Source organism: Podarcis filfolensis, assembly GCF_964270895.1.
Source record: "Podarcis filfolensis genome assembly, chromosome: 13".
Taxonomy (NCBI): domain Eukaryota; kingdom Metazoa; phylum Chordata; class Lepidosauria; order Squamata; family Lacertidae; genus Podarcis; species Podarcis filfolensis.
In genome coordinates, this window is record NC_139615.1 from 5158165 (window position 1) to 5229746 (window position 71582).

Genomic DNA, 71582 nt, shown 5'->3' on the forward strand with positions numbered 1-71582 from the left:
TATGGGGGTAGGCCAAGGTTTTGAAAATGGTATAAGTGCAATATATTCTGAACAAAAGGCTAAATTAATTGTAAATAATGTAGTTACGGAGCAATTTAAGATTGAAAAAGGGACACGACAAGGGTGCCCAATTTCCCCTTTACTTTTTATATCGGTCCTGGAGGTTCTGCTGAATATGATTAGAAGGGACCGGTTGGTTAAAGGCATACAGGTCGGAGCCAAACAGTATAAATTGAGAGCATTTGCAGATGACCTAGTTTTGACGTTACAGGAGCCAGAATCTAGTACTAAAAGAGTTTTAGAATTAATTCAAGAATTTGGTCAGGTGGCAGGATTTAAACTGAACAAGTCCAAAACTAAGGTTTTAGAGAAAAATTTGACATTGTTTGAAAAAGAGAAATTTCAGAATGAAACAGGTTTGACTGTGGTGAAGAAAGTGAAATATCTGGGGATCAATATGACATCTAAAAATGGGAACTCATTTAAAAAATAACTATGAGAAATGCTGTTCAGAAGTGAAAAAAGATCTCGAAATATGGTCAAATTTGAAGCTTTCCTTGATGGGTCGAATAGCAGCTATAAAGATGAATGTATTGCCTAAAATGTTATTTTTGTTTCAAACATTACAAATTGTGGACAAGATGGATTGTTTTAAGAAGTGGCAGAAAGATATTTCTAAATTTGTCTGGCAGGGCAAGAAGCCCAAGATAAAATATAAGATTTTAACTGATGCAAAAGAAAGGGGTGGCTTTGCCCTGCCAGACTTCAGACTGTTCTATGAATCAGCAGCATTCTGCTGGCTGAAAGACTGGCTGCTTCTTGAAAACACAGACATTTTGGATTTAGAAGGTTTTAACAACGTTTTTGGATGGCATGCATATTTGTGGTATGATAAGGTTAAAGCTCATAAAGCATTTAAAAATCACATTGTTAGGAGATCTTTGTTTAATGTTTGGATCAGATACAAGGATTTACTGGAAAATAAGACCCCAAGGTGGTTGTCACCAATGGAAGTGAAAGCCCAGAAAAAGCTCAATATGGAGGCCAAATGGCCAAAATATTGGGAAATTTTGGAACAAGAAGGAGATAGACTGAAATTGCAGAGCTTTGAGAAACTAAAAAATAAAGTGCGAGACTGGCTCCATTATTTTCAGATAATGGAGGCTTACAATTTGGACAAGAAAATTGGCTTCCAGGTGGAAAAATCTAAATTAGAAACAGAAGTGCTAGAACCTAAAACTAAGATTATGCCAAAAATGTATAACTTGCTGCTGAAATGGAATACACAGGATGAAACGGTTAAGTCAGCTATGATTAAATGGGCACAAGATGTTGGACACAACATTATGTTTGCTGACTGGGAACAGTTATGGACCACAGGTATGAAATTTACGGCATGTAATGCCTTAAGAGAGAATATTATGAAAATGATATACAGGTGGTACATGACCCCAGTCAAGCTTGCAAAAATATATCATTTGCCCGATAATAAATGTTGGAAATGTAAGGAGGTTGAAGGTACATTCTTTCACCTTTGGTGGACGTGCCCAAAGATTAAGGCTTTCTGGGAAATGATTTATAATGAAATGAAAAAGGTATTTAAGTATACCTTCTTGAAAAAACCAGAGGCTTTTCTCTTGGGCATAGTCGGCCATTTGGTGCCAAAGAAGGACAGAACTTTTGTTATGTATGCTACAACGGCAGCAAGAATACTTATAGCAAAGCACTGGAAGACTCAAGATCTACCCACTCTGGAAGAATGGCAGATGAAGTTGATTGACTGTATGGGACTGGCAGAAATGACCGGCAGAATCCGCGACCAGGGAGAAGAGTCGGCAGAAGAAGATTGGAAGAAATTTAAGGACTATTTACAGAAATACTACAAAATTAATGAACTCTGAAAAGATGCTGGATTGAACTTTTGTGGTCTCTAGCTGTTATGATAAAGATAACAGGGATTAAAATTGTTTAAGTCATAAAATTTAAAAAGTTGATTGGAAAATAAGGTGTTAATTAAAAGGAATGTTAAGAGATTAGGATTTGCTGGATTAACAATTTGAACTAGAAAACAAGAAGGGGAGGTATGAGGAAGTCAAAGAAACATGTTACTGAAAAATTGTTATTGAAATTGATTTGTTTTCAATATTTTTCTTTTTCTTTTTCTTTTTGTGTTTGCATAAAATTGGAAAACTTAATAAATAAAGCAAGTGATTGTAAGAGAAGAAAAGAAATATGAATGTCATTTCTTTCTGGGAGCCTTTTGTGTAGAATATTCAAATTACGGTTTGTATCCTTTGAACAATTTTGTGTATGTCATTAATTCTTTTTCTTCTCTTTATTATTGTCTTTTTTTTTTGCTTTCTTCTTTTCTTTTTGTGTATTCAGGTGTAATTTTTAATTTATTCTTTCTCTGTCGTTTTCAAAAATGCAATGATTTATTTTTATTTTTTTTTAAAGCAGCGTTTTCTGCCTTGACCTGAAAGCAGTTCATTCGCAATCCAGCATCCACAAGCTCTTACTGGGTGGGGAGCTATTGTTTTGTTTTGTTTTTGCATTTTTATGTTGTGAACTTCAGATGAAGGGCAATATACATATTTAACAAATAAAAATAATAGTATTTTGAAGTCTTACTGGAATCAAAGGGACACAAAGCCCACAACGGGTTTAAACTATGTACGCCTGAAAATTGAGTTTTTCGTTTGAAAAATCCGCTAGGGCGCTAAGCTATCTGGATTGACATATTTTCTTTTCACAGCCTGAAATGGGTTTGGGTTGCTGTTTTGTGTGTGTTTGTGTGTGTGTTTTAATGACCTCCCCTTGCATTTTTGTCTTAACACCTCTAACCACCACCCCCCACTGCCAAATGGAAAGAAAACACAGCTCTGCGTTCGAATCACGCTGCCAAGCGGCAACCTGGCTGTCTGTAAGTGGTTCTTCCCTCTCCAAACCCCTGATCCCTTTACGGCACGAGGGTGAGGAAGGGTATGAAAGGATACAGGAAATGTAACGTGCAGGAGAAGCTTCAGCTGGGCTCACCTCCGCAAGGAAGAGCGCAGCCGCTGCAATTTCCAGACTATTCCTAAAGGGCAGCCCCACGCAGAGCGCATTACAGTAGTCCAGACTTGAGCTTGCACGAGAACATAGGAAGCTGCCTTCTGCAGAGCCGGACCATTGGTCCGGCTAGATCACTTTTGCCTACACTGGCTGGCAGCAGTCAGACGCCAGGGATTAAACCTGATACATCCTGCAAAGAATCATAGAGTTGGAAGAGATTCCCAAAGGTCATCTGCCTACATTTCTGTGATTCTAAGGAGCAGCCCCAAACTGCCCCTGCTCCTCCAGGGAGGATGCTGCCCCAATCAGAACAGGCACTTTATATTTTGTGGATCTTTTTTTTTTAAGGGTTCTGTGAATCTTCAAGTTGCACGCTGCCACCCTGAGCCTGCCTGCTGCAGAATTCCTGCCCTGTGTTTACAATCACAGGGCCTAGCCTGCTGCACTCAAAGAAATCTCTAGCGATGTGGGACTGCGCTTCTGTTTCTCCATAAAGAGAAACTCAAAAGCAGCTTTCCTCCAACCGGGTGCCCTCCGGACGTTTTGGACTGGGGGCTGGTGGGAGTTGTAGTATGGAGCACCTGGAGGGCGCCGGGTTGAGGAAGGCTGCACCGCAGAACGGTCAGTGTGGTTCGGAGGCATGTGCTGCGCTGCAAAACCAGATTTCTATATGCACGTGCTGTTCTCTATGTTGTCCGGGCAGAGATAGGTGTAAGGAAACTTCATCGACTTGTTCCTGCTCTTGATTTCCTCGGAAATGTGCGCCAGGCGCTCTTGAAAAGCCGTTATGAGCTGCTTCGGTTCCTCCTCGACAAAGTGCTCGTCATCGTATTGCCCCAGAGGTTTCTGCAAACAGGAACAGAGAGAGAGATGCAGGGTCAGTTTAGTTTATTGTTACCTGACATCCAGGACAGATCGTGAAGCTGAGGCTCCAAGACTTTGGCCACCTCATGAGAAGAGAAGACTCCCTAGAAAAGACCCTGATGTTGGGAAAGATGGAGGGCGCAAGGAGAAGGGGACGACGGAGGACGAGATGGTGGGACAGTGTTCTTGAATCTACCAGCATGAGTTTGACCAAACTGCAGGAGGCAGTGGAAGACAGGAGTGCCTGGCGTGCTCTGGTCCAGGGGGTCACGAAGAGTCAGACACGACTAAACAACAACACCAGACGTCCCCTTTTCCCGGGGACGGTCCCCGGATATACAAATCTGTCCCCGGACAAAATCCGTCCCCGGATTTCATTTAATGTCCCTGGATTTATATTTTAAGTGTTGTAGATTTTTTAGTAGGGAACGAACGTTGAATGAACAGTATAAAGAGGTGTGGGATATAGCTATTCATGATCAATTAACACCTGCCATTAAGGTAAGACGGGGAATATGCAGGAGAAATGATTTTGAGGAGACATTGTTTTTAATATTCGGTTGGAAGCCGCCCAGAGTGGCTGGGGAAACCCAGCCAGATGGGTGGGGTATAAATAATAAATTATTATTATTATTATTATTATTATTATTATTATTATTATTATGTTTGCAGAATTTGTACTGTTAAAACGGAAAGGGGTCAAACCATCGCAAGAGGTGTTGAAATCTTGGGAGGTTGGATAGTTACAATGGTCTCCGTGGCGGGATGCGCATATTTTTATTCCTATTTATTTATGATTATTACTTTGTCAAAATAGAAGGGTGTGTGTGAAGTGGGTGGAGCAGAGACAGACAAAGGGAAGCAGTTTCAGGTTTCTTAGGACTTAGGGAGATGTGGGAAGGAGCAGACCTTCAGTCCTTGCAACTGCCTTACTGGGGCAAAGAGCTGCTGTCCTCACTAGGCCTGGGCCTCCTGAGCTTTGAATGAAGCGAGCTCACTTCACTGGTGAAATGTGATTTATTGGTGACTTGGTGGCTTAGGCTGAGACATAGCTGTCAACTTACAGATTTGAAAATAAGGGACCAGCAGCCTCGAAAATAAGGGATCAGCAGCCAAAATAAGGGATTTTAGTCAACCAGCTGCCAAACGAGGCCTCAAGCGGTGGTTCCCACAGCGCAGCAACCCGGCAAAGGGGATGCAGCAAGGGAAACCACCGTAACCTCTCCGCTGGGAAGCGCTGAGCAAAGGCGAGTCCCCAGGCAACGCAGCCGATTTGATCGGCACAAGGCATGCAAGCTCCACCCCCCAGTCGTTCTTAGGCTCCTTATTGGGTGAGCAACGCAGCCAAGCAACCCAGTTGGAGCCTCCCTCCTCCCTGGCCGGCAGGGAGGGAGGGAGAGGAGCTGCTTCCTTTGAAACGCGGGAAATTTAAGGGACATCATCAATAAGGGACAGGAGCGGGACACGGCGCTGGGATAAGGGACTTTCCCGCCAAATAAGGGACGGTTGACAGCTATGGGCTGAGAGGCAGCGAAGTCACCCAGTGAGCTTTGTGGCTGAGTGGGGATGTGGACCCAGGTCTCTCCCAGGTCCTCCTTTCTTACCATGTCAAAATCCTCGTTCCGCAAGACCCAGATGACGGCGAGGACTTGGCTGGTGGTGTTCATCTCGGGGATGATGTCCAGATACTCCTTCAGCGTCACAGGGGCTTTAACGTCCGGCGGAGGTTTCCTCATGGACGATGGCAAGTTGGGCATGAAGGCACCCATTTCAAACTGCAGCCCAGGGGAGGACAGAAGAAAGTTAAACAGAGTCTGCAAATTCAGCGCATATCTATTGCTTTAAAAGCAGAAGAACATAACACTCCTTCTTTCGGTTGTTGTTTCGTTTTACTATCCCCAAAGATCAGAAAGGATCTTTTTTGGCAGGCAGCCAGACAAATTGCATTGTGTGTGTTTTTTTGTGTGTGTTTTTTTTGCATTTTGCAAAAGTCGAATGGCAGTGGAACAGAAGCACCGCTGTGACAAGCACGTTTCGGAGCTGGAAAGATGAGAAGATAGCTACGAGGGAGGACTGGCAGATGAAGTCATTGGACGATGCAGAGATGGCAAGACTGACCGGGAAATCAGAAATCAGGAAGGTCAAAACTTCAGTAGAGAACGGGGCAAACATAGAATGTACTTAAAAGAACATTATAAACACATGAACTCTCTGGTGCGCTTTAAATAACTTGCAATGACACAAAGACTTTGGATAGAATGGAGGGTTGTAATTTGGATCAACTTATAATATGCAGTTGATAAAGTTATTTAACTTTGCCAACAAAGGTCCGTATAGTCAAAGCTATGGTTGTCCCAGTAGTGATGTATGGAAGTGAGAGCTGGATCATAAAGAAGGCTGATCGCCGAAGAATGGATGCTTTTGAATTCTGGTGCTGGAGGAGACTCTTGAGAGTCCCATGGACTGCAAGAAGATCAAACCTCTCCATTCTGAAGGAAATCAGCCCTGAGTGCTCACTGGAAGGACAGATCCTGAAGCTGAGGCTCCAAGACTTTGGCCACCTCATGAGAAGAGAAGACTCCCTGGAAAAGACCCTGATGTTGGGAAAGATGGAGGGCACAAGGAGAAGGGGACAACAGAGGACAAGATGGTGGGACAGTGTTCTCGAAGCTACCAGCATGAGTTTGACCAAACTGCGGGAGGCAGTGGAAGACAGGAGTGCCTGGCGTGCTCTGGTCCAGGGGGTCACAAAGAGTCGAACACGACTAAACACCCAAGTTATTTAAAGAACCCGCGGAGGGAAGTCCAAAGATTCGGAAGAATCTCGTGTTCAATTCTAATATTTCTAAGAGTTTTATCTGTGTGAATGAACTTGTGAAACCGAAAAAAGAGACGAGCATGTTTCAGAATGGAAATCAGCGCCTTCAAACATCTCTGACACAGATACTCCCTGCTCAGGCAAGGAAGAAGAGCAGATTCACTTACCTGTCCACTGTTTACGGCTGCGTGATGGGCTGAGCAGGTGAAGATCGCCATGGTCAGAAACTTGATGAGTTCCGGAACAGAGCGGATGGAGGAAGGGATGCCTGTACGGAAGCGAGAGGACAAGTCCTTTACAACAGGTATCTTCAACCAAACAGAGAATCATAGAGCTGTAGCGTTGGAAGGGGACCGTGAGAGCTAGCGAGTCGAAGCTCCGGCCATCTTTTGCCCAAACCCACCAGCCTGGGATTTAACCCAATCACGCATCTTGGGTCCCATTTTTTTCTTTTTTCTTTTTTTATTAACGTTCTTATGTCACATATGTATACACTATCATATTACATTACAGGGCATATTATGGTATAATTTCCAACATGTATACAAAGTTTATATATCAAATTATGTACCTAAATAAAGAAAAAACAAAAAAAAAGACAATGCTATTTCAAAATAGCTCCAGCGCTGTTGGTGTTACAGAACTTCAGTAGGGAAAAGGACAGAGACAAAACTAGAATCCGCCTGCTGTTGGCTCTGGCGCCATCTAGTGTTGGGCTCCCTGGCTTCCATCCAAGGGGGAAAGCTCAACAACTTTGATTTCCTTTAAAAACAACAAAACATTTGGCTGCCCCCCCAAAACAAAAATCTCATCACTCCAAGTCCCTCAGCTTCTCCTCCTGCCCCCATCAACTGGAGGAAAGGGCCTAGGAACCTGATCTACAGCTTTAACTGCTGGGGGTCTGGAGACTCTGCTGTTACACACTGTATTAAACAAAATTCAGCCCTTATTCCCTTATGGGGGACACAAGAGCCCTTACAGAGTCCTTTGCAGGTTCTCCATCGGTCGGAGAAAATAACAGAGGCCAACCAGAGAATACTGAGAAGCAAAGCAGCTCGTAAGCCTGATCTTTATTGATCTGGTGCTCCCCTTACCCGCAGAAAAGGAGGAGGACCCAGAACCCAGGTGTGCCCGCCCTTATATAGACATTTTAAATTGCCAGCCCTGGAGTCCAGGACCACCCCCAGACACATCATACCTACATCACAGAAAGGGCGGTCTACAACAGAAATCCGAGTGCGTTGTTTACCTCCTGTCTGGCAGGTTACCTGTTAATGCTCACTTGACTGGATACCCTAGGGAGCCTGGCCAGTCTTTTGTAATGACAAATAGTTCCTGAGCCAGGTCACAGGCTCACCCTATTCATACACAGACATACCCTTAAGACAGGATTTGTGAAGGGAAAGACAATGGGGAGGTTTTCCCATTTTCCTTGACCTTGTAGAGAAATCGTTTGGTCAGTTTGGGAGTCAAAATGGTTCCAGGGCTGTTTTCCTGTGCTGCTTCAGACATGTGGTTTATATATTCATGTATGTGTTTGCCTGGTACATTTATGAACATTTATTATATATATAAGACCTTAATTTTTTTATTGCAACACCCTTCAAGTACCCCCAATCTAACTGCAGCTTCCTTCGTGCGTTTCCACACTGTGACTTGCGTTGGGGCTCAGACGTGGCTGAAGAGCATAATAAAACAGGTGTGCGTGCTAAATGCATATTCCTGCGGGTTGGACTAGATGACCCTGGGTGTCCCTTCCAACTCAACAATTCTATGATTCCATGAAATGGTGCATCGCAGCTGACTGAACACCAGAGGTATTGTTAGCCGCGTGGCAGCGTTATGTTTTGCGCTCCTCCTCCAAGTTAAGGGGCATGAGTGAAAGTGGATACCTTTTATAGGCTTCCCCAAGTGTGATGGGCTGTCTAAACAAGTCCCGAAGGAAGGAAAACAGTGAGCAGAACAGAGAAGCAGCAGGAAATGGGTTTGGCGGAGTACCTGACGACCGCTTGGACAGAAAGCCCTTTGTGAAGATGTCGCAGATCCAGGCCTGAAGCTCGTAATCTCTCTGGACGGACAAGTTGCTTTTGTAGTACAGTTCCACAATGCCAGAGACAAAGCTGTGGGGAAAATGAGAAGTTAGGCCGGCTCCCCAGGCAGGCTGTGTGCACACCATACATTTAAAGCACATTTAAAGTTCACGGCATCCTGCAAATAATCCTAGGAGCTTAAGGGTGCTGGGAATTGTAGCTCTATTAGGCGGGAACTATAATAACAATAAAACAGCAGCAACAATTTTCCCAGCCACTCTGGGCGGCTCCCAACAGAATATTAAAACATCAAACATACAAAACTTCCCTAAATGGGGCTGCCTTCAGATGACTTCTATAAAGTTTATTTCCCTGACATCTGGTGGGAGCGCGTTCCACAGGGTGGGCGCCACCACCGAGAAGGCCCTCTGCCTGGTTTCCTGTAACCTCACTTCTTGCAGGGAGGGAACCGCCAAAGGCCCTCGGAGCTGGACCTCGGTGTCCAGGCAGAACGATGGGGGTGGAGACGCTCCTTCAGGTCCACTGGGCCTCTGAGGCCATTTAGGGCTTTCAAGGTCAGCACCAACACTTGAATTGTGCTTGGAAACATACTGGGAGCCAACGTAGGTCTTTCAGGACCAGTGTTATGGGGTCTCGGCGGGAATTACCATTCCCAGGATTTGTGTCTGTGTCTGTGCACTACATGTGCTTTGATGCCTTGCTCTTGAGTAGCAGCTCTCCCCACCCCATGCATGGCGGCAAACCACTCTGGAAACTGGGAGCAGAGTTTGGGATCGGGCGTGCACAGGCAGGTGGGCAATGGGCTGCTGTATGAAGAAGACTCCAGCCATTCCACTGAAAGCACCCAGCGAATCCTGTTTCTCTTACCTCTCGATGGCATCCCATATCTTCAGCCCGTCGTCCCTGTAGTAGTAATCAGCAAGCGAGCCGACTCCTCGGGCCTCAATGTCCTCAGGGAGGCACAGATCCGTGTAGGTCAGGTTGTCCAGGCACTTTTTAAGAAGCACAGCTAACCCTCGGCGCCCGGTTGCTATGGCCTGCGATGAAAAGCAGGTGGGGAGGAGAGAAGACCACTCAGCACACTCCCAAATGAGGCACATCAAATTCTGCCCCAGCTGAAGTTTCAGAGGCAGCCCCGTGTATAATCTAACACTTGCCAGTGCTGATCTATATGTATAGACTAGGAAACAATTGCTATAATTTAGGTACCTTTGGTCATATGTGGTGGAAGTGTCAGGTAACAAAAACTTTCTGGGAGATGATATATAATGAAATGAAAAAAAAGTTTAAAATAACATATGCTAAAAAAACAACAACCCAGAAGCTTTCTTATTAGGAATTGTAGGTACCAAGACCCCAAAGGACCAGAAAAGACTGTTCATGTACGCGACAACAGCCACACGGATGATATTTGCCCAGAAATGGAAGGAAGAAACAATCTCGACCAGGGAAGAATGGCAGACCAAGTTGATGGATTATGCTGAAATGGCAAAATTAACTGGGAATCTCGGGAACCAAGAGGACAAGAAAAAGAATGGGAATTTGCTTATACTAGTTTATTCAGGAGACCATTGCAAACAGATGAAAACATTAGCAGGATTTTAATCACACTTGTAATGTAACAAAAACTATGGACCATTTAGATGGATAAAATAATGTGTATTATGGACTGATTGATATTAGGACCCAGGGAGGGGATTGGGGCGGGGGGGGGGGGGGAGTTGTGAGATTCAGAGTAATCTCTTTATACGGATTTTTAATTGATTTTGTTATAAGTTTATTTGTTTTTTTAAACCAAATAAAACTACTTTACAAAAAAGAGACAGGAAAGAATTGCCAAAATTTAAATTGGGCTGTGGGACATGGGTGACGCTGTGGGTTAAACCACAGAGCCTAGGACTTGCCGATCAGAAGGTCGGCGGTTCAAATCCCCGCGATGGGGTGAGCTCCCGTTGTCCTGTCCCTGCTCCTGCCAACCTAGCAGTTCGAAAGCACGTCAAAGTGCAAGTAGATAAATAGGTACTGCTCCGGCGGGAAGGTAAACGGCGTTTCCGTGCGCTGCTCTGGTTCGCCACAAGCGGCTTAGTCATGCTGGCCACATGACCCGGAAGCTGTACGCTGGCTCCCTCGGCCAGTAAAGCGAGATGAGCGCCACAACCCCAGAGTCGTCCACGACTGGACCTAACGGTCAGGGGTCCCTTTACCTTTTACTAAATTGGGTTGTACCCTGTTAACTTGTACTCAGAGCACATCCATTGAAACGAACAGGCTTAAGTTAGCTACATCTATCAGCTTCTGAGGAAGACAAACCTGGGATCAATCCCCAGTGCATTTAAATCTGGCAGGGAGGCCTGTGGCTCAACCCGCTCCCTTGGGAGGAAACCTCAAATCTCCCCACTGAATCTCCTCCTTTGGGTTCTGCATCCTTAAACCAAACCGGGCAGCCTTCAAAAGCAGGGCATTTCCAAAACAGAAGACTGCCCTCAAAGCCCTGCAAAACAGAGAGGCACCCCCAGAAAAGACTCCCCAAGTCGGCTGCAAATCACCCTGCGGTCGAATGGGTAGGATGTGGAAGAACAGAGATAACCGTGTGTCCTTGGTCCTGAAGAGCTGGCTCAGTGCGGAAGGCATTCCACGCTGGGGTCACCAAGCATTCCTCCAAGGGCGTCCCACAAGTCTCCCACTTACCGTGTCAAAGGTACCTCCTTGGCTGATAAGGAAGGTTCTGGCCAGCACGTTGATATGGATGGAATAACGGAGGTGAGGAATCAAAAGCTGGAGGGGGGCGGAAAGGGAACACATGTAATAATAATAATAATAATAATAATAATAATAATAATAATTTATTATTTGTACCCCGCCCATCTGGCTGGGTCCCCCCAGCCACTCTGGGCGGCTTCCACAGTGACCAAAAATACTAAAATGTCACACATTAAAAACTTCCCTCAACGGGGCTGCCTTAAGATGTCTTCTGAATGTCAGGTAGTTGTTTATCGTTTTGACATCTGATGGGAGGGTGTTCCACAGGGCGGGTGCCACTACCGAGAAGGCCCTCTGCCTGGTTCCCTGTAGCTTTGCTTCTCGCAATGAGGGAACTGCCAGAAGGCCCTCGGCGCTGGACCTCAGTGTCCGGGCAGAACAATGGGGTGGAGACGCTCCTTCAGGTCTACTGGGCCTTTGAGGCCGTTTAGGGCTCCCAGGCTGCACACCTGGTCCTTCAGGAGCACAGTTACCCCATTCAGGACCAGGGAGTCCTCCACACCAGCCCGTCCCCTGTCCCCCAAAAACGTGTGAGGATGGGGAGGGTGTCTCAAAGTACGCAGACACAAAGGTCTTGTAACTGAAGTCATAGCATGCTCTCCCCCTGATTCTCCCCTCCACCCCACCCCTCTCGAGTCCAATCCCTGACAACAGCCCTTTCCCCCTCCATGAATTAGCCCGGTCATCTTTTAAAGCCTTCTAGATTGTTGGCCTTGACTCCCTCCTGCAGGAACAAGTCCCACAGTTTAACTATCAAGAAGGACTTCTTTTTATTTGTCCCCAATCTTCTAAATTTCAGCTTCATGAGATACCCACAATTTCTTTATATATATATATATAAGAGGGGGCAAAGTTTTCTTTCAAAGCCATCCAGGCTGGTGGCATCGCTGCCTCCTCTGAGAGAGGCAGCCTTTTCCCCCAGACGCAGTTCGTTTCCTTCAAAAGATAAAAGAGGATGTCGAAAACATCCCTCCCCGTAAAGGTAAAGGGTAAAGGGACCCCTGACCATTAGGTCCAGTCGTGGCCGACTCTGGGGTTGCGGCGCTCATCTCGCTTTACTGGCCAAGGGAGCCGGCGTACAGCTTCCAGGTCATGTGGCCAGCATGACTAAGCCGCTTCTGGCAAACCAGAGCAGCACACGGAAACGCCGTTTCCCTTCCCGCCAGAGCGGTACCTATTTATCTACTTGCACTTTGACGTGCTTTTGAACTGCTAGGTTGGCAGGAGCAGGGACCGAGCAACGGGAGCTCACCCCGTCACGGGGATTCGAACCGCCGACCTTCTGATCAGCAAGTCCTAGGCTCTGTGGTTTAACCCACAGCACCACCCGCGTCCCTATATCCCTGGCCGCTAAATGCCTCAAACTCAACCCCCTCTGGGCTCTCTCACCTTGTACAGGGGGTGACACATGGGCAGCTGCCTCAGTGTTGACACCGCAAAGACTTCTGCCATCAGGTGTCCACGGAGCAGGTGGGTGTTCACCTCGTGGATGTGGAATTCGGAGTTTCGCACCCAGGTCTTGGCTAAGGTCCATATCCACTCTTCGTCGGTGGGTAAGAAAATGGGACTTTGGGGACCTGGCCGCTGGCTCAGCTGGAAGAGGGAATCACAATAGAATAAAAGATGCAACAGAGGGTGTCTTCAGACTGTCTAGAACAGGGGTCAGCAAGCTTTTTCAGCGGGGGCCGGTCCACTGTCCCTCAGACCTTGTGGGGGGCCAGACTATATTTTGGAGGGAAAAAATGAACGAATTCCTATGCCCCACAAATAACCCAGAGATGCATTTTAAATAAAAGGACACATTCTTCTCATGTAAAAACACACTGATTCCCCAACCGTCCGCAGGCCGGATTTAGAAGGTGATTGGGCCAGATCTGGCCCCCGGGTCTTAGGTTGCCTAACCCTGGTCTAGAAGGCAGACTGCCCCATGGCTCATCTAGTTGCACTGGCTCCCGGTGGAGTATAGGTTCAGGTTCAAGGTGCTGGTCTTGACCTTTAAAGCCCTTTGTGGCTTAGGGCCCTCATATCTATGGGACCGCCTCTCCTGTTATGCCCCACAGAGGACCTTAAGGTCCATGAATAGCCATAGTTTAGAGGTCCCGGGCCCTAAGGAAGCCAGACTATCCTCCACCAGGGCCAGGGCCTTTTCAGTGATGGCTCCGACCTGGTGGAATGCTCTGTCCCATGAGATCAGGGCCCTGCAGGATTTAACCTCCTTCTGTCAGGCCTGTAAGACAGAGCTATTCCGCCTGGCCTTTAATTTGAATCCAGCCTGATCTTTTATTTCCCTTCTCTTCCCTCCCCCTCCCCTTTTATGAAGATCACCCGCTCTTGAGACCCCACAGCTAATTCTCCCCTGGCCTCCTCGCTGGCCCAAGTAGGACCAATTCAGCCAGCTAGCCCTGAATTGATTGATTTTTTATTTTTGAATTTTATTGTTATTCATGTTTTTATAGCGTATTTTAAGCTGCTTTTATAATTAAGTGTTTTAAAGTGTTTTAAATTTGTTGTTAGCCGCCCTGAGCCCAGTTTTTGAACTGGGAAGAGCGGGGTATAAATAAAAAATATTATTATTATTATTATTATTATTATTATTATTATTATTATTATTTGGCACCAGCATGGCTGCGGGAGTTGCTGGAAGGAGGTGAACAAGGCTCCATCGAACTGTCTTAGGGACTGCATTCCGGATTTGTGTAGGGTTTACTCCTTGTTTGCTAAGAATCTACCGCCTCCTTGGCCTCATCGAATATCTATCTATCTATCTATCTATCTATCTATCTATCTATCTATCTATTATGTACTGAGTTGAATAGGATCCAAAATGCAGCAGACTGATTGGTGCTAGAACAATAGGATCCTGAATGCAGCAGTCTGATTGGTCCTAGAACAATAGGATCCAAAATGCAGCAGTCTGATTGGTCCTAGAACAATGGGATCCAAAATGCAGCAGTCTGATTGGTCCTAGAACAATAGGATCCAAAATGCAGCAGTCTGATTGGTCCTAGAACAATAGGATCCAAAATGCAGCAGTCTGATTGGTCCTAGAACAATGCAGCAGTACGATTGGTCTGCAGGAGCCACCCAATCCAGCTCCAGATGGAAGTGAATCCACAACCTGATTGGCCTACAGGAGAATTCCGGAATTAGCCAATCACATGCAGCCCATTGTGTAAATAATGTATATAAAGCAGATACTTTGAGGGAACTTTCATTCCTCCTCACCACTATGAGCTGAATAAAGAGCATGAAATCCACTCTCGACTCCGAGTATATTTCACTATCTATCTATCTACCTATCTACCTATCTATTGGTTTTCACATATCACATTACAATACAGATGTACCAAAACCAACATCATTTCCTCCCCATCCCCCCATACATTTACATTCCTATTTCCTCAATCCATCATATTATTCTTTTCTCCTTCCTCCCACTTCCCTCCGCCCCCACTCGATTTCCTCCACACTATACAATTTACAATAATCTTTGCATTCTACAATCGTCTCAAACCATCTGTATATTCTTATTATCTTTCCTTCCTAATTTTCCTTCCATCCAGTACTTCACATTTTAATCTAGGCATATTGGAGAATATTTTTTCGAGCAGTATTTTGCCATATATTCATCAAAACAATCTCATGGAATATCTTTTTGACTTCCCTTAAGTGAGGGGAACCTCCTAGCTTGTTTGGAATCCTTCTGTTGAATTTTTCCCTGTTTTGTTTTGTTTTTAAATCGTTACCTGGATGGCTAAGGGAATGACTTCTCCAGAAGGCTTTTGGTGAAGCAAACACAGAGGGGCAGCAATGTATTGCTCTTTGCCGTTCAAAAGGATGGTAGGAATCCCCTCCAGCAACTTGTAATCTGCTAGGTAGATGGTTCCTTTCTGAAAAACAGAGTTGGAGCGGGTTGGAGAAGGGAGGAAAGTTTGAATCCCATCTGATGTCAGCCTAGCCCAGCATTTTGGACTAAAGTTGCCATCATATGCGTTATGTACTGAGTTGAATAGGATCCAAAATGCAACAGTCTAATTGGTCCTAGAACAAGAGGATTCAGAATGTAGCAGTCTGATTGGCCCTAGAACAATAGGATTCAGAATGCAGCAGTCTGATTGGTCCTAGAACAATAGGGTCCAGAATGCAGCAGTCTGATTGGTCCTAGAACAATAGGGTCCAGAATGCAGCAGTCTGATTGGCCCTAGAACAATAGGGTCCAGAATGCAGCAGTCTGATTGGTCTTAGAACAATAGGGTCCAGAATGCAGCAGTCTGATTGGTCCTAGAACAATCAGCAGTCTAATTGGTCCTAGAAAGCCACTCCCGAACTAAGGAGGGGGGTGTTGCGGGCTCACACCCCCATCCACATTCTTGCGGGGCTGGCGCTAGCCCCGCAGGACTCAGGGATTCCCATTAGTATTCATCTTCTACAGCGCCAGCCAATCGGCTGGCGGTAGGGGCAGGCCTACCTAAGGGCACTTAAGGTCAGGGCAGCCCTGGCTCGCCCCTTTTCCTCCTTTGCAGCAGCCGCGGTTTCCCACCCACCCGCCCTTTAGGTGTGCATTCGGACTTTGCTATGGGCTTCGGCTGGTCGCCGCAAGGGGCCTGGTAGGAGTTTTTCCATTTGGCTAATTGGCTGAATTTTGAAGCCACTTGGTTTTTTTGCCTACCTCGTAGCAAAACGTCACAACTCCTTGGTTTTGGCGGTAGGCATTGGCCGGGGTATTGTTATGCAAATGAGATCGGGGGGGAGGAACGCCATCACCTCCCCCAATTCTTGAAGGGTAGTTCGTTAAAGGACTCCAGGGGGCGTCACCTTGTCCGAAACCTACGGAGGCTAGGGGCTAAAGCGCGCTCCCGAGCGGTAACCCCTTGGGGAGTGCCTCGGGATGTGCATCTCGGGGGCTCCCCCTGTTGGTGCTTAACCCTTCCCGGTTAGACCGGATAGTCTGTTAGGGCCAAAGCCTAAGGCCAATACCGCTCTTACCTGTAATCAATAAAGTTGTGGCCATTTTTCACCCCTTAACCTAAATTCTGGTGTCCGGTGTCTTTATTTACTCCATCTGTGGGAGGGGGCGGGTCCAGAATGCAGCAGTCTGATTGGTCCTAGAACAATAGGATTCAGAATGCAGCAGTCTGGTTGGTCCTAGAACAATAGGGTCCAGAATGCAGCAGTCTGATTGGTCCGCAGGAGCCACCCAATCCAGCTACAGGTAGAAGTAAATCCGCAACCTGATTGGCCTACAGGTGAATCCCGGAATTAGCCAATCACGTGGGGCCCATTGTGTAAATAATGTATATAAAGCAGATATTCTGAGGGAACTTCCATTCCTCCTTACCACTATGAGCTGAATAAAGAGCATGAAATCCACTCTCAAAGCTGAGTATATTTCAATACTCCTCTGGTGAAGGCAGCATTTTTGGTTCTTTAGCGCTATTTTGGTTAACTGCCTTGGATGCTATTACTAGACAGGTGGGCTATGGATATTTTAGACATATATATGCATAGAGAAGGGACGCGGGTGGCTCTGTGGGTTAAACCACAGAGCCTAGGATTTGCCGATCAGAAGGTCGACGGTTCAAATCCCCGCAACGGGGTGAGGTCCCGTTGCTGGGTCCCTGCTCCTGCCAACCTAGCAGTTCGAAAGCACACCAGTGCAAGTAGATAAATAGGTACCGCTCCGGCGGGAAGGTAAACGGTGTTTCCTTGCGCTGCTCTGGTTCGCCAGAAGCGCCTTAGTCATGCTGGCCACATGACCCGGAAGCTGTACGCCGGCTCCCTCGGCCAGTAAAGCGAGATGAGCGCCGCAACCCCAGAGTCGGCCACGACTGGACCTAATGGTCAGGGGTCCCTTTACCCTTTAGCTTTATGCATAGAGAAGGGGACACACAGACACACGAATGTGGCTCTGAGATACAGCCAATAAGGAGAGCAATGAACAACCTCCAACTCTTCCTTGAGGGTAGTGTATTCTCCCAAAGGCCCGGCCACCATCTCCTGGGTCACAGGGAAGTTTTCCGGGATCTTGGTGCATTTCCGGATCAACACAGGGTTGATTCCGTTCAGATACTGGTAGCCGAAGAAATCGTCATCTTTCCAGCGCCTGAACACATACTCTGGAGAAGGGAAGAAGGAGAGACAGAGATCACTGAAAGCCTGGTGGAAAAGAAGCACTTTTGCCAATAATAATAATAATAATAATAATAATAATAATAATAATAATAATGACAAGCTGCTCATTCTGGACGGTTTCCAACAGAATACAAAAATATAGAAAAACATCTGACATTAGAAACTTCCCTAAACAGGGCTGCCTTCATATGTCTATGGAAGGTTGTATAATTGTTTATCTCCTTGACATCTGATGGGAGGGCGTTCCACAGGGCGGGCGCCACCACCGAGAAGGCCCTCTGCCTGGTTCCCTGTAACCTCACATCTCGCACGGAGGGAACCGCCAGAAGGCCCTCGGAGCTGGACCTTAGGGGGCTGAACGATGGGGGTGGAGGCGCTCCTTCAGGTACACTGGGCCAAGGCCGTTTAGGGCTTTCAAGGTCAGCACCAACACATTGAATTGTGCTCGGAAACGTACTGGGAGCCAATATAGATCTCTTAAGACCTGTGTTGTACACATCCAGTCACCAGTCCAGCTGCCACATTCTAGATTAATTGTAGTTCCCGAGTCACTCTACTAAAGCTCATCAATGATGGTGCCAGGCGTGCCGTCTTGGGGAGAGCATTCCACAAATGGGGAGCCACCACCGAAAAGGCCTGTTCTCATATTGTCACCCTCCAGACCTCTCATGGAAAGGGTTTGCTTTGAAGAGAGGCAGCTTCCTCAGCCCTCACTGACCTGTTTCAGGGGTGTGGTAGAACCAGAAGACCTTGCGGATGTCCTCAAGCTTCTCCCAGGAGTAAGGTTTGTCCAGGAAGCCCTTCATTTTGGCCTCAAACAGACTGAGGAGAAAGAAAACTTGTCAAGGAAGAGGCATGCCATTACAGAGGAGGAACATCTGCCCTTGAGCAAAGCTTCCTTGTATGCAGAGTCAGAGCATAGTGTGCCAACTCTGGCTGGCAGCTGCTGTCCAAGGTCTTGTGCAAAGGGAGGCGGCTGAAGAGACCAAAGAAACGCTTTCTTCACATCTTGCATCGTTAAACTAAGGAACTCATTGTCACAAGAAACAGCGATGTCCACCAACTTCATACCTTCCAAGCGCCCCGGGAGAAAACAGGACATCCCGTTTTTTCTCACGAGATCTCGGCAGCCATTTTGGGTGCTGTGATCTAGCGTGCCCTTGCACTGCGCTGTCACCCCGAAAAGCACCTTTTCAGGGTGAGAGCAAGGCACAGGTCACGTGACTCGCTTGGGAACGCGTCCCGGAAGATGAGCGAAGTTGGAAGGTATGCAAGTTGCATTGTTGGAAAACAATCCCCAGAGGTCTTGAGGGTCAAAGCCTATAGGGTTTGGAGTGTAACCACACTTGGGGGGGTCACACATCCCGCTCCCCCTGAAATGAATAGGTTATATTATGTAATATTTGTACGCAGCTTTTTCAACAACCAAGCCGAGGTCTAAGTACCGTATTTTTTGCTCTATAGGACGCACTTTTCCCCCTCCAAAAATGAAGGGGAAATGTTTGTGCGTTGTATGGAGCGAATGCAGGCTCCTTGGCTTCAGCGAAAGCAACGCGAAGCCTCCAAAGCGCAGAGGGAGCGCTCCCTCCGCACTCCGTAGGCTACGCGTTGCTTTCGCTGAAGCCTGGAGAGCGAGAGGGGTCAGTGCGCACCGACCCCTCTCGCTCTCCAGGCTTCAGGGATAGCCGCCTGAAGCCTTTGGAGCGCAGCAGGACCTCGCGCCGCGCTCAAAAGGCTTCGGGGTTAGCTGTGAAAGGCTGTCCCCGAAGCCAGAACAGAGAGACAGAGCGCTGCGCAGCGTCTCACTGTTCTAGCTTGGGGATGCCGGGGCTTTATGGGGAAACCCCGGGCTTCCCCCTTCAGCCCTGACACTGATTTGATTCAAAATGTTTTTTACTTGTTTTCCTCCTCTAAAAACTAGGTGCGTCCTTTGCTCAGGTGCGTCCTATAGAGCGAAAAATACGGTATCTCACAGCGGCATTAGAGCCTTAAAGAAATCAAAACAACCAGCCTAAGACTGAATCCATATTTTTGACTAGCAGGGGAGATAAAACCTTCTTTTGCCGAAGTCATCTCCAGCTTAAGAAGTGCTCACAGGCTCATACAACAAGAAATAATATTTACAATATACTGGACCCCATTACGTTTCTTTAAAAAAGGGCTATCTATGGTATCTAACTGTTGGAGATGCAATAGGGACAAGGCTTCTCTAAAACATAAGTTTTTTCATTGTTCTATATTGAAAGATTTTTGGCAGAAGTTCTAGTTACAGGTAGGTAGCCGTGTGGGTCTGCCGCAGTCGAAACAAAATAAAAAAATTCCTTCCAGTAGTACCTTAGAGACCAACTAAGTTTGTTATTGGTATGAGCTTTCGTGTGCATGCACACTTCTTCAGATACTTTTGGTAGAAGGTAACTGAAACTGAAACAGGGACATGGGTGGTGCTGTGGGTTAAACCACAGAGCCTAGGACTTGCCAATCAGAAGGTCGGCAGTTCGAATCCCCGCCACGGGGTGAGCTCACGTTGTTCTGTCCCTGCTCCTGCCAACCTAGCAGTTCGAAAGCACATCAAAGTGCAAGTAGATAAATAGGTACCACTCTGGTGGGAATGTAAACAGCGTTCGCCAGAAGCGGCTTAGTCATGCTGGCCACATGACCCGGAAGTTGTACGCCGGCTCCCTTGGCCAATAAAGCGAGATGAGGGCCGCAACCTCAGAGTCGGTCACAACTGGACCTAATGGTCAGGGGTCTGTTTACCTTTACCTTTAACGGAAACTATCAACAGAACTGTACGGAACAACCGTACATTTACAGAGCAAAATATCCTCTTGAACTATATACCCAGCACGTGGAACCTTACAAAAAGACAATACGAGTGGACTCTCTGTGCTTTCACCACAGCAAAAAGACTGATACTGATGAACTGGAAAAAATAAAAATGCGCCTCCCTTCTACGATTGGATTGAAGACATATACAAACTCGCAACATATGAACAACTTGCATTTAACGCGGACTTGCCATGGACAAACACAACGATATTTGGAATCCAGTCTTACCAGTAGTGTAATAGGTTAAGATCTGAAGTACAATAACAACCTTGTAAAATATAGTTTCCACACCCCCCCCCTTTATTTTCCCTTCTACACGGGTTTCTCCTTTTCTTTTTCTCTCTTTTATTTACGTCTCGCCATGTTTAGGGCATGGGACGCAGGTGGTGCTGTGGGTTAAACCACAGAGCCTAGGACTTGCTGATCAGAAGGTCGGCGGTGCGAATCCCCGCGATGGGGTGAGCTCCCGTTGCTCGGTCCCTGCTCCTGCCAACCTAGCAGTTCGGAAGCACATCAAAGTGCAAGTAGATCAATAGGTACCGCTCCGGCGGGAAGGTCAACGGCGTTTCCGTGTGCTGCTCTGGTTCGCCAGAAGCGGCTTAGTCATGCTGGCCACATGAGCCAGAATCTGTACGCCGGCTCCCTCAGCCAGTAAAGTGAAATGAGCACCACAACCCCAGTCCAGTCACGACTGGACCTAATGGTCAGGGGTCCCTTTACCTTTATGTTTAGGGTGCATATAATTATGTACTTTTTGAACTTTCAATAAAGATGTTTAAAGGAAAGAAAGAAAAAAGAAGTGCTGGCAGGTTATGCAAGACTTACGCGAGGGTGCCACGCCCGAAAAAGGCAGTGGTTTTGGGGAAAGAGTACTGGATATTGTACTCCATCGTCATGTCTGTATCGATATCGGCACAATATGGAGTTCCCGGGATGTATTCCTTCCACCTGTGTAGATAAATTGATAAGAGAGAGGGAGAACGAATGAACGATGGACAGGCAGTCCTGTGAACGGTGTTTGCCAATGAGAAATTCCTACAGAATGCTGTGAGGCAGAGATGCATTTTAAATAAAAGCACGCATTCTACTCATGTACAGGTCCTGTATACCTGAAGGAGCGTCTCCACCCCCATCATTCAGCCCGGACCCTGAGGTCCAGCTCCGAGTGCCTTCTGGCGGTTCCCTCATTGTGAGAAGTAAGATTACAGGGAACCAGGCAGAGGGCCTTCTCGGTAGTGGCGCCTGCCCTGTGGAACGCCCTCCCAGCAGATGTCAAGGCAGTAAACAACTATTTTACTTTTAAAAGACAACTGAGGGCGGCCCTCTTTAGGGAAGTTTTTAATGTCTAATGCTGTATTGTTTTTAATATTCAGTTGGAAGCCGCCCAGAGTGGCTGGGGAAACCCAGCCAGATGGGCGGGGTATAAATAAGAAATTATTATTATTATATTATTATCATGTAAAAACATGCTGATTCCTGGACCATCCTCCGGCCGGATTGAGAAGGCAATTGGGCCGCATCCGGCCCCCGGGCCTTAGTTGGTCCACCCATGGTCTTGCCTTTTGAGGTCACCCATCTGCTTTGCACCTCTGCCGTTCCTGTGGCTCACAGGAGGAAACCCTGGGACGTTCTAATAAATGTAAGTCCAGCGTTATGTGGTTTCAAGTCCCCTGAGGGTCTGATGGTGCAGATTAGGGCAAAAGATGTAGAGGAAAGGATTTGGACGACTGCTTTAAGCTACACCTGTCCCAGTCTCCTGCCCAAGGATGAGGGCAAGTGCCCTTCCTTGTATGTCAAATAGCCAGGCTTTATTCCAGGGCAGGCTCAGCAACGAGTGAAGAGCAGGAAAAAGCCCAGAGATGCAGCAAGGATCAAAGCACGAGGAGAGTAGCTTCAAGGTTCAGGGACAAGGCCAGGGATACAGATCAGAAGCTGGGAGCAGCTGAGACTGCACAGGAGTGTGAAGTTGTTCCGAAAATCAGCCCTCCCTACCCATCATGCTTTTAAACAGAGATTGTCCGGCTACTCAAACACATGCATGCCACGTACAGTGGTACCTCAGGTGAAGTACTTAATTTGTTCTGGAGGTCCTGTTCTTAACCCGAAACTGTTCTTAACCTGAAGCACCACTTTGGCTAATGGGGCCTCCTGCTGCTGCTGCCGCGCCGCCGGAGCACGATTTCTGTTCTCATCCTGAAGCAAAGTTCTTAACCTGAAGCACTATTTCTGGGTTAGCGGAGTCTGTAACCTGAAGCGTATGTAACCTGAAGCGTCTGCAACCCGAGGTACCACTGTAACTGGGAAACAGAGGCAAAGCAACTGCTTATATACATTTCTGAAAGCCTGGGGCCACTCCCCTTCCAACGCGATTGGCTGTCTAAGCTTCCAAACTGCGAATCACGACTCAGAGTTCAAGGGCCAATGGCAGAGACCCAAATCCTGAAACATTCTGTGATTGGATATCATGTAGCGAATCAGAACACAGGAGCTCAGAATCCTTAGTCCAGACTCAAGCTCAGGCAAATGCAGACCACTGAATACATAACAGGAGTGCAGAACGAATTGCTTGATGGTGGGCACGACGGCTGTTTGAAGGAAGGCAGGATTTGGCCCGTTGTCAGGCCCAATCTGCACTCTGCGATCAAAGCGCTGGGATGTCATTTTGTACTGTCATGGGCCCCCCCGCAAGGAATCCTGGGAACTGTGGCTGCTTAAGGATCTTGACAGTTGTTAGGAGACCCCTGTCCATAGCTTTCAACTTACAGATTTGAAAATAAGGGACCAGCAGCCAGAGTAAGGGATCAACAATTACTTTGATAAAATACATATTTTGTTGCGTGCAAATGGCTTTAGATACCTATTAGGTCCATAAATTACCATATAGCATATACACAAAAAACAGCAACAATTTATTGTTGACAAAGGACAGCTGGACATAGAAAGGGCCCCATTAACTTCAGTAGCTTATTTAAGGGACATCATCAATAAGGGACAGCAGCGGGACATGGTGCTGGAATAAGGGACTGTCCCGCCAAATAAGGGACGCTTGACAGCTATGCCCCTGTCTGTTCCCGTCACAGAGCTGCAATTCCTAGAGTTGCCTGGGAAAAGGGATTGACTGTTAAGCCGCTCTGGGAATCGTCGTTCCGTGAGGAGGACAAAGAGGGCTGTGGGAGTGTGTGTGGCAACAAATCTATTCTACAAAGGCAAATTTTTAATTTTGGCCCCACCCATTTTTGCCTCTGGTCCCGCCCACCACATGAACCTACAAGGTCGTCTTACCACTTTGATTGGCAGAACTGGCACCGCTACAGGTGTCACACAATACCTGTTTTCTGCATTTGTAAGAACTAGGTCCTTTAGTGTGGTAGCACCTACACTTTGGAACTCCCTGCCTCATGAGAACAAAGAGGCACCTTCGCTCTATTCTTTCCAGTGCCTGCTAAAAATGTTCTTATTTAGACAAGGCTGTGGGTTAAACCACAGAGCCTAGGGCTTGCCGATCAGAAGGTCAGGGGTTCGAGGCCCCGCAACGGGGTGAGCTCCTGTTGCTCTGTCCCTGCTCCTGCCAACCTAGCAGTTCGAAAGCACCTCAAAGTGCAAGTAGATAAATAGGTACCGCTCCGGTGGGAAGGTAAACGGCGTTTCCGTGCGCTGCTCTGGTTCGCCAGAAGCGGCTTAGTCCTGCTGGCCACATGACCCGGAAGCTGTACTCCGGCTCCCTCGGCCAGTAAAGCGAGATGAGCGCCGCAACCCCAGAGTCGATTACGACTGGACCTAATGGTCAGGGGTCCCTTTACCTTTACTTTACCGACAGATAACTTTAATCTGTTTTAGTATTTTAACTTTTGTATGTGTTACAGTAGGGTTGTAAATCTTGGTTTTATTGCCTTATCTTTTTGTATGCCATTTTGAGGTTTGTTTGTTTTTTTACAATCAAGAGGTGTATAATTTTTATGAAAGAAAGGAAAGGAAAAAGTGGCTGCCGTAAGTTTTCCCAGAAATGAATGTGGCCTGCAGGTTTGACCATGTTCTCCATGCCTGATGTAAGGACACTTCTGGGTAGTTAGATTTCAAACACTATGATAGCAAAATTAACACATGTAATGATATGATGAAGATACCCGGATATTAGGGCCGGTGCCTAAGGCAAAAGATTACCTCCTGCAAAACAAGAACAGCAACAATCATTGCTGCTCCTCCACCTGTTGAGGAATGAAGGTAGGTAATAATAATAATAATAATAATAATAATAATAATAATAATAATAATTATTTTTATTTATACCCTGCCCTCCCCAGCCAAGGCCGGGCTCAGGGCGGCTAACAAGCAATAATAAAAACAAGTTGAATGAATACAACTTAAAAACAAGATTAAAATACAACATTAAAATATTGAAACATTAAAATATTAAAGTGCAGCCTCATCACAGGAGGAGAAAGGAAAAAAGAAAGAGGGGGAGGGAATCAAATTGGCTCCAAGCCAAAGGCCAGGAGGAACAACTCTGTCTTACAGGCCCTGCGGAAATAAATCAGATCCTGCAGGGCCCTGGTCTCATGAGGCAGAGCGTTCCACCAAGTCGGGGCCAGTGTTGAAAAGGCCCTGGCTCTGGTTGAAGCTAATCTAACTTCCTTAGGGCCCGGGACCACTAGGGTGTTGCTATTCACGGACCTTGAGGCTCTCCGTGGGGCATACTGGGAGAGGCGGTCCCGTAGGTACGAGGGTCTTAGGTAGGCCGTCCTAGGTAGGTAGGTAAGTCTCTCTGTACATTTGTTCTCTACTCACCCATATTTTGTATGACTCAGCACCAGTTCCTCACGGCGGTGCCTCCGCTGGAGATAATGAGTGTCGTCCGCTGGAGTTTTGGCTGTACACAAAAGGAAGAAAAAGGTCAAGTGGTTTTTACACTTTCCCTGGCTTTCCCCAATTTTTCACATTTCTCCACTTTTTACACATCCTTACGGATGTGGGAGATAGGCAGTCAAATCTAACAATGCACGTTCTTGCTAGTTAGCGTGTGAAAGGGTTAAGACCACAGAGCTGTATTGCAACCCACTCAGACCATAGAAATGTAATTGGCAGAGAAGGCTCTGTGTGATGTCATTTCCTCTCCTCTCCCGGGAGGGAAGAAGCAGAGACATACAGTCGTACCTTGGCTCCCAAATGTCTTGGAAGTTGAACATTTCGGCTCCCGAACGATCGAAAACTGGAAGTGAGTGTTCCAGTTTTCAAACATTCTTTCGGAAGCCGAACATCCGATGGAGCTTTTGCGGCTTCCAATTGGCTGCAGGAACTTCCTGCAGCCAATCAGAAGCCGCACTTTGGAAGTCAAATGTTTCGGAAGTCAAACAGACTTCCAGAATGGATTCTATTTGACTTCCGAGGTACGGCTCTCTCCAACCAGACATGATAGTGGACTTCTGCTCAAAGCATCACAAAGATGCCTGTTTTTGCTGTAAATACAAGTATTTTAACTGTGTTAGTCTTTCACTGCTGTTGCTGCTAAGGACAAATGCTTGACTGTGAGTAAACTATACATTTTATAAACTTAGTTTCCAGTCTGTAGCCTGTTTCTTTGATAAACAGGGAAACAAAAGGGGGAGATCAGCCTAACGACCTATCTCTATGCTTTCAATTAAACTGCTTAAAATGAGATTTAGACTCTGCCGATAGGACTTTCTCTTGTGAAAGAATCTGCAAAAAGCTCTGTCCTTTAAAAAAGGCATGCAGCCACATTTTTCCTCTGTCTCAACCCACGCACATGGGTCTGAAGAGGGATCAAATGTAGTTAATACATTCCCTCACCTACCCAATAAAAGCCATAAACGAATGCAGGAAGAGTCTAATGGGACGGCAACAAACAGCTGAGCTGGCCCTGTCAATCACAGCCATGCATCCTGCTATGAAGTCCTCAACGGGAGGTAAAAATGAAATAAATACCGTATTTTTTGCTCTATAAGACTCACTTTTTCCCTCCTAAAAAGTAAGGGGAGATGTGTGTGCATCTTATGGAGCGAATGCAGGCTGCGCAGCTATCCCAGAAGCCAGAACAGCAAGAGGGATTGCTGCTTTCACTGCACAGCGATCCCTCTTGCTGTTCTGGCTTCTGAGATTCAGAATATTTTTTTCCTTGTTTTCCTCCTCCAAAAACTAGGTGCGTCTTGTGGTCTGGTGTGTATTATAGAGCAAAAAATATGGTACATCTGATTAAAATGAGGGGTTTTTTTGGGGGGTGTCTGCAAAAATAAAGCAAGCAAGCAAACATACATACAAAGTCTCATTCTGAATTTCAAATCTCGTTTCAGGACGAATCATTGATGTCATTATGGGATGGGAGCTTGCCTCTCCAGCAAGCGCCAGGATGTTTAGGGAGGGCGGCGGCGGCGGAGTGAGGAATACTCACCTGCTCCTTCTCTGAAGGACTTGGTGCAGTAACCCTCTATCCACTGGTAACAGGGGAAGCGATAGACCTCACCGTGCGGAGATGTCACTTCGACAGAATTGCAGTACCAGCTGTTCTCGGGGAAGAAGGAGTAAGGGTCCTTGTGCAGGTGGATCAGCAAGATCGGGCCCAGGTCGTGGTCACAAAAGACTTCGTGCTCCTCCACCTGTTGAGGGAGGAAGGAAGGAAGGAAGGGAAGAGAAGAAGAAAGAAAGAAAGAAAGAAAGAAAGAAAGAAAGAAAGAAAGAAAGAAAGAAAGAAAGAAAGAATTGTTTCAGTTCTGGTCCAAATTTGGGGTGGATTCTGCCACAAAATGTGATTGCAAAACTCACACCAAACGCCAAGTTGCAGCACTAACGGACAGGCTGCGATTGCAAATAACAGGCTGGTTGCAATTGCAAATTGGTTGGCCACTGTGAGAACAGGATAGTAATAATAAATAACAAACAACAATAACAAGAATAATATCCCAACAGAATATTAAAAACATGATGTAATGGTTCTAGGGGTTGCTCGTGTGTAAGTTGTCGCCACTCCCGGCTAGGTTACCTGGGTGAACCCTTTCTGTCTGGACAGCCTCTCACCCGTGGCTGTCTCAATCGCTGGCAGAATCCGTCAGCGGGCGTTTCTTGAACTTCTTCCAGCAAAGAAGTTCTTTGACGCCTAGTCTCCTCCTACTCTCCCTGCGCGGAAGTCTTCTGCGCAGGGAGGGTGTGGGCAGCGGAGGACCCGTGTTCTCCCCGCTGGTCTCCGGCGAGGAGTCCTGGAGCCCCCTCGCCGATTCCCCCATCTGCCCCCCTTCTCCACTGGTGCTACGCTGATTTCCTTCCCCAGCAGATGGGCTGCCTCTCTCCCTACTGGGACCCTCTCCGGCATCCCTCTGGAGCCTTCCCTCCGCCTCTGGCTCCGATGGCCGTTCCCTGACACATGATAAAACACTGAACATGAAAAACTAAACAGGGCTGCCTTCAGATGTCTTCTAAAAGTCAGGTAGTTGTTTATTTCCTTGACGTCTGATGGGAGGGAGTTCCACAGGGCAGGCGCCACCACCGAGAAGGCCCTCTGCCTGGTTCCCTGCAAGCTCACTTCTCGCAGGGAGGGAACCGCCAGAAGGCCCTCGGAGCTGGACCTCAGTGTCCGGGCAGAACGATGGGTGTGGAGGGTCATCGGGTCCAAGCTCCTGCAATGCAGGAATTGCAACTAAATAACTTGTGTGCCCACAGCATAAGACGCCCTGAGGGATAGAAACTTTTGGGTGGAAAGCTATGAAAATGCAACCTCCGTATATGTTTTCTCCAAAGCGAGGAATGTGCAGCGGGTTCCCCGCTGCTTACGCTGCTTCCACACAACGCAGAACGCTTAGGGTGACACACTCTTTAACTCCTTTTTTAAACGGAGTCTTGCATAACCAAAACAAATAAACAGTAATAAAAGATCTACTTAGCGTCGGCAATACCAGGCAGGGCATATAATGATGTAATCGTAAACTGCTAGAGCATTTGCAAAGCGAAGCAGGGCTTCAAACTGAATTGGGGATGTGTGTGTGGAGATTCCTGCGTCGCAGGGGGTTGGACTAGATGACCCCGGGGTCCCTTCCAACAATTCTAGGATTCTAAGAGTTATGGCACCCGAATCCTAAATCATGGCACCCGTATTTCTCTAGGCAACACAGGGATAAATTCTTGCGTGTCCAAATCTAAAACGTAAGAGATTACAGTCCTGCCACACTCAATTAAAATGTTCAAGGTTCCCCTGAGACCAGTAACTTAGAAGCCCCCCCTCCATACTAACAAAGGCTCACAAGTTCTTATACCACACGGAAATGTTCAAGTTTTGTACTGTTTTCCGCTGTTGGGCAGTGGAAATCCTGTCAGCCGCCAGCTTCCATGTTCCTTGGAACAGTTTTGGGGTCAACATGGCTGGTTGGGGTCAACATTCCTGGCTGGTGCCCTTGTTTTTTGTCCAAGGGAGCCCTCAGATTCCTCCGTTAACAATATAAAACAGATCCCTGTGTGCCTTTGTTGTTGTTGTTGAGTCGTTTAGTTGTGTCCGACTCTTCGTGACCCCCTGGACCAGAGCACGCCAGGCACTCCTGTCTTCCACTGCCTCCCGCAGTTTGGTCAAACTCATGCTGGCAGCTTCGAGAACACTGTCCAACCGTCTCGTCCTCCGTTGTCCCCTTCTCCTTGGGCCCTCCACCTTCCCAACATCAGGTCTTTTCCAGGAGAGCAGAAAAATGGGGGAGTGGATAAGGAAGCCTAACAAAGCCCTGATTTTGACTGCTTTGACAACAACAACACACTTTTGGGGGCAGTGGGAGCTGTTTTGCTCCTGCCCTGAGTCTGCCCATTGGCTAACCCAGCACCGGCATCCTTCGCAATCCTAGTGCAGGACAGGCCTTGCTGCGCAGCCATGAGTCAACTTGGAGTTGCTGCTGAGGATTCGCTTTCGCTTGACAGTAGCCGTAAAGCGACGCCTTCCCGTCACGTTCCTTCAGATTCCAGGCCAGACTGTACTTGCCACTGGAATGGCACGTGGGTCGAAGCACATGCGAGAGAGAGAGAAACTCCAGTGTGCTGGCTCCTGGCTGCCCATCACGGAAGCAGGTGACAGGGTGGATCGATAAAGGCAACTGAACAATGAGAGGCGCCACTATTGTTTTTTAACAGGGTTCTTCTGCCAATCAGGCTGGAATCCAACAGGCCCTGCATTCCCAGAATGGATCAATTGACCTCTTTAATTTCTTCCTGTTGCGAGGCAGTGTGGTTTGAGGGTGTGTGTGACAAAATGGGCCTTCCTGAGGTTGATTACAATCCAGACGTGGGTGGCGCTGCGGTCTAAACCACTGAGCCTCTTGGGCTCGCCGATCGGAAGGTCGGCGGTTTGAATCCCTGCGACGGGGTGAGCTCCCGTTGCTCAGTCCCAGCTCCTGCCAACCTAGCGGTTCGAAAGCACGCCAGTGCAAGTAGATAAATAGGTACCACTGCGGCGGGAAGGTAAACGGCGTTTCTGTGCTCTCTGGTTTCTGTCACGGTGTCCCGTTGCGCCAGAAGCGGTTTAGTCCTGCTGGCCACATGACCCGGAAAGCTGTTTGCGGACAAACACCGGTTCCCTCGGCCTGAAAGCGAGATGAGCGCCGCAACCCCATAGTCGCCTTTGACTGGACTTAACCATCCGGGGTCCTTTACCTTTACCTACCTTACAATCCAGATCAATTGAGCACATAAACAGCTCAGGACCGCAATACCTCAAGAACCGCCTCTTCCCATATGAACCTACCCAGATCCTGAGATCATCTTCTGAGGCCCTCCTTCGTGTGCCTCCTCCTCGAGAGGTCCGGAGGGTAGCAAGACGAGAACGGGGCCTTCTCTGCAGTGGCTCCCCGTTTGTGGAATGCCCTCCCCAGGGAAGTTCGCCTGGTGCCTTCATTAGGTGCCAGGCAAAAATGTTGCTTTTTAACCAGGCCTTTGGTTGATCTTATTGACATCCCTTTTAGAATGTGGCTCTTTTGGGGTTTTTTTAAAAAAATTGAGTTAGTTTTTGGTTTGATTTTATATGTTGTGGTCTTGTTTGTGAACCGCCTTGAGACCTCTGGGTATAGGGCGGTGTATAAATTGAATAAATAATAATAATAAATAATCAGTCACTTAAAGCGCATCCCACACAGCCCACCCCATAAAAAAGGATTTTGCACGGAGAGGTACATTTCCCAGCAATTAACAAATTACGGTTCCCAGAATTCTTTGCGGGGGAGTCATGTGCGTTAAATTTACCTTGACCTTGTGATTACGGTGGAACATCTCAAGAGTAATGTACCAAAAGTTTTGGAGAAGGTCCAGGGATTTGGCCAGGTAGCAGCTTAGAAGCTATATAAAAACAAAACTAAAGTTTTGGTGAAAAACGTGACAGAACAATATACAAAGGACTTACAACAAACTATGGGCTTATGTATAGAGAAAAAAGTCAAATTTTTAGGTGTTTGGTTGACAGCTAAGAATATTAATATTTTTAAAGAGAACTACACAGAGATAAAGAGAAACTTCAAGATTTGGGGAAGGATGAACATATCATTATAGGGAAGAATATCAGTTATAAAAATGAATGTATTGCCGAGAATGTTGTTTTTATTCCAATCAATACCTGTGGTCAGCGGCGCTGGACACTTCCAATAATGGCAAAAAGATATTACAAGATTTATCTGGCAGGGGAAGAAACCAAGAATAAAATATAAATTGTTAACAGGTGCTAAAGAAAGAGGGGGCTTCGCCTTGCCAGATTTAAAACTATATTATGAAGCGTCTTGTCTCCGCTGGCTCCAGGAATGGATATTATTGGAAAATGTAGATGTTTTAGATTTGGAAGGACATGATAATAGATTTGGATGGCATGCATATCTATGGTATGAAAAAGCAAAAGCACATAAAGGTTTTCAGAATAATCTAGTAAGGAAATCAATTTCCTTTACTAGAACAAAAAACACCATGATGGCTTTCCCCAATTGAAGCAATATCTCCGAAAAAGTCAATATGAGAAATGGATGGGTGACATATAGAGCTGTTAATTGAAGTAAAAGATCAGGTGAAACTGAAGGATTTTGGAGAGATAAGGCATCTATTAACTGATTGGTTACAGTATCACCAATTAAATGAGACTTTTAAGACAGTTAAAAAGAAAGGATTCAGTTGTGAAGCCTCAAAATTAGAAAATGATCTGTTAGAAAATAATGTAAAATTCCTGTTGAAAATGTATAATTACTTTTAGAATGGCACACAAAGGATGAACAGGTTAAATCAGTAATGATACATTGCGCGAGAGATTTGGGACATAATATTCAATTAACCGCTTGGGAAAAGTTATAGAAAACGCATTTAAAATTTTCGGCATGTTGTACCTTGAAAGAAAACTATATGAAAATGATGTATAGATGGTATCTGACTTCTACTAATTTAGCAAAAATGCACAGGACAAGTACAAATATTTGTTGGAAATGTAAAGAACAAGAAGGCAACTTTCATCATATGCGGTGGACGTGTAATAAAAGCCTTCTGGGAAACGATGTACAATGAAATGGGGAAAAAATGTTTAAAATAGCTTTTATAATTAAACCTGAAGCTTTTTTAAAAGGAATTCTAGGTACAAAGATCCCAAAGAGCAGAAAAGACTTTTCATGCATGCAACGACAACTGCATGGATGCTTTTAGCCCAAAGATAGAAAGAAGATGAAGTCACTATATAAGGGATGAAGGGCAAATCAAGTTGCTGGAATACGCCAAGATCGCAAAACAAGACTGGAAAGCTCAGAAACCAAGAGGACAAAAGTTTCAAAAAAGAATGGGAAAGATTTACAATGTATTTGAGAGACCACTGCAAACAAATGAAAACAATTGCAGGTTTTGAATAACACTTGCAGGGATGCGGGTGGCACTGTGGTCTAAACCACTGAGCCTCTTGGGCTTGCTGATCGGAAGGTAGGCGGTTCGAATCCCCGTGACGGGGTGAGCTCCCGTTGCTCTGTCCCAGCTCCTGCCAACCTAGTGGTTCGAAAGCACACCAGTGCAAGTAGGTAAATAGGTACCGCTCTGGCGGGAAGGTAAACGGCATTTCCGTGTGCTCTGGTTTCCGTCACTGTGTCCCATTGCGCTAAAAGCAGTTTAGTCCTGCTGGCCACATGACCCGGAAAGCTGTCTGTGGACAAACGCCGGCTCCCTCGGCCTGAAAGCGAGATGAGCGCCGCAACCTCATAGTCGCCGTTGACTGGACTTAACCATCCAGGGGTCCTTTACCTTTAACTTTTATAATGTAACAAAAACTTTGGACAATACGGACAGAGTTAAAATATAGAGGATGAAATAATACGCCGTTGAAAACGATGACAGTAGGGTCCATGGAGGGGATGGAGGAAAGCCGGGAGACTCAGGGGAATCTCAACAATTTGAGTATACTATTGTTTTCATTTGATATCTATAAAACCAAATAATTATATATATACGGTATATATATTTATGATCTTCCATTGTCTCCCGAGGCAGATGGGTGCCAACCAGTGAACAAACGGTTACACGGCCTAATCAAAGTTCACCTCAGTTCTCCGCACCCGCCTTACAGCAATTATTGTGAACCAGTTAAGAGTAGCCGGTAGATTACCGAATTAAGACTGGGGATGGCCGCTCTTGCCATTAGGCAGATTGAGGCAGCTGAATCAGGCAGGCCATAGTGGGCATCAAATTCTTTAGATATTCAAGTTGTGTTGTTGTAGTTTTGTAGCCGGAGAGGTGCTTTTTGGGATTTTTGGCCTGGTTGGTTGGCCTGGGACATAGCTGTCAACTTACAGATTTGAAAATAAGGGACCAGCTGCCTCGAAAATAAGGGATCAGCAGCCAAAATAAGGGATTTTCCGGGCACAGGTATGTTCAACTTCTGAGCCCCTCCAAGCCAAAGGCAGAAAGCCCAGCCAATAGCCAAACGCAGCCTCAAGCCGTGGTTCCCACAGCGCAGCAACCCGGCAAAGGGGATGCAGCAAGGAAAACCACTGTCACCTCTCTGCTGGGAAGCGCTGAGCAAAGGCGAGTCCCCAGGCAACGCGGCCAATTTGATCGGCACAAGGCATGCAAGCTCCACCCCCCAGTCGTTCTTAGACTCCTTATTGGGTGAGCAACGCAGCCAAGCAACACAGTTGGAGCCTCCCTCCTCCCTGGCCAGCAGGGGGGGAGGGAGAGGAGCCGCTTCCTTTGAAACCCGGGAAATTTAAGGGACATCATCAATAAGGGACAGCAGCGGGACACGGCACTGGGATAAGGGACTTTCCAGCCAAATAAGGGACAGTTGACAGCTATGGCCTGGGATAGCCTCTAATGCAGCTTGGCTTGGTGTGTTTGTGTGTGCCGCAGGGGTGGAGATTTTGGTAGCGCAAGTCCCCATTTTCTGGTGCACCTCGGGCAGCAAAGTATCTTGGGCCACCAACCCTTAGACTGGAGAGATCCATCTTCCACCCACTTTCCTGCTGCGAAATTTTGTGTGTGTGGTCTCGAGCCTTAAATTTATTCCAGGCAGAGCTACCTACCTCGCAGGGTTGTTGTGGTGGCAAAATGGAGGGGAAGGAGGGGAGGAAATCCACACATACGGCCTGGAGCCTCCTTGGCTGAAGCTCAATATAAAAATCTCGAGTAAGTGGAATCGTAGAATTCCATTTAACTCAGTACTGGCAGCAGCTTTCCAAGACCTCAAACAGGAAGCTCTCCCAGCCTTGCCAGGAGATCACAGAATCCTAGAATTGGAAGGGACCCCAAGGGTCATCTAGTCCAACCCTCTGCAATGCAGGAATATTTTGCCCGATAAAATTCGGAAATACCCAAGAGCAGGGATCAGCAAACTTTTTCAGCAGGGGGCCGGTCCATAGCTGTCAACTTACAGATTTGAAAATAAGGGACCAGCAGCCTCAAAAATAAGGGATCAGCAGCCAAAATAAGGGATTTTCAGAGCACAGGTATGTTCAACTTCTGAGCCCCTCCGAACCAAAGGCAGAAAGCCCATCCAGCAGCCAAATAAAGCCTCAAGCCATGGTTCCCACAGCACAGCAACCCAGCAAAGCGGATGCAGCAAGGAAAACCACCATCACCTCTCCGCTGGGAAGCGCTGAGCAAAGGCGAGTCCCCAGGCAACGCGGCCGATTTGATCGGCACAAGGCATGCAAGCTCCACCCCCCAGTCGTTCTTAGACTCCTTATTGGGTGAGCAACGCAGCCAAGCAACACAGTTGGAGCCTCCCTCCTCCCTGGCCGGCAGGGAGGGAGGGAGAGGAGCTGCTTCCTTTGAAACCCGGGAAATTTAAGGGACATCATCAATAAGGGACAGCAGCGGGACACAGCGCTGGGATAAGGGACTTTCCCGCCAAATAAGGGACGGTTGACAGCTATGGTCCCGTCCACTGTCTCTCAGACATTGTGGGGGGCTGGACTATATTTTTTTTGGGGGGGGGGATGAACAAATTCCTGTGCCCCACAAATAACCCAGAGATGCATTTTAAATAAAAGGACACATTCTACTCATGCAAAAACACACTGATTCCCAGACCATCCGTGGGCCCAATTTAGAAGGCGATTGGGCCGGATGTTGCCCATGGGCCTTAGGTTGCCCAAGAAACATGCAAGCAAATGTAGCGAAAGGCTGGTTCAAACTGAGATGTGGAATGAATATTCCACCACAGAATCCTGCTGAAATATCTTCCTGGTTCGCAGTCCCTCAACACCCAAACTTCCCTGACCTGTTTACAGCACACAGCCCTTCCCACGCTTCTGTGACATACTTCTCGAAATAATATCCACTTCCTTCATGGCAATCGTGCTCCATTAACATTCTGCGATGGCAGCTGGAATGTTGGTGAGCATTCCGTGGTACCACCAAAGTTCATTCATCCCACCCCCAGCGGCCACACACACACACAGAGAGAGATGCACTGCTCAGCCACGAGACCTGGGTTTACTCAACACACCTTGGCTATCTCGTGTACATCAGGCTCTTTGCATGGCAGGGGAAGAGATCAAAGATCTCCAGGTATTCATGTGATTTAGTCCGTAACGCATTAAGATGTGTGCCCTGATTGCACCCTCGCCAAGCCAGTTCCCATCAATGTGACAGGCAGACAAGCAACACTGACTCACTAGCAAGGCAGAGAAAATTGGTGGCCTCAAATCACCAGTCCAAGGGCTGCCAAATTAGCTCCAGTCTACACCAGAAAGCTCGTGATTTCCGCCATAGCAGAAGCGTAAGGAAAGGAATGCTATTTCCGCCTCCCTAAAGTTTTCAAATAAAAAAGTCCATGCGCCCATAAATGTGTGTAGCAAACCAGACTTTCTTGCGTTGTTGTTGACACTGGGGCACCTATGTCCAGATCTGTAACACTGCAGCAAGACAAAGCATAAAATCAGGTGTTTTTTCATTGCGATTCCTGCTTTGTGGGTGGGGTCAGACTAGATGACACATGGGGCCCCCTCCAACTCTACAGGCCTGTGATTCTATAAGATGTGCCTGCTGCTGGATCAGGGCAATGGCACGCACTCACCTAGTCCAGCATCTTGTTCTCCCAGTAGCCAACCAGATGCCCGTTATGGGAAACCAGCAAGCAGGATTCGAACGCAAGAGCAGCCATTGTGGCTAGGAGCCATCCATAGACTTACCCAGGGCCAGATTTAGGTTTGATGAAGCCCTAAGCTACTGAAGGTAATGGTGCCCTTTATGTGTCCAGCTGTCCTTTGTCAACAACAAATTTTCCCTATTTTTTTGTGTTGAATATATGCTGTATGGTCATTTGGGACGCGGGTGGTGCTGTGGGTTAAACCACAGAGCCTAGGACCTGCCGATCAGAAGGTCGGCGGTTTGAATCCCCGCGATGGGGTGAGCTCCCGTATCTCGGTCCCTGCTCCTGCCAACCTAGCAGTTCAAAAGCACGTCAAAGTGCAAGTAGATAAATAGGTACCGCCCCGGCAGGAAGGTAAACGGCGTTTCCGTGTGCTGCTCTGGTTCACCAGAAGCGGCTTAGTCATGCTGGCCACATGACCCGGAAGCTGTACGCCGGCTCCCTCGGCCAATAAAGTGAGATGAGTGCCGCAACCCCAGAGTCGGCCATGACTGGACCTAATGGTCAGGGGTCCCTTTACCTTTACCTATATGGTCATTTATGGACCTCATAGGTATCTAAAGCCATTTGCGCATGCAGAATGTAGGCACCCTATATACAGAAATGAGCAAACCAGTGATATTTAGGGAGCAGGCTAGCAAGCGGGGCCCATTACTTACATCTTAGAAGCCTACACAACACAAAACACTGTTGCTGTATGTAGGTTTTATTTTATTTGTTTTGTATCTTATATTTTGGAAATGTACATCCAGTTATTTTTTTTTTCTTTAAATTTTTTTGGGGGCCCCCCAAGAGAGTGGGGCCCTAAGCTATAGCTTGTTTAGCTTATACCTAAATCCAGCACTGGACTTGCCCTTTGTGGATTTATCTAACTCTCTTTTCAAGCAGTCCAAAGTCCATAGTTAAAACATGCACTGAAAGAAGATTCAGACCTGAATCTCCTAACATTCAGCTTCGTTGATGTTACGAGAAAGGCAGAAAAACTCTTCTCTCTCTCTCTGCTTGCTCCATGCCAAGCACAGTTAAAAAACTTCTAATTACCGTATTTTTCGCTCTATAAGATGCACCAGACCACAAGACGCAGCTAGTTTTTGGAGGAGGAAAACAAGAAAAAAAATATATTCTGAATCCCAGAAGCCAGAACAGCAAGAGGGATCGCTGTGCAGCGAAAGCAGCGATCCCTCTTGCTGTTCTGGCTTCTGGGATAGCTGCGCAGCCTGCATTTACTCCATAAGACGCACACACATTTCCCCTTACTTTTTAGGAGGGAAAAAGTGAGTCTTATAGAGCAAAAAATACGGTATTTGTATCTCTCTTCCCCATCACGCACCCATGCATAGACAGTTTAAAACAAGCGGTGTGATTCGTGTATTCCCTGGGAGCCTCTTTCAGATTTCCGTGGCTGAACTTTGCAACAGCAGCAACCAAAAGTGCCTTGTTGCGTCAGCTGAAAGATGAGAGTAATCAGAAATGTGAATCTTTGTGCACGTGGGCGTAAGGAAGGGGAAAAAGGAGAATGGAAGCGTGTGTCAAAGACCGGCAGCAAGGAGGACAGGCTGTGACAATTCAATTAAGGGCTTAGAATGCGTGCCAAATTAAACTCAGCGTTTCCCAAAAACAGTAATTGGCGGATAACACAACCAGCGATGCTGAGTCAATTAGCGCCTGCATTGAGACAGACAGGAAAGCCTTGCAATGCCTTTAGAATGCCCTGGAAGAATGCAGCCATTTCCCCTTCTCTTTTCGTGAAGGAAATGGACAGGAATGTACAGTACAAAGGCAGTTGGCAGGATCCCTCTTCAAAAGCATTTCGGTTTTGAGTTGTCCAGAATGCAAACATGAGAATCACGGCGATTCTGTAGCTGCAATTCCCGCATTGCAGTTGTCCAACTCCACAATGCTAAGGTTCTGTGAGTTTCTGCCTTAAGAGAAAATGTGATGACAATGATGTATAGATGGTATATTATACCCACTAAATTAGCTAACATGTATAAAGTTAGTAATAAATGTTGGAAATGTAAAGAAAAAGAAGGAACATTTTATCACATGTGGTGGGAATGTAAAAAAGTGAAAAGCTTCTGGGAAATGATATATAATGAGATGAAAAAAATGTTGAAATATACATTTATAAAGAAACCAGAAGCATTTTTACTTTTACTGTAGGAAGTGATATAAATAGAAAAGAATGTAAGCTGTTTTTATATGCAACAACGGCAGCAAGAATATTATTGGCACAAAAATGGAAGCAAGAAGAACTACCGACGAAAGAAGAATGGAGGATGAAATTAATGGACTATGCAGAACTAGATAAACTAACAGGAAGGATTCAAAATCTGTGGGACCAGAAATTCACAAAGACTGGTGTAAATTTACAGACTGTTTGAAAAGTAATTGTGATGATCAGACTATGTTTGTAGGTTTGCAAGAAGTTTTGTGAGGTGAACTATTGGAACTACTGCAAAAATGGATAAAGGGGAGGGTGGTTAGTTAAGATAATTAAAGGCAATGTGAATTTAAGAAATGCATAAAAAGTGGTTAAAACGGTGGATCATCAGAGGTGCCGATGGAAGTCCAAAAAAAAGATTGTATAAGTGGTGAAGTTTTGTGGTATGTATTATAATTTATATGTTAAAATTAATAAAAATTATTATATATATATATAAAGATTCTGTGAGTTTCAAATGTGAACTTCATTCTGCTTCCAGAGATCTCCAACACCTCTCCTTTTTCCTTCGCTCATCCCATTGGAAACAAAGGCCAATCAGGTTAGACTTCCAAAAAACATATCCAACTACCAGAAGGATTTCTGAAGAGCCATCATCAGTAAATACTCTGAGATTGGGCTGTATCCAACTAAGTCCTACTCGGAGTAAAGGTAAAGGTAAAGGGACCCCTGACCATTAGGTCCAGTCGTGGCCGACTCTGGGGTTGCGGTGCTCATCTCGCTTTACTGGCCGAGGGAGCCGGCGTACAGCTTCCGGGTCATGTGGCCAGCATGACTGAGCCGCTTCTGGCGAACCAGAGCAGCACACGGAAACGCCATTTACCTTCCCGCCAGAGCGGTACCTATTTATCTACTTGCACTTTGACGTGCTTTCGAACTGCTAGGTTGGCAGGAGCAGGGACCGAGCAACGGGAGCTCACTCCGTCGCAGGGATTCGAACTGCCGACCTCCTGATTGGCAAGTCCTAGGCTCTGTGGTTTAACCCACAGCACCACCCACGTCCCTCCTACTCAGAGTAGATCCGATGAAATTAATTGGCCCCGGTTAGTCATGTCCATTGATTTCCATCTCATACTCTCGGTAGGACTAACATTTGATACAACCTATTATTACCCTACAATTATTTCTGATGGACATCATTATGGAAGGGTTATATGAGGATTAGACAAACACATGGAAGAGACAGTAATCGATGTCTGCCAGGATGCTAGACTAGATGGGCCTGATCCAGGTGGACTCTGTTGTTGTTGTTGTTAAAATTTATATACTGCTCTTCATTCAAAGATCTCAGGGGAGTTCAGAAGACAAAAAGCACAAAATAAACAGCTGAAACAGAACAAAACAACAATCCCAGTTTCTTATGTTACCTACCCATTGCCAGGAGTGAAGAGGTGATTTTTAATAATATAATTTTAAACTAGACATAGCCAAATGCCTGTGGAACAGCTTAAAATCGGAAGTCAATAAACACGGGAGTGTTGGGTTGCATGCGTGCTATGCCTTTAAAGCCCATTCAAAACCCATTCTTTCTCTCAAAGGATTCTGGGCCCTGTAGTTTATGGTCCAGCTCTCCCTTCCATACATCGCTACTGGGAAAACCATAGCTTTAACTATGCCAACAAAGGTCCGTATAGTAAAAGCTATGGTTTTCCCCGTAGTGATGTATGGAAGTGAGAGCTGGACCATAAAGAAGGCTGATCGCCGATGAATGGATGCTCTTGAATTATGCTGTTGGAGGAGACTCTTGAGAGTCCCATGGACTGCAAGAAGACCAAACCTCTCCATTCTGAAGGAAATCAGCCCTGAGTGCTCCCTGGAAGGACAGATCCTGAAGCTGAGGCTCCAAGACTTTGGCCACCTCATGAGAAGAGAAGACTCCCTGGAAAAGACCCTGATGTTGGGAAAGATTGAGGGGACAAGGAGAAGGGGACGAGGGAGGACGAGATGGTGGGACAGTGTTCTTGAAGCTACCAGCATGAGTTTGACCAAACTGCGGGAGGCAGTGGAAGACAGGAGTGCCTGGTGTGCTCTGGTCCAGGGGGTCACGAAGAGGCGGACACGACTAAACGACTAAACAACAACAACAACAGTTAATCAAGGCTTCCTCTACTGACTGAGCTATGGAAGGGTAGGACACTATGCTCAATCGCAGAGAGCGTGTGATTTGCATCTGGAAGGCCCCCTGCCCACCACCTCTAGCATCAAGCAACAGGTCCTGGGGAAGGTCTCTCTCTCGGGCCACGATCCGGACAGCCGCCACCAGTCTGAGGAGTCAGTAGCTTGGCGTGATCTAAGGCAACTTGCCATGTGCCTTTGAGTCACTTCTTACAGTCATCAAATCGCCAGGGAGCGAGAAGTAATCGAGTGACGCACCTGCCAATACGCAGACTAACCAAGTTTCTAGACTTCAGTGAGTTACTGAGTTCATTTCTGCAACTTTGGGCATTCAGGTCCCACATCCTGTTCTCACAGTGGCCAACCAGATGGTGCCTCTTCTGCGAAGCCCCCAGGCAGGAACTGAGGTTCAAGAGCAGTGTGCTCTTCTGGCTTGCGATTCCCAGCGAGGGATATTCAGAGGCAAACTGCCTCGGGCGGCAGAGTTAGACTTACCCTTTGTCAATGCAGCTCAACCCTGCTCTCACGCCCTCTTAGCAGACCCTTCTCCTGTGCCCTGTCTGCGCATACAATCCAGTTGAGCAGATGATATCGCCCATGGTTAGTTGCATTTCACAGCTAAGGCCACAACTGAGCTCCTCAGAGATAAAGGTGGGATACAGCCCACCAGATAGCTCAGTCAGCAGAGCATGAGATTCTTAAGCTCATGGTTGTGGGTTCGAGTCCCAGTTGGGGCAAAAGATTCCTGCATTGGACTAGATGACCCTCACGGTCCCTTCCAACCCTACAATTTTAAATGCAACCAATACTATAAATAAATAAGTTATTTGTGGTATGGCAAGTTTGCAGTTCCTGGACTGTATCAGTTCCATGCAGGGTAGACCCCACTGGAATTAATGGTCATCGTGGCTAACTTAGGCTTTGACTTTGATAGGTTTTATTTATCTATATTGGAGAGAATAGGTAAAGGTAAAGGGACCCCTGACCATTAGGTCCAGTCGTGGCCGACTCTGGGGTTGGGGCGCTCATCTCACTTTACTGGCCGAGGGAGCCGGTGTACAGCTTCCGGGTCATGTGGCCAGCAGGACTAAGCCGTTTCTGGCGAACCAGAGCAGCGCACGGAAACGCCGTTTACCTTCCCGCCAGAGCGGTACCTATTTATCTTCTTGCACTTTGAGGTGCTTTCGAACTGCTAGGTTGGCAGGAGCAGGGACCGAGCAACGGGAGCTCAACCCGTCGCAGGGATTTGAACCGCCGACCTTCTGATCGGCAAGTCCTAGGCTCTGTGGTTTAACCCACAGCGCCACCCACGTCCCTTATTGGAGAGAATATACATCCATTTAAAAATCTCTCTCTCTTTCTCTTCTGCTTAACAACATTCACACTAGTGGAAGAGGGTGCAAAAGGTTCCTACTGATTTGTGTGAAAATATCCGAGGAGGAGAAGGCTTGCAGAAAGTCCCTGATTTAATCCCCAGCCTCTCCAGGTAAGGCTGGGAGAGGTCCCATCTGAAATCTTAGAGAGTTGCTACCAGCCAGTGTAAACAATATTGACCTAAATGGACCATGGGTCTGGCTCAGTATAATTCAGCCTTCTAGGTCCCCATGTCTGAAGGCCACTGCCCCGAGTCCCAGTAACCACAAGCGAGGCTGGATCAATTTAGAATTAAAGGCCTTCAACATTTTGGGGCAGACTCCTTGCATATGAAATGCAAAATTAAGCAGCTACCCAGAGATCGTCCCCCCGTTTTTCACCCCAAAAACCCGGCGTTCAGCACAAACCTTTCCGGCTGCTACGTGGAGAGCGAAACGAGAGAGTTCTTTGGTCGAGTTTTCCGATTAGGATTCGAAAGCTAAACGTCGGACTCAAAAGGATACCCGGGTATTAATTTGAGCTCTCCTGCAAATTCGTTTGGGTCCCGGAGCTGTCATTTGTGGCTTATCGTCAATCGCGCGCGAATTAAAAACTTAGAAGCAATTTGTTTTATTGTCGTTTGTTTAATCATAGCTGCTTAGAGAGGAAAGCTCCCTTAAGGTCATCCAAAACACGTTTGCAAAAGGAGATGCTATTTGTTATGGGGAGTTGGGGGACCACCCTCTCCCCGAACCGCCAAACCCCAGAGCTTACCGATCCCTTGGCACAATTGGTTCCGACCCGGTTCAGAAGCTGCTTGGCGCTCTCTCCGTTGGTCCCCACCAAGGTGATGGAAATGGAGTCAAAGGTCCCAGTTAGGAGACCTTGCCCGGTCGTCACTTTGACTTTGTAGATAACTGGTTCGGCCGGCTTGGAGGAGAAGATCCCCACTTGTTCCATCTTGCCCAGGTTTGGACCCTCGGGAGATCGGGGCGAAGAGAAGCCGGAAAAAGCTTCGGGAAGAACCCGGGAGCCTGGCTTGTAAGTGTGGTGCGCAGGCGAGGCAAACATCTGCTCCAGGAACCGGCTCGTCTCCCTTTTGGCTGAGCTACGCCCAGGTGCCTCCAAGCGACAGGGCTCAATTCAAGTCCTCCCACCCACTCTCGCTGCCTCGACTCACACAGGTAGCCTCCTGCAGCACAGGCGATCATTTATATATATACGTACGTCCACACACAGGCCTTCTCCTCCATCCTCCCCGCGTACAAAGGTGAAAGCCAAGCTGCACCTGGAAATGGACCACCCATCTCTCCATCGTGGGTGGCGACCTCCCATCACGGCAGGTGCATCTCAGCAGGGAGAGATGAGGGCGATGGCAGGACTGGAAGGCAGGGGGATGGAGCGAAGCAGATGGGAAGATAGGCAGAGAGAAAGGGGGGGGGTTCACCGATGGAAATTAGGCAGGGGTTCAGGACTATGTCCAGAGCCTTTTTCCAGCCCTATCTGGAGACCCCGGGGATCGAACCTGCGACCTTATGCAGGCAAAGGAGGCGTTCTGTCCCCAAGCTGAAGCCCAGCTCCACAAACTCCTTCCAGAGCATTTGGAGGGGGCAGGAGTTTGGGGAAATCAGTGCCCTTCTCTGTATATCTGGTTGCTAGCGTTGCCAGGTCAGGAGCATCCCAGGCCCCAAATCTAGGGGCAGCCCTACTGGCAGCGCCACAGGGGCAGGCCCCCAGGGATGGAGGTTAATGGGAGCGAGTCCTTGACTTCCCATTCCCACCCCCTTTTTTGGAATATTTGTTGTTGCTTGTTTGTTTGTTTGTTGTTACAGAATATTTCAACTGAACAAAATAAAACGGAAATAAAAAGTGAATGAAATATATAAATTAAAAATGGAATAAAAAGTAAAAGGTATATTATATCACTATACAGTGGTACCTCGGGCTAAGCACTTAATTCGTTCCGGAGGTCCATTCTTAACCTGAAACTGTTCTTAACCTGAAGCACCACTTTAGCGAATGGGGCCTCCCGCTGCCGCCAGAGCACGATTTCTGTTCTCATCCTGAAGCAAAGTTCTTAACCCGAGGTACTATTTCTGGGTTAGCGGAGTCTGTAACCTGAAGTGTCTGTAACCCGAGGTACCACTGTATATGCAAACAACGACAATTCCACACGTTTGTCTAGCACAGTGGTACCTCGCTTTACGAACTTAATCAGTTCCGGAAGTCCGTTCTTAAACCAAAACCGTTCTTGAACCGAGGCGCGCTTTCCCTAACGAGGCCTCCCGCCGCCAATGCCCTTCCACCGTTCGGCTTCCATTCATAGACCGAGGTAAAGTTCACTAACCGGAACACTACTTCCAGTTTTGCGGAGTTCTTATACCGAATAGTTCGTAAACAGGGCTGTTCTTAAACCAAGGTACCACAGTATATCGATGTATAAGTGTTATTATTCTCCAGATACATATGTGCAAAGCTTTTTTTTTCTAAAAAAAAATGTTTAGGGGTACTCTCATTTTGACTCAAGAAAATCACAATTTTATAGTTCAAACTGGGGGGCGGGGGGATACAGTAAATGGACAAAAGGCTGCCATCAGGGGTAGCAACGGAACTGACAATTCACCATGCTAGATAAGAAACCATTTTTAAAAAAATAGTTTCTTCTCCCGTTAGATTCACAACATGTTTAGGGGGTATGTGTCCCCCTGTGTCCCTCCAGAATAAAGGCACCGCATATATGATTATTTATAACCTACTATATTTTTAGTAAACACACTTCCAAGCCACCAATCCCCAGACGTCAGGTGATTGACAGGTGAGCAGCCCTGCCCAGCGGTCAAAATTGGCCCACAAGGCTGGGTCCTCATAAACACCTTAACCCATGGAATCCCAAAGTCTCCTCACCCCTGATATGAAAGGTGAGCTGCAAATGTAATAATAAATGAATGAATGCGAATTCAGGGCAGACACAATCTTTCAAATTCATCGTCCCAGGACATTGATGATGCTGATCAATTCAATTTATATACTTGAATTTGATCATATTCTTTCATGGGATGTGAGCGGGTCCCCTGCTGAGTCGAGGGGGCCACAAAATTGAGAAGACCCATAATCGAGAAGACGCCTTTGGGACCCATTTGAGAGGCTACTATATGTGGTGGCAATGTCAGGTTATTAAAAAAAGCTTGGATAATGATATATAATGATTTGAAGAAAATGCTTGAAAGAACCTTTGTTAAAAAAACAGAAGACTTGACATTGGGTTCTACAGGACTGAATGTTTTCAAAGAGAAAAAATAATCTCCCCCTGTATATGATAGCAGATACTTGGCCACGATCATCCCAGAATTTCAAAAGGAAGACATCTCTGCCAAAGAAGATAAGGAAGATTAATTAATGGACCATGCAGGAATAATCAATTAATTAGAAAACAAAGAAAATAAGCGGGCAATAATTTGGAAAATGGAAATTTGTTCTTGCATACTTTCAAAGCATGATGTACAATATTATACATTAGCAGAACTTCGAAAAACACTTGTAATACGATGAAGAATGTATAAAACTGGAAAGTATTGCAAATTGAAGATATCATGGACGTGCATAATTAGATGTAAAACAAAAGAACCAAGAAGGGGAGGGGAGGGGAGTCAAAGGATTCTAGAAATCCCATGTTTAGGAATTGTTATGGATTGTATACATAGTTGATCTAAGGATTAAAGGTAAAGGGACCCCTGACCATTAGGTCCAGTCGTGGCCGACTCTGGGGTTGCAGCGCTCATCTCGCTTTACTGGCCGAGGGAGCCGGCATACAGCTTCCGGGTCATGTGGCCAGCATGACTAAGCCGCTTCTGGCGAACCAGAGCAGCACACGGAAACGCCATTTACCTTCCCGCCGGAGCGGTACCTATTTATCTACTTGCACTTTGACGTGCTTTCGAACTGCTAGGTTGGCAGGAGCAGGGACCGAGCAACGGGAGCTCACTCCGTCGCAGGGATTCGAACCGCCGACCTTCAAATCAAATCAAATTTTATTAAACGGTCACAGACCAAATTAACTCGTACAGCTAGTCAGCAAAGCATAACACCGGAAAAAACAAAGGACAATTTCAATACAGATTAGGCCATAACAGCAATTTAAAATTAGACAGCATAAATAAAATTAAGTATTTGCCTTCGCCTGCATATTGGCATTGGAAAGCTCTTGTTTCCTGCGCCTAATAGCGGCTACACAGAATTTGGCAACATTGATCGTAATTTCAGGAACCTTATCTTCTACCAAGGCTCTCATACGTTGGAGTTCTGGTTCATTTTTAAGCTTTTGTAGAACTGGGGCAATAAAGGTCAGGCGTAGATCCTCGTAGTAACTACAGTGCAGCAATACATGCAGACTTGTTTCCACTTCCGATGAGCCACATGGGCAAACACGTGACTCATATGGTTTGCCCTCATATCTGCCTAGCAGCAGGGCAGAGGGCAGAACGTTAAATCTGGCCAGGGTAAAGGAGTGTCTGTATTTAGGTATTTGTAAATCAGCCAGATAATTTGCGGGTGAGAACCCTCTCCCAAAGTCTCTAATTGTGGCATGTTTATCCATTTTGCCCATATGACATTGCAGCTCTATGTCCCTAATGCGTTGAAGCACTTGACTTCTGGCTCTCTCATATCCTGCCGCTATCAAGATCTGCGGGGAGAATCCCAAGCTTCTTATCTTTTCAAACAGGGAAGCTTTCCAGGTAGAATGAAAGGTGTCTAAGAGTGTTAAAGGAGCCAAACCGGCCGGGGGAAAAATAAGTTTTAACCAGTAGTGTATCTTTAGAATCCACAACCGTGCGTTAACGGGTGGTTGTCCAACTTCTAAGCGGACAGCTATATTAGATACACAGGGGGGGATCCCCAATAAACACCGATAGAATTTTGTTTGAAATGCCTCCAAACCTGGGATCCATAAGTGAGTTGTGGGAGTATTTTTGCAGCAAAAACCTGGGAGGCCGCCGGAATGTATTTACCCCCTTTCCCGTGAAAAAATCTTGTAAGGGCTTTATTGGCCCTTCCTGCATTGGCAATGGCGTTTTTCATCTGTTGGTGCCACGCCGACCTTCTGATCGGCAAGTCCTAGGCTCTGTGGTTTAACCCACAGCACCACCCATGTCCCTGATTAAGGTACGGTTATTTTTATGTTTTTTGTTATTATTGTTAAAATTAATAAAATAGTATTAAAAGAGAGAGAGAGAAGACCCATTTGGGGGCACAAGATATTGTCCTCATTCAGAGCCCCAGACTACCAAAAAATTACCAAAGTTAGCTGCCCTGAGCCTGGTTTTTGAACCGGGAAGGGTGGGGTATAAATAAAAATTTGTTGTTGTTGTTGTTAAAATTCGTCTGTGATCTGGGTGGCTGCTGTGAGGACAAGATGCTGAATTAGGTGGGAGCAGTTGACCTCCTCTAACATTCTTGAAATATCAGGAGATTAGAAGGCAGGAGCAGTTACTCCCAGGGCACAGCCAAAATCCCCATTCCCTCCTTCAGTGTCCTGTTAACCCATTTATTTGTCCTGTTAACCCACAGCCACTATCCTCGGCATGTCTCCCTCCACCTGCCACCTGCTTCCTCTGGAAAACCGGGAACCGACTTCACCAGGGCAGGAAGTTGAGCCGTGGTGCAGATCCACCTAAATTTCCCTCGGGATGACTCAGTGGGTAACTTCCCATCGCAATCCAGGAGGAGTTCTGAGTCGTTTGCATATTTAGAATAGGGAAGGGATTTTGCCAACTAGTCATCACATTGGCCAAGGGCTCTAAAGTGCTTGGGGATTTTTGTTATTGTCTGGGGTGATGTGAAGTATGCGGCTTGGCTTGCTTGTGTGAGTCGCCTCTGGAGCTATTCCGTGGCTGGGCTGATCTCCGAGGAGCCGAGCGTCCTAATTTGCATAGCTGTCAACTTTCCCATTTCTTGCGAGGAATCCTATTTGGAATAAGGGAATTTCCCTTTAAAAAAGGAAAAAGATGACAACTATGCCTTATCTGACACAGGGCCGGATTAAGCCCTTAAAAGATTTTTGGGGCCCCCGTATATATCTAATTCAAAACATAAACAACAATAAACTGTAAGATGAAGTTTTAGGGAAGCTTTTAATGTTTAATAGAATATTTTATTTTAATATTTTGTTGGAAGCCACCCAGAGTGGCTGGGGAAACCCAGCCAGATGGGCAGGGTATAAATAAATTATTATTATTATTATTATTATTATTATTATTATTATTATTATTATTATCTTTCAAAATGAAACAGATGGAAAACCATGATTATTTTTGGTTTATTTCTATTTGAAAAATTTTCTGCTACTTTTTCTAATTGCAAAGTCTTTGATCAGGTCCTCAAAACTCATCTTATGCAACACATCGGCTTCTAAACTTAGAGATAAGGCATCCAGCTAGCCTGCCTTGTTGTTCTGCTGGGAATTTTAATATACTTCAACTGAGAAAATGAACACTCAGCTGGGCAATTTGTGACCCTTAATGTTAAAAATCTGGCAATGGAAAATTTCTTTGGCCTCGCCCTTCCCTTGACGCCCTAAGCATGGGCTTAATTTGCTTAACGGTAACCGTTGTTTGTTGCTAGAAACGTTTGTGCAAATAGCTCTGGCATATATTTGCTTGTTTAAATGATTTGTTCCTCTTCCACAAGACCTAGTGAGAGGCAACAACAGTAGAGCCGTTTGGTGATCAATATTTTTCCAAGTGTGGGTTGCACACTTTGAAACCTGCTGGGCCAGTGTAAGGGCAAGAGGCTGGTTTTGTTTCGCTTTTTAAAGAAAGCCGAGATTCTCAGAATTCTGATTTCTATGCCTCAAACTACGTTATGTGGAAATGTGGTCTAATTTCATGTGGTCCGTAGATTGAGTTCAAAAACTCCTTGTGAGTGATCCATTTCTGAGCACTGCATTTCTTCCCTGGGCTAAGCGGGGAGGCACTGCCAGTTTAGGGACCTTGTCTCTTTCACAGCTGGTTTGGACCCGTGACTGTGGCTGCCCGGGTTCATGGGTGCCATGCAGCATGCATGACCCCGGCACCGAAATTTCTGGGTACCCAGCTGCTTCATGGGGAAATTTATGGGCGCTCGGGCACCCAGGGCCGCAGGGAGTTGTCACCTACGGGAACCACCCACTCTACAGGGAGTTGCCCAGTAGGGAATGCAGATAAAAGGTTGCCTACGCCTTAAGTGAAGGGATGTGGGTGGCGCTGTGGTCTAAACCACTGAGCCTAGGGCTTGCCGATCAGAAGGTTGGCGGTTCGAATCCCCATGCACGGGGTGAGCTCTTGTTGCTCGGTCCCAGCTCCTGCCAACCTAACACCCAGAGTCTCTCCCTCATATACAGGCAGCCCCACCAAATTTATGCATGTTCAATATGTGTGTGACTGTATATTTGCATTACGCCAAGTTCAGAAGTGACCCAGAAACATTATAAAGAAATCACTGAAATGTCACCAAAAGGGCAGGGCAAAAAATAATATTTTAAAAATTCCACTTCTATTCTGACCCCTGGACAGTTAAACCCACAACCTGAGAATATCAGTCTACACATCAGAGAGATACAAATGTTAGCTGATAGGTTGAAGCCGTGATTCTCAAAGGGTGTAGCAAGTGTGGCAGGAAGAGCCACGGACAATCAAAGCAACATTTAAACATTTAGTGCAGTAAAGTATTAAGATCAGGGACGCAGGTGGCGCTGTGGTCTAAACCACTGAGCCTCTTGGGCTTGCCGATCAGAAGGTCGGCGGTTCGAATTCCCGCGACGGGGTGAGCTCCCGTTGCTCAGTCCCTGTTCCTGCCAACCTAGCAGTTCGAAAGCACACCAGTGCAAGTAGATAAATAGGTACCGCTCTGGTGAGAAGGTAAACGGCGTTTCCGTGCGCTGCTCTGGTTCGCCAGAAGCGGCTTAGTCATGCTGGCCACATGACCCGGAAGCTGTACGCCGGCTCCCTCAGCCAATAAAGCGAGATGAGCGCCACAACCCCAGAGTCGGCCACGACTGGACCTAACGGTCAGGGGTCCCTTTACCTTTACCTTAGCCAGGATGGCTCTGTGCTGCCTCCTCAGCTGCAGTGTTCCTGAATGCCAGTTGCTGGAAACCACAGGAAGAACAAGGGCTCTTGAACTCGGATCCCACTTGCGGGTTTCTAATGATAATGATAATGATAATGATAATGATAATGATAATGATAATGATAATAATAATAATAATTATTATTTATTTATTTATTTATATCCCGCCCTCCCCAGCTGAAGCCAGGCTCAGAGCGGCTAACAACAATAAAAGTAACACAGCATTCTAAAATCAATTCATTTTAAAATCAGTTCCATATCAAATTAATGGCAACCACTGGGCTAGAGTTCTGTGAGGATTACCAAAGGAGGGGGTCAGACTGTGCCTTGGCCAAAGGCCTGGTGGAGCAGCTCCATCTTGCAGGCCCTGCGGAAAGATGTCAAGTCCCGCGGGGCCCTAGTCTCTCGTGACAGAGCGTTCCACCAGGTCGGGGCCAGAGCCGAAAAGGCCCTGGCTCTGGTTGAGGCCAGCCTAACCAAGCATCTGGTTGGCCATAGCGGGAACAGAATGCTGGACCAGGTGGGCTGCCGGCCAGATCCAGCAATCCCTTCTTATGTTTCTGGCAGTATAGTGAATGTGCTGGCTTAGCATCAATGAGCGGGGAGTTCCAAAGTCCAGCACTGCCACATTGAAAATCCCATCTCTTGCAAGAGTGGAACAAACACTATGCAGCGCTTGCAGAGCTGTCAGTTCCATAGATCTAAACGTCCGAGTGGGCGCAGATCGGGTGAAGCCCATAATGGATTATCCCCGATCCATTGGTTTGTCTGTATGCATAGGACTATGGCAGGAGTTTCTCGCTAGTATGGTTCCCCTGGGAAATCCAATTTAACGCACCTTCCGATCCTTAATGCTATGTTCTCATGACTCATCATCATGTTTGTGAAGTACGCAAACTCTTTTGAATTTAAATTCCACGCTACCGGGGTGGTGGAGCGTTGCGAGTGTGGCCTGGTCGTGTGCCCCACGAGCCTCAGGTCTTTGATCCTAGCTCTTAGACCTCCGCTTTCTTCAAACAAAAATTATAATTTTTATTGCTTTGCTCCTACGGCGGTTTCCCCTCCGACCGTTGCCCTGAATTTGCACCTGTGGATTTACATTAGCAGCTGTTCATTTTTGTGCAAATTGCAATGGGGTGGTGCCCAGGGGCTTTCGGGTATGAGGGAGGATAAAAGAAAGTACTTCTTTGCGCAGTTCAACTATGGAACTCATTGCCACAGGGGCCAAGGATGGCCACCAACCTGGATTGCTTTAGGATGGGGCAGATTCATGGAGAAGGAGAGCGCTGTGAATGATCTCTAGCCAGTACAGATGTGCTCTCTGCCACCAGACAAACTGATTTGCCTCTGTGTTGAAGGACCTGCTGGAGGACAGCGTGGTATTATGACTACTCTGCTTAAATATAATTATAACTGAGGATATAGGGCCTGAAAAGCCTTCTCAAGATGAGGAAATAACCACAAATAGTCCAGAATATCCGGTGAGACCAGGTTGGCAAAAGCTGCTCGCCTCTGTTTGCCCTCTGCTCGCCTGACCACCTGCGAGAAGCCAGCTTGAGTCAGATCACTTGTCCACCTAGCATAGCTGTCAACTTACAGTTTTGAAAATAAGAGACCAGCAGCCAAAATAAGGTATTTTAGTCAACCAGCTGAAATACGAAGTTAAAAGGGACCAGATAATTTTGGAGAGCAGCGCTAGTTTTTAGCCCTTCGTTTCCAGAGGTTGCTGCTCAAGACACCAGCTGATGAAACGCTGCAATTAAATAACTACAAGCAGCAACCACTTTTCGCGCAAAACAAAGTCCAAGCTAAGAAGATGCTGCTGCAGTTCTGTATCTTTTCTCTCGTGCTCCATCTGCAGCTCTCAGTTCCATCAGGCGGGGCGGGAGGAAGAGGGGGAGGGAATAGGGCCCGAAGTAAACCCGCAGATCAGACCATCTATGCTAGTCTACCACTACAAATCTATGGGAGAAGCGCTTGCGGTCCTTCCCTTGTAGCCCTTGGAACACATGCCCACGCCTCCTCCTCCTCCTCTTCCTCCTCTCTCTGAACTGCTTTCTCTATGGCTGCCCTCGCTCTCCTCTCAAGGCTCCTCGGCCAATTCATAGGCCATGCCAGGCTGCCCATCTCATCCGGGTCCTTCGGCGGCACAGCCGCAGTACAGCCTAGCGGGAGCGGGAGCAGCGGTGACGGGCAGAGGGGAGGCCCAAGGCAGAGACGCTCAGTTCGGCGGCCGCAAGGAGGATGATGGCGGAAGGCCCGAGGCCCCCGCCGGTCCCAGTGGGGAGGGGCTCCCAGGGGCCGAGGCTGGTGAGAGGAGGCTGGAGGGGGGCGGGCCGGGCAGCCAAGCAACCCAGTTGGAGCCTCCCTCCTCCCTGGCCGGCAGGGAGGGAGGGAGGGAGAGGAGCTGCATCCTTTGAAACCCGGGAAATTTAAGGGACATCATCAATAAGGGACAGCAGCGGGACACAGTGCTGGGATAAGGGAGTTTCCCGCCAAATAAGGGACGGTTGACAGCTATGCCACCTAGCTTTGTTGAGAGGGCTAAACGCGGCCCCTGAGGCCTCTCGACCTGGCCCTTGGATCCTGCCCCAGGCCACATCCCTCCCTGCTCCAGTCTTGTTCACCATGCCGGATTACCAAATAGGAAGAGAAGAAACCAGCCTTCTAGGGCCGCCCCCCAACAACGGATCAAAATAATACTGGTTTGATCTTGAAAGAAAATTGCAATGAAGCTTTCTCATGCTATACTAAAAAGGTGAAGGTAAAGATGCGGTTTCCAGCAACTAGTATTCAGAAGCGTCGCTGCCTGTCTGTGGAGGTGGAGCATTGCCACCACAGCCTCCTGTGGCAGTGAGTTCCACAGTTGAACTATTTGCTGGGTGAAGAAGGTTTTTTCCCCTTCTGTCCCAAATCTCCCAACCTTCAGCTTCTCGGGACATCATACTGGATGATTCCTACTGAAATATACTCAGAGTTGAGTGTGGATTTCATGCTCTTTATTCAGCTCATAGTAGTGAGGAATGAAAGTTTCCCCAAAATATCTGCTTTATATACATTATTTACACAATGGGCCCCACGTGACTGGCTAATTCCGGGATTCACCTGTAGGCCAAGTGCGGATTCACTTCCACCTGGAGCTGGATTGGGTGGCTCCTGTGGACCAATCATACTGCTGCATTGTTCTAGAACCAATCAAACTGCTGCATTCCGAATCCTATTCTTCTAGGACCAATCAGGCTGCTGCATTTTGGATCCTGTTGTTCTAGGACCAATCAGACTGCTGCATTTTGGACATAGCTGTCAACTTACAGATTTGAAAATAAGGGACCAGCAGCCTCGAAAATAAGGGATCAGCAGCCAAAATAAGGGATTTTCCGGGCACAGGTATGTTCAACTTCTGAGACCCTCCGAGCCAAAGGCAGAAAGCCCAGCCAGCAGCCAAACAAAGCCTCAAGCCGTGGTTCCCACAGCACAGCAACCCGGCAAAGGGGATGCAGCAAGGAAAACCACCGCCCCCTCTCCGCTGGGAAGCGCTGAGCAAAGGCGAGTCCCCAGGCAACGTGGCCGATTTGATCGGCACAAGGCATGCAAGCTCCACCCCCCCAGTCGTTCTCAGACTCCTTATTGGGTGAGCAACGCAGCCAAGCAACACCGTTGGAGCCTCCCTCCTCCCTGGCCGGCAGGGAGGGAGGGAGGGAGAGGAGCTGCTTCCTTTGAAACCCGGGAAATTTAAGGGACATCATCAATAAGGGACAGCAGGGGGACACAGCGCTGGGATAAGGGACTTTCCCGCCAAATAAGGGACAGTTGACAGCTATGATTTTGGATCCTATTCAACTCCTACGTTTCCGAAGCTGGTGCAAAGGGGAGCAGATTCGGCACAAGACATTCCCGGGGAAGGAGGTCATTCAGTTTGCGGCCTTTAACCTGCGGGTGTTCGGCTCGGAAAAAGGCACGTTGCCTGGTTGCACCAAATTAGTTCGGATCCCATCCGACGCAACCCTGGGGCCACGGAGGCCTCCTCTTGCTCAATTCCTTCCCCACCCAGGGACACGTGAAATGCGGCTGCCTCCGGGCGTTTCTTCACACTCCAGCTGCCCAAGCTGCGTGACTCACCGGCCCAGCAGATGGAGAACAAAAGCGTGACGCAGCAGAAAAGCAGCAACCTGCTGCCCTCCAGATGCTGGAACTGGATGGGAGTCATACCCCAAACATCTGGAAGGTGCACCAGCTTTGCTGAGGTCTCCAGCAGATCACCGGGACTTCTCTGTTGTCCTTGGCGCTGCATTTTGGGTCCGGGAAAGCCACTTCCGCCCTACGGAGGCGGTGGGGTTGCGGGCTTCATGGCCCCACCACGCCCGCGGGGGCTGGAACCCAGGTCGCGTCACCTCCTGGCCAGCCAATCGGCCGGCTCTGGGGGTGTGGCCTGCCTTATTTAAAGCGGGACGTGGCCAGGGAACCCCGTCTTTGCCGCCTGCCAGCTGTTCCTGCTTTTCCCGCCCTATAAAGTTTTCGTTCCTTGACCTTGCTATGGACCTCGGTTGGTCGCCGTTGAGGTTGGCCTGGTAGGAATTTTTCCACTTGGCAAATTGGCACCTGCCACTTGGTGTTCGGGACGCGGGTGGCGCTGTGGGTTAAACCACAGAGCCTAGGACTTGCCGATCAGAAGGTCGGCGGTTCGAATCCCCGCGAGGGGGTGAGCTCCCGTTGCTCGGTCCCTGCTCCTGCCCACCTAGCAGTTCGAAAGCACCTCAAAGTGCAAGTAGATAAATAGGTACCACTCTGGCGGGAAGGTAAACGGCATTTCCGTGCGCTGCTCTGGGTCGCCAGAAGCGGCTTGGTCCTGCTGGCCACATAACCTGGAAGCTGTACTCCAGCTCCCTCGGCCACTAAAGCGAGATGAGCGCCGCAACCCCAGAGTTGGCCACGACTGGACCTAATGGTCAGGGGTCCCTTTACCTTTACTTGGTTTTCGCCTGCCTCGTAGCAAATCGTCACAACTTTCTGGGTATCGGCAGTTAGGCACTGGAATAGTTCTGTAGATGGAAGAGGGGAGGTAGGGGCATCACCTGCCCCGCATATTGAAGGGTAGTCCGATAAAGGATTCGGGGGGGCGTGGCCCTGTCCAAAGTCTATGGAGGTGAGGGCCTAAGGCACGCCCCCTATTGGTGACCCCGGGGGAATTCCTAGTAGATGTGCATCAGCAGGACTCCCCCTACTGGTGGTTAACCCTTCCCGGACTTCAAGCGGACGGGCTGAAGTTGGATATGGTCGGATAGGACCAATGCCTAAGCCAATACCGCTCATCACCTGTAACCAATAAAGTTGTGGCCTTATTTAGCCCATTAACCTTAATAATTGTGTCCTGTGTCATTATTTCCTCGGGGGGGGGGGGGGACTCGCCACGCAACCCAGAGGTTTGCTCGCAAGCGCCGGCTGCAGGCTCTCTGCTCCGCTATCTCCCTGACGGTTGAAACAAATATTACTAATTATTTCATCGTCATCTGTTGCAAAACTGACCGTAATGGCTAGGGATCCATTGAGCCTCAGGTGCTATTGCTGCGTCATTCGTGGGGAGAAACTACACTGTCTGTTCCCTTTTAACACATATGATCTTCAGATCCCATAGCCATAGCTGCCCACTTTTCCCTTTTCTTGCGAGGAATCCTATTTAGAATAAGGGAATTTCCCTTTTTAAAAGGGAAACGTTGACAGCTATGCCCATAGCTGCAGCTCTACCTCTAGAGTTGGAGGCAGCAAAGCTTTTGAATATCAGTTGCTGGGAAACTAGAGGAGGAGGCGGGGTCTTGAGTTTGAATCCTGCTTGCATGTTTCCCCACAAGCATCTAGTTGGCCACTGTGAGAACAGGATGCTGGACTTGATGGGCCATTGGCCTGATCCTGCGGGCTCTTATACTATATTCCTATATTTGAAGGTTGGTGGTTTGAAAAATCACTGCTTTTTTATCATTCCTTTCAATATGACTAGTTAGCACTGTCAGGGGGAGAAAGCAGGAGAAATGAGCGTCCAGCGAATTGTCCTGGCGGATTTGCAGATGACAATTTTTTTTCCTTTGGGGGAAAATTGTTGTCATTAAAATGAATAGGGTGGATGGGACGCATTCACCGCCAACTATAAGCTCTTGTTTGTTTGGGAGGAGAAGACAATAGAATCCAGCTACCTTGGGTTTCCCAAGAATATTGTGAAATGGAAACAAAGGTGTTAATTTGGAAATACCAGAACGTGCAAGAGGAACATAACACAGAAGGAGGCTGGCAAAGTCAAACCCAACCTGGAATTCCGGATGTTCATAGAACTCCACTGAAGAGAATCAAGAACATTTTTTGTACAGTGGTACTTCAGGTTAAGTACTTAATTCGTTCCGGAGGTCCATACTTAACCTGAAACTGTTCTTAACCTGAAGCACCACTTTAGCTAATGGGGCCTCCTGCTGCTGCCGCGCCGCTGGAGCACGATTTCTGTTCTCATCCTGAAACAAAGTTCTTAACCTGAAGCACTATTTCTGGGTTAGCAGAGTCTGTAACCTGAAGCGTCTGTAACCCGAGGTACCGCTGTATTGTGCTGACTTCCCCCCTTTTATTTTTACATGTCTTCAGACATGCTATGGGTACATTATCATCATTTATATGGTAGTTCATGCAATTAGCCATTTGAGGTCTACGGCCACAGCGGGCGCTGCCACCTTCCGACAGTTTGACTTCACCCCCAAAGGTGCATGGCTCCATTTTCTCCCGAGATGAGACGGATGCCAACCGAAATTATACAGGAGCTACTCAAAGTACCAGGCCACAGAGTTGGGTGGGGGATTAAGGAGTGGGTCAGGGCAGGGGTCAGAAGTGGGATCCACCAGGGCCCTGCTGCCTGCCGAGGGAAGGAGGTGTTGCCACCAAGCCTGCCTCAAGGGGGGGCCACCAGTGCCGGATTTACATATATAAGCTAAACAAGCTATAGCTTAGGGCCCCACTCTCTTGGGGGCCGCAAAAAAATTCAAAGGGGGAAAAAACTGGATGTATAGTTCCAAAATATAAACCTACCTACAGCATCAGTGTTTTGTGTTGTGTAGGCTCCTATGATGTAAGTCATGGGCCCCGCCTGCTAGCCTGCTCCCTAAAATATCACTGGTTAGCCCCTTTCTATATATAGGGTGCCTACATGGGTGGCGCTGTGGTCTAAACTACTGAGCCTAGGGCTTGCCGATCGGAAGGTCGACGGTTCAAATCCCCATGACAGGGTGAGGTCCCGTTGCTGGGTCCCTGCTCCTGCCAACCTAGAAGTTTGAAAGCATGTCAAAGTGCAAGTAGATAAATAGGTTCCGCTCTAGCGGGAAGGTAAACGGCATTTCCGTGCGCTGCTCTGGTTCGCCAGAAGCGGCTTAGTCATGCTGGCCACATGACCCGGAAGCTGTACGCCGGCTCCCTCGGCCAGTAAAGCGAGATGAGCGCCGCAACCCCAGAGTCGTTTGCGACTGGACTTAACTATCAGAGGTCCTTTACCTTTTTATATATAGGGTGCCTACATCCTGCATGGACTGCTTGCATGGCAACATGGGCAAATGGCTTTAGATACCTATTAGGTCCATAAATGACCATACAGTGGTACCTCGGGTTAAGTACTTAATTCGTTTCAGAGGTCCGTTCTTAACCTGAAGCACCACTTTAGCTAATGGGGCCTCCCGCTGTTGCTATGCCTCCGGAGCACGGTTTCTTTCTCATCCTGAAGCAAAGTTCTTAACCCAAGGTACTATTTCTGGGTTAGCGGAGTCTGTAACCTGAAGCGTCTGTAACCTGAAGCATATGTAACCCAAGGTACCACTGTATAGCATATATTCAACCCAAAAAACAGCAACAATTTGTTGTTGACAAAGGACAGCTGGACATATAAAGGGCCCCATTACCTTCAGTAGCTTTGGGCCTCATCAAACCTAAATCCGGCCCTGGCAGGCCACCATCGTTCCTCTTTCCTTCAAGTCCCAGCTTGAACCCCACTTTGCTTAGCAATTGCCTCGCCATCTTAATCTCCTGCCGAGAGAACACTTAAACCACAGTTTCCTGTGTTTGCACATATCTGCCCTTTGCTGAACAGGCTTCTCCTTATCTCGGTCACACCTTAAATCCGCTCCAGATTATTTATTGAAGTCCACCGAAATTTCAAAAGCTGGCATGTGCCGCTCTTCCCTGCCCCCAGGAGAAACTCTTCCCTCGCACTTTCTCATGGTGATCAAGTGTCTCTGAGAGACCTGCTGTGACTGGATCTCTCAGCTAATTTTCCTCCTGGAAACGGAGTCGCCTAAATGTGCCAGTTCCTGCAGAGTGGTCTCTTTTATTTTGATGCCCTTCTTCATTTAATCGCCACAACAACCCTGGGAGGTAGGACAGAGAGTGACACTTTCCCCTGAAGCTTTTCCTTCCTCCGCCACTTCCTTCTCTGGTCCCCTCGCCCCAAAACCTCTCTCCCTCTTCCTCCTTGCCCAGTGAACTTGCAAGGCACTGGAGATTTTCCCAATGGGCCCCAATGAGGCCTCTGCCCCACCAGCCTCAGCCTCCCCCCAGCTGCCTGCCTTGTTGTTGTTTAGTCATTTAGTCATGTCCGACTCTTTGTGACCCCCTGGACCAGAGCACGCCACGCACTCCTGTCTTCCACTGCCTCCCGCAGTTTGGTCAAACTCATGCTGGTAGCTTCAAGAACACTGTCCCACCATCTCATCCTCCGTGGTCCCCTTCTCCTTGTGCCCTCCATCTTTCCCAACATCAGGGTCTTTTCCAGGGAGTCTTCTCTTCTCATGAGGTGGCCAAAGTACTGGAGCCTCAGCTTCAGGATCTGTCCTTCCAGTGAGCACTCAGGGCTGATTTCCTTCAGAATGGAGAGGTTTGATCTTCTGGCAGTCCATGGGACTCTCAAGAGTCTCCTCCAGCACCAGAATTCAAAAGCATCCATTCTTCGGCGATCAGCCTTCTTTATGGTCCAGCTCTCGCTTCCATACATCACTACTGGGAAAACCATAGCTTTTACTATACGGACCTTTGTTAGCAAAGTGATGTCTCTACTTTGCTTCAGGATGAGAACAGAAATCGTGCTCCGGTGGTGCGGTGGCAGCAGGAGGCCCCATTAGCTGAAGTGGTGCTTCAGGTTAAGAACAGGTTAAGCTGCCTGCCTAACCTTACCTATATGCACCCCAAAGATCGTCTACCTGCCTGCTCCCTCCTCCTTAATAAATAATAATAAAATTTTATTTACATCCCGCCTTCCCCAGCCGAAGCCGGGCTCAGAGCGGCCAACAACAATAAAAGTAATACAGCCTCAATGATGCCGCCCTTGCATAACTCAAGAAGGGATGAGGATGCAGGACAAAACTAGCAGTCGGTTGGCTCTGCCGGCCGTGCTTGGTCTTGTCATTGGCTCTGGCTCCACCCAGTGTTGGTCTCCTGCCTTTGCACCCCACAAGAGACAGTGTGGTGTAGTGGTTAGAGCAGGCTTCCTCAACCTCGGCCCTCCAGATGTTTTGAGACTACAATTCCCATCATCCCTGACCACTGGTCCTGCTAGCTAGGGATCATGGGAGTTGTAGGCCGAAAACATCTGAAGGGCCGAGGCTGAGGAAGCCTGGGTTAGAACGTCCAACTTCTTCTTCTTTGACAATCACTCATAGCCAAGTAAGATTGTCTTCTTTTTTATTAGTAATTTCAACTTCACATTTTATAAAAAAAACATATCATCCTTAAATTCCGCCCCTATTTTTCCCTCCCCCCTCCCCAAAAACATGACCCACCCTCCCCTCCCCCCCCCCCAGAATTCCCTCAGCTCCTCTCTCTGGTTTGTCAACATATGTTATTTTCTGCCTGTTACAAAACTGTACAGATCCTTAATTTATCTATATGAATATTATCATTTGTGAATGTTTATTCAAAACCTGCCAAGGAGTCCAGTTCATTTTGTTTTTTTAAAAAATAATTTGTAAAGGGTTCCCATTCATCTTTAAAGTCACAGTTATCCTTGGCATGTAGTTTATGTGTCAATTTTGCCAATTCTGCGTAGTCCATCAATTTCTCTTGCCATAGTTCTTTAGTCGGGGTTTTCTCGTTCTTCCATCCTTGTGCTATTAAAACTCTTGCCGCCGTTGTCGCATACATAGAGATATTTTTCAGTTTCCTTGGCAGGTCTTTTCCTACAATCCCTAACAAAAATGCTTCAGGTTTTTAAACAAATGTTAGGCCAAATAAGATTGTCTTCCATAAACACAGTTTTAACAATGAGTCCATAAGTGACTGTGGAAGCCAATTCTGGACCCACATGTCCTTCCACAGTGGGGACATTGGTTTCTGGAGGTGGGGGAGTTGATCACGGTGAGGGTTTGCCAAACGTGCCTTCCTCTTAGCACGTTTCTCCCTTGCGTCCTGAGTTCGAGTGTCTTCAAAGCCCATGACACCTTTGGTAAAGGCTCTTCTCCAACTGGAGCGCTTGCAGGTCAGTGTTTCCCAGTTGTCTGTGTTATACTACATTTTTTTAGATTTGCCTTGAGAGAGTCTTTAAACCTCTTTTGTTGACCACCAGCATTACGGTTTCCATTTTCAAGTTGGGAATAGAGTAGTTGCTTTGGAAGACGATCATCAGGCATCCGCACAACATGACCAGTCCAACGAAGTGGATGTTGAAGAATCATCGCTTCGACACTGGTGATCTTTGCTACTTCCAGTACACTGGCATTAGTTCTCCTGTCTTCCCAAGTGATGTGTAAATACTTTCAGAGACACCACTGATGGCATCGCCCTGCCTGCCTGCTCCCTGCTCAATGATGCTGCCTTGCATAACTCAACAAGGGATGAGGATGCCGGGACAAAACTAGCAGACGGTTGGCTCTGCCTGCCATTGGCCCTGGTTGGTCTTGTCATTGGCTCTGGCTCCACCTAGTGTTGGTCTCCTCCCTTTGCACCCCACTAGAGACAGTGTGGTGTAGTGGCTAGAGCATCCAACTACAGGCCCTGGGAGACCAGAATTTGAGTACTCGGCCATGAAGCATAGCTGTCAACTTACAGATTTGAAAATAAGGGACCAGCAGCCTCAAAAATAAGGGATCAGCAGCCAAAATAAGGGATTTTCAGAGCACAGGTATGTTCAACTTCTGAGCCCCTCCGAGCCAAAGGCAGAAAGCCCAGCCAGCAGCCAAACGAAGCCTCAAGCGGTGGTTCCCACAGCACAGCAACCCGGCAAAGGGGATGCAGCAAGGAAAACCACCGTCCCCTCTCCGCTGGGAAGCGCTGAGCAAAGGCGAGTCCCCAGGCAACGTGGCCGATTTGATCGGCACAAGGCATGCAAGCTCCACCCCCCCCAGTCGTTCTTAGACTCCTTATTGGGTGAGCAACGCAGCCAAGCAGCACACTTGGAGCCTCCCTCCTCCCTGGCCGGCAGGGAGGGAGGGAGAGGAGCTGCTTCCTTTGAAACCCGGGAAATTTAAGGGAAATCATCAATAAGGGACAGCAGCGGGACACGGCGCTGGGATAAGAGACTTTCCCGCCAAATAAGGGACAGTTGACAGTTATGCCATGAAGCTCACTGGGTGACACTGTCCAGTCGCTGCCTCTCAGCCTAAACTACCTCACAGGGTCGTTGGACGGGGGAATTCATTGAGAAAGGGGAGAGGTGTGTGCACCATCAATCAATAAAGAAATGCATAACCAAAACGGGCACCAGCAATCGTTATTTATTTAATTTATCTCCAACCTCCCATCAGCCCCCATTCCCCTTCCACCCCACCTGCGCTTGCTGCTGCTGCTGGGAGTCCAAAAGATTGGAAAGGCTCAGATATGCAGATGACACAACCTTGATGGCAGAAAGTGAGGAGGAATTAAAGAACCTTTTAATGAGGGTGAAAGAGGAGAGTGCAAAATATGGTCTGAAGCTCAACATCAAAAAATGAAGATCATGGCCACTGGGCCCATCACCTCCTGGCAAATAGAAGGGAAAGAAATGGAGGCAGTGAGAGATTTTACTTTCTTGGGCTCCATGATCACTGCAGATGGTGACAACAGTCACAAAATTAAAAGATGTCTGCTTCTTGGGAGAACAGCAATGACAAACCTAGACAGCATCTTAAAAAGCAGAGACATCACTTTGCCAGCAAAGATCCATATAGTTAAAGCTCTGGTTTTCCCAGTAGTGATGTATGGAAGTGAGAGCTGGACCATCAAGAAGGCTGATCGCCGAAGAATGGATGCTTTTGAATTGTGGTGCTGGAGGAGACTCTTGAGAGTCCCATGGACTGCAAGAAGATCAAACCTCTCCATTCTGAAGGAAATCAGCCCTGAGTGCTCACTGGAAGGACAGATCCTGAAGCTGAGGCTCCAAGACTTTGGCCACATCATGAGAAGAGAAGACTCCCTGGAAAAGACCCTGATGTTGGGAAAGATGGAGGGCACAAGGAGAAGGGGACGACAGAGGACGAGATGGTGGGACAGTGTTCTCAAAGCTACCAGCATGAGTTTGACCAAACTGCGGGAGGCAGTGGAAGACAGGAGGGCCTGGCGTGCTCTGGTCCGGGGGGTCACGAAGAGTCGGACACGACTAAACGACTAAACAGTAACAACCATCAATGGATAATGGGTCACAAACAGGTTTGACCTGTTTGTGATCCATTATAAGTGCCCTTCCGGGTTCAAGAGAGGAATTGTAATATTAAATCAACCCATCATTCTACAGTATCCTGGATTAGAAGGACCTTCAGTCTGCTCCATCCAGGCTCTCCTTACCTTCTTTTTTAAAAACCCTCTTACATGTTTCCCTTGCAACTTTCAGGCAGGGGATTAATATGAAACGACAGAAGAAAAAGGGAAAGGTCCCACCGAGATTTGAACTCGGATCGCTGGATTCAGAGTCCAGAGTGCTAACCATTACACCATGGAACCTCGGCTTGCGGGACAGTCGAACGCTATTCGTTCTCTGCTCGTCGGAGAGGGAAGGCGGGGACTCCGCCGGCCAATGGCGTCGCGTCGTTCGGCTCCTGCTTTGCATTTCCGGCTCCTTCCTCGCACTCATTTTGTAGCAAGGCCCCATTCAGAGAACAAAAGAAAAGACTCGCGCGGGGTTGGCGAAGCTGATTGGCCGGGAGGGAAACTGAACGTTCCAACCCTTTGCACTCCCTCTACTCCCACGCCTTTCCTTTATGCTTCATTCTGTTGTTATTGTAAAGGGCCGTGTTAACCCTCTAGTTGCCGGCTCTTTTTAATTCCCCCCCTCCCCGACCCCAAATAGTTCAGCTTCCCTCCTCCATTTTCCGCTGCCTCTTATCTCCCCGCCCCTTCTGTGCCCCCAAATCATCAGCCCCGCTTGCAAGCCGATCGACTCAGCGACAGCAGGGGAAAAACCAAAAAACAGGTTTGTTCAAATGCTTTGTAACCATTACTGAAAATTTGCGGGAGGGAGGGTGATGGAAAGGGGAGGCGAGGCGGGGGGGGAGAGAAAGAAGGGGCTTTGAACCGTAGTAGAACCAGGTTTTGTTTTGTTTTGTTTTTTAAACCGTATTGCCAAAAAAAAAAGTCATTGCAATTATTATAGGAGGGTGATAATAAATATTGATGTATTTACAGTATCTGTAAATATAGTGCTTTGCAGTATCCGAGGCCCTTCACAACACCCCTGTAAGGAAGATCAGTATGATTGTTCCCCTGCATTCAGGGCCAGATTTAGGTTTGATGAGGCCCTCAGCTACTGAAAATAATGGAGCCCTTTAGATGTCCAGCTGTCCTTTGCCAACAACAAATTGTCACTGTTTTTTGTGTTGGAATATATGCCATATAGTAATTTATGGACCTAATAGGTACAACACAACACAAAGCACTGTTGCTGTATGTAGGTTTTAATTTATTTGTTTTTTATCTTACATTTTGGAAATGTACATCCAGGTTTTTTTCTTTAATTTTGGGGGGGACCCCCAAGAGAGTGGGGCCCTAAGCTATAGCTTGTTTAGCTTATACATGAATCCCACACTGCCTGCATTGCAGGTGGAGACCAGGGCCAAGAGGAGAGTGTCCGTCCCCTGCAATGTTGTCAGGATGGCACAGTATATACAAAGAACAGAACACGGGTTCCCAAAATGGTCTGTAGGCCACCAGTGGTCCACAAGCTTCGTTCCGATGGTCCACGGCGTGTCCGCATTAAATGATTGTATTTATTTTTAATTCCATTTTTATTGCTTCTCTTATTTCTCATATGGTATTTTATTTTATTGTGTCCTAATTTCAGGGTCTGGTGAAATAAAATACGCTGTAAGAAATGAGAGAAGCATTAACTAGCAACGGGCATTACACCTTCCACAACAGACAGGAAAAATATTAAGTGGTCCCACCCAGACCCTCAACTAATTTTCAGGAGGTCCATAAAGTTTGGAAACCAGCATCCTAGAATGATGGAATTTCCAAGGGGCTTACATGTTGTGTAAGATAATTTACCAGTGGCCAGGAGCAGTTGCCTTACTCTCCAGTTTGTCTTATACATGTTTATACATGACAAAGCCATTTTTCACCTTCTCACCCCTTGCTTTTTCCTGTAAGACCTATTGCAGTCGTTAAGAGTCGTCAACAGGCTCATCACAGCTATCTGCCAATCACCCATTCCCACCACCCTTCTGAGTAATACCCCTCCCCACCTTCTCACTATATAGAAGGATCTGGCAACTTCTGTTTCAGTGTATCTGAAGAAGTGTGCATGCACACGAAAGCTCATACCAAGAACTAACTTAGTTGGTCTTTAAGGTGCTACTGGAAGGAATTTTTTTTTTTTCTCCAGTTTGTCATAAGCAAAGAGGCGTTGCCAATATCATACAGTTCTGCACAGGAACAAAGATCTCTAGATTGCTCAGACAGGTGAATCTTACCCTGTGTGTACCTACCTACAAGACGGTGAGGGGAAGCCAGAGGAGGGAGGTTATTAGACAATCTGACACGGGGATGACTGCATTCCAAATGGGGCAACCAATCAGATCTTAAGGAACCTATCCATTCAAGAAAGAACCGTGTTAGGATAGCAATGGGGATCCTCTAGATCAGGCATCCCCAACCTTCGGCCCTCCAGATGTTTTGGCCTACAACTCCCATGATCCCCAGCTAACAGGACCAGTGGTCAAGGATGATGGGAATTGTAGTCCAAAACATCTGGAGGGCCGAAGGTTGGGGATGCCTGCTGTAGATAATGTTGGACAACAACTTCCATCCCCCCAGCCAACATGGCCGGTGGCTGATGATAACAGGAGCTGGAGAGCCAGAGGTTCCCCACCCCTCTGTTAGGGTAATAATAATAATAATAATAATAATAATTTATTATTTATACCCCGCCCATCTGGCTGGGCTTCCCCAGACACTGTGGGCGGCTTCCAACAAAATATTAAAATACAGTAATGCATTAAACAAGGAAGCATTGGTGGTTCAGTGGTAGAATTCTCGCCTGCCACGCGGGAGGCCCGGGTTCGATTCCCGGCCAATGCAACTTGACTTTTTGTTGCTCAGTCCCTGCTCCTGCCAACCTAGCTGTTCAAAAGCACGTCAAAGTGCAAGCAGATAAATGTGCAACCACTCCGGCGGGAAGGTAAACGGTGTTTCCGTGGGCTGCTCTGGTTTGCCAGAAGCGGCTTAGTCATGCTGGCCACATGACCCGGAAGCTGTACGCCGGCTCCCTCGGCCAATAAAGCGAGATGAGCACCGCAACCCCAGAGTCGGCCACGACTGGACCTAATGGTCAGGGATCCCTTTACCTTTACCTAATGCATCAAACATTAAAAGCTTCCCTAAACAGGGCTGCCTTCAGATGTCTTCTAAAAGTCTGGTAGTTGTTGTTCTCTTTGACATCTGGTGGGAGGGCGTTCCACAGGGCGGGTGCCACCACCGAGAAGGCCCTCTGCCTGGTTCCCTGTAACTTGGCTTCTCGCAGGGAGGGAACCACCTTTGGCCATCCTGATGTTGACCAGAGGTGAGGATGAGGCTCCCATCCCTTTCATAAGGAAACCTCTGCTGGACCAGGCAATGACCCACCTGGTCCAGCATTCTGTTCCCGCAGCGGCCAACCAGGGAAACCAAGAAGCAGAATCCAAGCCCCAGAGCCCTCTCCCCTCCAGTTTCCAGCAACCGGGAAGCATGACTGTAGAGGCAGAGAGTAACGACCCTGGCTAGTAACCATCGATAGCCGTCTCCTCCTTCTTGCCATTCACACAGCGAGAAGCTGGGCTTTCTGAAATCTTTTCTGCATGCAGTGTAAAGCCGGGGTGGCCAGCCTGTGGACCTCCAGATGTTGCAGTCTCTGGCTCCCATCTCTCCTGGCAAGCCTGGCGAACGGTCAGGCACGATGGGATTTGTAGTCCAGCAAGCTCTGTACAGGAACCCTTAGATTTAAAGTACGGGAACCATCTCCTCTCCCCCCAAAATTCTGATACTGCAGAGGAAGGAGGCTCTGTGATGAAACGCACAGAGCATGAGTAGGGAAACTAAGGCCCGGGGGCCGGATGTGGCCCAATCACCTTCTCAATCCGGCCCGCGGACGGTCCGGGAATCAGCGTGTTTTTACATGAGTAGAATGTGTGCTTTTATTTAAAATGCATCTCTGGGTTATTTGGGGGGCATAGGAATTTGTTCATTTTTTTCTCTCTCCAAAATATAATAATAATAATAATAATAATAATAATAATAATAATAATAATAATAAATTTTATTTATATCCCGCCCGCCCCAGCCAAAGCCGAGCTCAGAGCAGCTAACAACAGTAAAATGAGGATTGCCAGAGGAGGGGGTCAGACTGTGCCCTGGCCAAAGGCCTGGTGGAACAGCTCCGTCTTGCAGGCCCTGCGGAAAGATGTCAAGTCCCACAGGGCCCTAATCTCTTGTGACAGAGCGTTCCACCAGATTGGGGCCACAGCCGAAAAAGCCCTGGCTCTGGTTGAGGCCAGCCTAATCTCTCTGTGGCCCGGGACCTCCAAGGTGTTTTTGTTTGAAGACCATAAGGTCCTCTGTGGGGCATACCAGGAGAGGCGGTCTCGTAGGTACGAGGGTCCTAGGCCGTATAGGGCTTTGAAGGTTAAAACCAGCACCTTAAACCTGATCCTGTACTCCACCGGAATATAGTCCATCCCCCCACATGGTCTGAGGGACAGTGGACTGGCCCCCTGCTGAAAAGGTTTGCTGACCCCTGGCACAGAGGGACAGTTTTTCCTTACATCGTTAACTGGGAAAAACCCTGTCGAGCAAACAAACTCGTTTTTCCAACTGGAAGTTTGACTTGTCCATCAACAAACTATGCATCCAGCCGCCGCCCACAGGAGGGCGCCGCAACATCACTTACATTTGGCCTCTCTTTTGCATTTCCGTGTTTTTATTTCCATTATATCTCCCGGTCTGCCCCACAGAGAGCCTCAAGGTCCATAAACAGCAACACCCTAGAGGCCCCGGGCCCTGAGGAAGTCAGATTAGCCTCAACCAGAGCCAGGGCCTTTTCAGCACTGGCTCCGGCCTGGTGGAACGCTCTGCCTCATGAGACCGGGGCCCTGCAGGATCTGATTTCTTTCTGCAGGGCCTGTAAGACAGAGTTGTTCCACCTGGCCTTTGGCTTGGAGCCAATTTGATTCCCTTCCCCTCTTTCTTTTTCTTTTTCCTTTCTCCTCCTGCGATGAGGCTGCATTTTAATATTTTAATGTTGTATTTTAATCTCATTTTTAAGTTGTATTCATTCAACTTTTTATTATTGCTTGTTAGCCGCCCTGAGCCCAGCCTTCACTGGGGAGGGCGGGGTATAAATAAAAATTATTATTATTATTATTATTATTATTATTATTATTATTATTATTATTATTATTATTATTACTTTTCCTCCCCGGGGCCCAGCTACATTTTGGGGGGAGCCTTTCGGCACTGAGAATTGTGGGATCCTTCACGCAGGTCCGAGGGAGGGACTGGGGTTCCTCCTTATGACTGAGTACCTCTCTCTGTCCTTGCCAGAAATCTCTGTGTCTTTGTTACGAACCCGGAAGCTGGCCCTTCGCCCCTCGCCCCTCACCCACCCACCTTTCCCTCTCTCCTAATTTTAAGCATGGATTCCACCCAGAAAGAAGCCGCCATCTTGTGCGTGGTGCAGTCGGGAGCGCTGATGATGGAGTACCTGAGAGCCAGCGGAGAAGCGTCGTCCGCAGCCGCCTCCCGGCGCCGCTGGGCGTTCCTGCACTCTCTGGGGCAGCGAGGGGGCGTGGAGGAAGAGGAGGAAGAGTCAGAGGAGGAGGAGGAGGAAGAGGAAGAGGAGGAAGGAGGAGAGGAAGAGGTCTTGCTGCCCCGGCAAGCCGCCAGTGCCGGGTTGCGCCGCGGCGGCCGCCTCCGTTCAGTAGAAAGGCGTTTCTGGGCCCGGCCACGAAGCACCGAGTGGTGGGACCACACGGTCCTGCAGACATGGGACGACAGCCAGTGGCTGCAGAACTTCCGCATGCGCAAGGCCACCTTCCTGGAGCTGTGCGCCCGCCTCTCGCCCGCCCTGCAGCGCCAGAAGACGCGCATGCGGGTGCCGCTGAGCGTGGAGAAGAGGGTGGCTATCGCCCTGTGGAAGCTGGCCACCTCTGTCTGCTACCGCGACGTGGGGAACCAGTTTGGAGTTGGCCGGTCCACCGCCGGCTCGGTGGTGCTGGAAGTGTGCCGCGCCATCCAGAGGGTTTTGATGCGCGCCACGGTGACGGTGGGCGGCAGCCTGGCGGCCATCATGGCCGGGTTTGAGGAGATGGGCTTCCCCAACTGCGCCGGCGTGGTGGGCACCACACACATGCCCATCCTGTGCCCACCGCACCAGGCAGCGGAGTATGTCAACTCCAAGGGGTACTATTCAATGGCCTTGCAAGCGCTGGTGGACCACCAGGGCAAGTTCACCCACCTAAGCGCCGGCTGGCCGGGGAAGACGCACGAAGCCAAGATCTTCAACAAATCCACCTTGTTCAGCAAAGGCCAGGAAGGGACCCTCTTTGCCCTGGGCCCCACGGACATCAATGGAGTCTCTGTGCCCAGGGTCATCCTGGGCGGACCGGCCTACCCTCTCCTCCCATGGCTGATGGTGCCCTACACAGAAGACCTGGACAGCGCCAAGGAGGCCTTCAACGCCACCTTGAGCCGGTGCCAGGAGCCCTTGGAGGAGGCCTTCAGCCGGCTGAAGGGCCGTTGGCGGTGCCTGACGGGCCGCAACGACTGCGCGGTGGAGAACCTGCCCCGCCTCATCTCGGCCTGCTGCGTCCTGCACAACATCTGCGAGGAGAAAGGCGAGGCCTACGAGGAGATGTGGGAGGCCGAGGCCAAGCAGCTCGCCGCCACCTTTGAGCAGCCTCTTCAGAGGCCGGACACCCGCATCAAGCCGGCGGCCAGGTCCGAGAGGGTCCGAGACGCCCTCTGCGCCTACATTGCCAGCATGGCGTGAATGGGGAATGGGAGAACGTTCCGGCAGCCATTTTGAGGGGCGGAAGGAATCTTCACTCCCGAGGCCTACGAAGGCCTCCATCCTTGGTCTTGTCACCTGGGGTGAAGCCCCGTTGGACCCAACTTCTGAGGAGACATGTATAGGGTTGCTTAGAGAGCCTCCCGGCTGATTTTAGCATAAAATGTGAGAAAGGTTTGGGTGAGGTTGACTTTCCTCCCTTGATATCCATGTGGGGGAAATTAGTTTTCCGAAAGCTTGCCCACCTGGGATGAAGTCACCGTTTGCCATCTCCTGAAAACATTACTTGTGTGGCAAAGGTTCACCCCCAAGATGCACAGTTAACTGATGGCCAGCTTGCATTTTATAGGATCTTTGTTCCTCTGGGAAAGAATGGTTGGGTGAACTGGTCTTTGCCAAGCCTTTGGGGGTCCCTCTGTAGAAATAGCAAACCCCATGGAGACCAAAATGTCGACGTCTCCAGAGAAAACAACAACCCACGTTGTGTTGATTTGACCTTCCAGGAGCTCAGTTTTCAGTCCCAAATGGTATGGGGAGCCTGTCGTGCTCCAAATGGTCCTGGACTACAACTCCCATCATCCCTGACCGTCAGACACATTGGTGGGTGGCCGATGGGAGATGGAGTCCACCAACATCTGGAGAGCTGCAGGTTCATCCTTGTGTGTATATGGGTCCATTTCTGATTCCATGTTGTGTTGCCAATGCAACTGTTCTTGTGTTTCCCTCTCTTCCTCCTGGAAAGGGGAGTCCCCAGAGCTCTCGCCAATACACTGTGTGGTATTTCGCTCGCCTAGGGTCCCTAGCCACTCGCCCCAGGAGAGCAGGGAAGTGGAAAATCACAAGGCGGATGCTGTCGGACAGGTGCGATTCCTCCTAAAAGAGGGCGTGGGCTGGGTCTGTATCCCACATAAACACACTTTTTCTTTTCTAGGGTCTTCCTGAATTAAGATTCTGTCAGAATAGCAGCCCTTACAGGAACATTTGCTCTTTGATATATGTGTGGGTAGTTGCAGTTACGTTGTCATTATTATTATTATTATTATTATTTTATTATTATTTTAAAAGATGCAAAACGGCTTTCTGGATTTACCTCTTCTTCTTGCAGGAATTGTAGAGGCAGGATACCGTTTGACCAGTTTACAAAGAGGAACGTGGGGACTATTTGTGCCCCTTTTGCCACCACCCAACTTTCCCAATCTCCCTCTCTCCAGGACACTAGATAAGAAACAGTCAGCAAACCCCATTAGCATTAGATTTGTAGGACTAGCTTGTCCTTTTACACCCACAAGAGCTCTGGCCGTGAATTTCTTCACTCTGCTGGCTGACGCTCCCCTTCCAGGTGGGATTAAACTGTTCCAGTTCCTGTCTCCCTTTTCCCCACATCTGTTGTAAACAAAACCTGCCCTTTTCCCCTTATGGGGTATCCAAGAGCCCGTATAGAGTCCTTACTTGGGTTCCCTATTGGTAGGAGAGAATAACAGAGGCCAACCAGAGAATATTGAGAAGCAAAGCAGCTAGTAAGCCTGATCTTTATTAAACTGTTGCAACAGGGTCTTCCCCCACAATAAGAAGAACGGAATCCATTATCTCTCTCACACACCCTGCCCAGTTGATTTACCGTATTTTTTGCTCTATAAGACTCACTTTTTCCCTCCTAAAAAGTAAGGGGAAATGTGTGTGCGTCTTATGGAGTGAATGCAGGCTGCGCGGCTATCCCAGAAGCCAGAACAGCAAGAGGGATTGCTGCTTTCACTGTGCAGCGATCCCTCTTGCTGTTCTGGCTTCTGAGATTCAGAATATTTCTTTTCTTGTTTTTCTCCTCCAAAAATTAGGTGCGTCTTGTGGTCTGGTGCGTCTTATAGAGCGAAAAATACGGTAATTCACACAGCATGTGCCAAGTGTGCGAGAGGGAGATGTGTGCTAAACGCCCCACTCCAAAGCTTCACACTTAGGTGCTGACAGGTGAGAAGGTTTACCTCCCTCTGAACTATAAGGAGGAGGGGAGCACGATCCGAACCCAGGACTTAACCCCCTTCCAGCCATCACAGCTATATTTTCTTAGTAGGGATTTCCCCCAGAGTGGATCCCCTCGTGTACAAATCCTCTGGCAACCATCAGCCCCCTTTACCTTCGCAGGAAAGCGCATGATGTGCAAGTTGTTAATAATAATAAAAACATGTAAATTAAGCCGTGGTAGTTCTTTCTTATTGATTTATTTCGGGCTCTGAACACATTGCTAGTGGTGCGGT

General features: G+C 47.8%; 1 protein-coding gene across 1 annotated transcript; it reads right to left on the bottom strand.

The window, feature by feature from the left end:
- Positions 1-2365: 2365 nt before the first annotated feature.
- On the bottom strand, positions 2366-42976 carry LOC310746802 (polyunsaturated fatty acid lipoxygenase ALOX15B-like). The gene is made up of 14 exons (XM_083580919.1): positions 42549-42976; positions 26912-27116; positions 25294-25375; positions 21334-21456; positions 18398-18501; positions 17491-17663; positions 15294-15437; positions 12937-13140; positions 11476-11562; positions 9655-9824; positions 8735-8856; positions 6904-7004; positions 5523-5693; positions 2366-3900 (listed from the first exon to the last, which is right to left on the bottom strand). The coding sequence occupies exons 1-14, from the start codon at positions 42843-42845 to the stop codon at positions 3721-3723; spliced, it is 2163 nt and encodes a 720-aa protein (XP_083437045.1). The 5' UTR covers positions 42846-42976; the 3' UTR covers positions 2366-3720.
- Positions 42977-71582: the final 28606 nt, after the last annotated feature.

Excerpts from the sequence above, each read along its gene's own strand:
- LOC310746802 (XM_083580919.1), bottom strand. The coding sequence starts at position 42,845 with ATGTTTGCCTCGCCTGCGCACCACACTTACAAGCCAGGCTCCCGGGTT. Across the intron at positions 18,502-21,333 it reads TTCGGGCGTGGCACCCTCGC|TCTGTTTGAGGCCAAAATGA; the intron begins GTAAGTCTTGCA and ends CTTTCTCCTCAG. Across the intron at positions 11,563-12,936 it reads TGTGTCACCCCCTGTACAAG|CTTTTGATTCCTCACCTCCG; the intron begins GTGAGAGAGCCC and ends GCCCCCCTCCAG.